The 72,089-nt window shown below is 34.0% G+C and overlaps 4 protein-coding genes across 12 annotated transcripts in view; all 4 read left to right on the top strand.

Moving 5' to 3' along the window:
* LOC108466076 (receptor-like protein EIX2) overlaps nt 1–5,698 on the top strand; it is a 14,796-nt gene extending 9,098 nt beyond the window's left edge. The window contains exons 2-5 of the mRNA XM_053027636.1: nt 2,909–3,889; nt 3,973–5,366; nt 5,459–5,590; nt 5,689–5,698. Of these exons, the coding sequence (XP_052883596.1) occupies nt 2,909–3,889; nt 3,973–5,366; nt 5,459–5,590; nt 5,689–5,698 (2,517 nt within the window). The remainder of the gene's footprint in view (nt 1–2,908; nt 3,890–3,972; nt 5,367–5,458; nt 5,591–5,688) is intronic.
* A 24,184-nt stretch (nt 5,699–29,882) lies between these two features.
* On the top strand, nt 29,883–30,710 carry LOC128292727 (receptor-like protein EIX1). Its single transcript, XM_053027635.1, has one exon. The coding sequence runs from the start codon at nt 29,883–29,885 to the stop codon at nt 30,708–30,710; it is 828 nt and encodes a 275-aa protein (XP_052883595.1).
* Nucleotides 30,711–35,494: 4,784 nt separating this feature from the next.
* On the top strand, nt 35,495–42,428 carry LOC108451729 (receptor-like protein EIX2). Its single transcript, XM_053027634.1, has 5 exons — nt 35,495–35,825; nt 35,934–37,380; nt 41,140–41,366; nt 41,635–41,886; nt 41,977–42,428. The coding sequence occupies exons 1-5, from the start codon at nt 35,495–35,497 to the stop codon at nt 42,426–42,428; spliced, it is 2,709 nt and encodes a 902-aa protein (XP_052883594.1).
* Nucleotides 42,429–44,302: 1,874 nt separating this feature from the next.
* On the top strand, nt 44,303–48,769 carry LOC108449941 (GPI-anchored wall transfer protein 1-like). 9 transcript variants are annotated; one of them, XR_008282560.1, is made up of 14 exons: nt 44,303–44,649; nt 44,732–44,781; nt 44,891–44,990; nt 45,091–45,154; nt 45,251–45,296; nt 45,707–45,792; nt 45,883–45,956; nt 46,072–46,135; nt 46,337–46,426; nt 47,127–47,176; nt 47,861–47,912; nt 48,001–48,045; nt 48,360–48,437; nt 48,548–48,602. XR_008282560.1 is itself a non-coding variant. In XM_017747332.2 (11 exons), exons 1-11 carry the CDS (start codon nt 44,534–44,536, stop codon nt 48,632–48,634), a joined length of 864 nt encoding a protein of 287 aa, XP_017602821.1. In that variant the 5' UTR covers nt 44,315–44,533; the 3' UTR covers nt 48,635–48,769. The 9 variants fall into 9 exon arrangements, 2 of the variants coding, with proteins under 2 accessions (XP_017602821.1, XP_017602822.1); XR_008282557.1 differs by having other exon boundaries at nt 46,072–46,144; XR_008282558.1 differs by having other exon boundaries at nt 46,072–46,144; nt 48,001–48,092; nt 48,548–48,593.
* The last annotated feature ends 23,320 nt before the right edge of the window (nt 48,770–72,089 follow it).

Below are 72,089 nucleotides of genomic sequence, written 5' to 3'. Positions count from 1 at the left end.
GTGCTTATGCAGAGGAGGAATAGACCCTGCCTAAGAGTAGATTTGGCATAATTAAGCGGGGTTCATCGGGCGCATAGAAATAGGGTTATGAAATTTTACCGGATTAGGGTGAAACCTAATAAGGGGATCCATAGATCGAGTTAATGTAACCCTAGAGTGTTAATTAGAGAAAAGTCTTGGTTATTCAATCTAGGGGTTAGATGTTATTAGTCTTGAATAGGGATAATAACTTAACTTAGGGATATCTACGGAACAAGTCAAGTGAATAAATCGTCTAGTTCAGAGTTAGATAACAAGTGAAATCTAGGTGGATTCCTCCTTGGGTGTCGTCTTTATTAATTGCTTCTCTTCAAGTCTTTTTTCCAAATTCTCTCTTCACTTTAATTAAATTAGTTAATTAGTTTAGATAATTAGTTTAATAAACAAACCCTTTTATTCTTAGGCTAGATAATAAAGAGATAGGTATTGCTGATAATAAAGAGATAGGTATTGCTAGTACTTTTGGTTCCCTTGGGTACGATATCCCAATCTTGTTATTACTATACTATTGTTCGATAGGTGCACTTGCCTTTTCGTCGTGATAATAGTTAGTTTCAGTTCGATCTTTATAAATATTTATTACTTGTTACGAATCACTGCAATTAGTTAACGAGGGTGTTATATTTTTGCTCTGTTATCTGATAGAGTTCCGGTTGAGTTGAAATTCTGAGGGAGTTATCAGTAGTGGGGTAGTGGAGAGAATTAAGGGATTTTGGAAATATCTGATTAGTTTTTGTTTTTCTCCCCCTTCCAAAAAATTAACGTCATTTTCTCTGTGTTTCTTCTTCTTTCTTTTCCTTCTTCCTTTCTAACGTTTCGAATCTTTCTTTTTGCCGTGGTAATTTTGTGGTACGTTGTTTTGTTGTCATCGTGCATTTTGGGTAAGTGAGGTTTTGTTGTTTGCTAGTTTCAGTTTTGTTAAAGTTTATTCGAATGGTGGAGTTTCTTATTTATGGGGTTTTTTTGAAAGAATAGTAATTCATTAGGAACGTTATGTGCAAGAACTGATAGGGAACCTTTTGTTAGAGCTCTGACGATTTAGAACGTGTTAACAGTGGTTGTCGTTGGTGGTAAGTAAGTTTCTTATCGATTCCTTATTATCGAATTTGTTAGCAAATCCACTAAATCGTTGATGGGTATTCTATTTTTTAGGCTTTTAGAAGCTTGAGATTATTTTTCATCGAAACGATACTAGGTGTGTACTCGAAATGCTGAAAATGAGTTTTTGGCAAAAGCCGAAAAGGCCACTGTTGACGCTACACAGGCGTGTGCGCACTAGTGTGGTAGGCCATGTGCAAGAACACGGCCGTGTGGTTGACGAAGGCATGGCCGTGTGGGCCAGATAGGCTAGGCCAAGTTGGGCATGTGCGCCACACGAGTGTGTGAATTCTGGGCTAGGCCGTATGGACCACACGGGCAAGGCCAATCTGGGGGTGTGGGCCCATATTGGCATGTAGGCCCATTATACTGAAATTTTTCGTAAGGTCGCACAGGTCGTCCTAATCGACTATGGGCCTACCATAGGGTCGGTAAAGGCTATATGAATCCTAAAACTATGTGACCTGTTAGACTGTAATACTGTTCTGAGTATGACTATGTTATGCATATCTGTTATTTATTTATAGAAGCATATTTAACATGTTTTATCTGTTTATTCTGTATGTATGCTCTGTATCTGTTTTGGGGTGAGATTAGTATATCAAGAGGAAATATTTTGATCAGCGTTAAACGCCTATATTCTGGCAGCTTGGCTGCATATTATATCGAATATGTGTCTTAATGACACAACGTGGTGTGTAGGGATGGGTGGGTGTTTTTAACCCCACATGGTGTGATGGGATGGTCAGAAATGGTGTGTAGAGGATGGGGGTAGGATTTTTCATATTTGTATCTGTATTTGATTCTGTTACTGTATCTAAAAAGGACATGAGTCCGTATCTGTATCTGTTTATGGTTATGTATATGATGATTGTATGCTTGCATGCTTAATTCTGTTGGGTTACACACTGAGTTTACGTAAACTCAACTCTGTTTGTCTATTTCTGTTTAGGTAATCCATAGACTTAGGCGGATCGGTGCGGAAGAGACTCAGTGGCGACCACTTTTTTGTAAATATTGTTAAAACTTAGTTCATTTGGTTTATTCTAAATTTTGGACTAATTTGAGAGTTGTAATTTTTGGGGACTCTTTGGACTCTTTGGTTTTTACTTGATTTTTGGATTTATTTGCTTAAAATGTTGCATGTTTGATAAAATGTTTTATGAAGTCGACGAATTTTACTTAATCAAGGTTTTCCTTAAAAATACAAATTTGATTTCAAAAACGTATCGATTTGTTAAGCTTCCGCTGTAAAATAGAATTTGGCTAATAAACCAATTAATTAATGTTTTCAAAAATGGAGGTAAAACATGTTAGTTAATTAACCGAAACGATTTTACATAACTAAACATATTATTTGCGACATCACTATATTCGGCCATAACGTCTAGACCAAATTTAGGTGTTACACTTTCTTATTACATTAATTATATAATAATATTAAATAATTCAAACCCTATAGTTTACTAATACTGAAATAAGAAACTAAGTCGTCCATTAAAGGTTGAATAGTGTGGAAAATGATAAATGCATGTTTCAACTCTATTAATGCAAATCTTAAATAATTAAATACATCCCTATAGTATGAATGCTCATATTCCATTCATGTTGGGTCTTTATAAAGGGGACTTTCCTCAGCTATTAGCATTCAGAATTTAAACAACAAAACACAATTTCATTTCCTCTTGCTTCATATTTCATGATTACGGTGTCAAGTATGAGGTCTCATAAACTTGTTTTATTTTTTGCAATATCTTGTCTTCTTCTTCAGGAGAAATGCACCGATGCTAGTGCGAGACTATTGTGCAAAGAGAGTGAGAGAAAAGCGCTACTTGAATTTAAGCACAACCTTCAAGCTATGGATTCGTCAGGCCACGATGCCCTTTCTTCATGGAAAAGTGAGGAGTGCTGTCTTTGGGATGGTGTCAATTGCAACAGCCTTACAGGACACGTTGAAATGCTCGATTTTATGTACCGGTCATGGTTTGTAGCAGGTACAATTAGCCCTTCACTGCTTAAACTACATCATTTGACTTCTTTAAATTTCTTCGGTAATGATTTTAATGGAAGTCTCATACCAGAGTTTTTTGGATCTTTGAAAAACTTGAAATTACTGGATCTTTCTAATGCTAATTTTGGAGCTCCAATTCCTTCTCAACTTGGAAATCTTTCAATGTTGGAGACTCTTGGATTGGGTGGCAACAGCATAGGCATGACGTTTCGCCATAATTTCAAAAAAATGTTCAGTATTGGAAAACTTGAGTGGGTTTCCCATCTTTCTCGTTTGAAACAGGTTGATCTTAGTTTCACTAACCTGAGTAATGCAAATGATTGGTCTCAAGTCATTAGCCACCTTCCTTTCCTTGAAGAACTAGTTATGACGGAGTGTGATCTTCCAAGCATATCTTCTTCATCACCTTCTTCTGCTAACCATTCTAAATCTCTCACCCATCTCGATCTCTCTGCTAATAATCTCCCTTCTTCTGCCATATATCCATGGCTGTTTAATGTTAGCCGCAACCTTGTTTCCCTTAATCTCTCAAGAAACCAGTTGAAAGGTCCAATTCCAGAAGGTTTCGGCAACATGATGGCTATTAATGAACTTCATTTGAGTGATAATCTTTTGATATTAGCTGAGAATCAAGTTAGGGGAGATTCCGTGTTGAATGAAATCGTAAAACTACCATATATTACGGTTCTAGATCTTGGGTACAACCTTTTAAAGGGATCCATAAGCAAAAGCATTGGACAAGTTTCCAACCTACAAGTCTTGCGGCTTGTAGGGAATTCTTTGTGATTTCCGAAGCTCATTTCTCAAATTTCACCTATTTACAGGAGTTGGATTTATCCTACACTTATTTGACTTTGAAATTCTACTCCGGATGGATTCCTACTTTTAAACTGATTCAAATAAAGCTTTGCTCTTGCAAGTTAGGGCCTCGTTTCCCAGTTTGGATTCGGACTCAAACGGACGTCGAAATCCTTGATATTTTTGCTTCAGGAATTTCAGATTCTCTTCCCTATTGGTTTTGGGACCCATTTCAGAGATTAAAGTACATAAACATGTCTTTCAATCAGATCAGTGGTACTTTTCCAAATAAATCTATCACCGTAAGACATCTAGATCTAAGCTCTAATAATTTCTCAGGACCATTGCCACATTTTTCTTTAGACTCTATGAATATGAGGACCATCAACCTTTCCAAAAACAAGTTTACTGGTACAATCTCTCCAATTTGTAGTATTACCGGTCAAAGTTTTTTAGTATGGCTTGATCTCTCAAATAATCTATTTTCTGGAGTGCTTCCGGACTGTTTTGGAAGTTTCCCGTCTTTAACAGCTTTGAATTTGGGTGATAATAGTTTCTCAGGCTCACTTCCAAGCTCCTTAGGATCTCTGACTTCTCTTGAAATGCTCAGTTTACGTGGTAATAAATTCTCTGGAGAATTACCTTCATCTTTACAGAGTTGTACCAAGTTAAAATTTCTGGACTTGAGTGATAATGAATTATCAGGAGAAATACCTATGTGGATCGGCCAGAGGCTTTCATCATTGGTTTCTCTTAGCCTTCAACGGAATCAGTTCTGGGGAAGGATTCCTCATCAACTTTGTGGATTGAAATATCTACAAATCTTAGACCTATCTGTAAATAAAATTTCGGATACTGTACCACCATGCCTCAATAATTTCACTTCCATGGCAGAAAAAGTGAGTTTAGATCGAAGAATTGAGCATCACCTCTCAGATGTAGTGTCTTTTGAATGGTTAGCTCTGGTTCAGGTTAGGTATGTTGATGAGGCATTGCTTACATGGAAAGGAACAAAGCAAAACTATCCACAACTTGGACTGCCACTAGCCATTGATCTCTCTTGTAACAAATTAACAGGAGAGGTTCCTGAAGGATTAAGTAGTCTTCAAGAACTGGTTGCATTGAACTTGTCAAGAAACCTTTTAACCGGAAAATTTATTCAAAATATTGGGCATCTAAGACAACTAGAGGTGCTTGACCTGTCAAGAAACAAGTTTTCAGGAAACATCCCTACGAGCTTGACTGAATTAACATTTCTAAGTATCTTGGACTTGTCTTACAATGAGTTGTCTGGAAAAATTCCAACCAGCACTCAACTACAGAGCTTTGATCCTTCATCATTTTCCCATAATAGAGGACTTTGTGGTCCTCCTGTTTCACCGAATTGCTCAATGGGGGACCACCTCCTGGTAAACCTGCAGTAGGAGGTGAGGAAGATTGTGATGAGTTCATGAAATGGTTTTACACTGCCATGGGACTTGGATTTGCAATGGGTTTTTGGGGGTTTTGCAGTGTTGTGTTCTTCAAACGTTCATGGAGGCATTCATATTATCGTTACTTGGATGATGCAAAGGATTGGGTTTATGTTTCAGTTGTTCTGCTGAAAACAAGATTAGTGACTAGAATTAGAGCTCTTTCAACAAGGTAACAAATTTGATTTCTTCACTCCTTAATGAAGTTCTTTCAACGTTGAGAAATATATCCTTAACTAAATAACAAAGTTCTATATGATTGTTTTTCAGGTCTGATTAGAACTGCAACTGAAGGTGATTTTCCTGCACGAGAGAAGATCTTAATAAAAAAAAAATCATAAATTAATACATGTTTGTCTTTTTTATGATTTCCAATTCCTATATATCAAGAAGTGATTTGTGACCACTTTTTGACTTCCTTGTAATAGTTTATCTTATATTTGGTTTGTATATTTCTTTTCTTGTAATAAGAAGGAAAATTATATTGATTGGAAAAAATATATCAAGTTATAACATTAGTTTCTATAAAATATTGAAAGTCTTCTTCATTTTTAGGCTTAACTTATAAATTGGTATTTAAATTTTATTTTATTTTTTAAATTTTGATACCTAATTTAATTTTTATTTTTATTTTGCACAAGTGGTATTTAAACTACTTATTATCAAGGAAGATGAGGAGTTTGAAGTTGGCCCTCAAAGATTGGAATGAAAAACCTGATGGTACTGTAGATATATATATATATATATATATATATATGGAATTGATAGAGGAAAATAAAATCAGAGTTGGATAATAACAACAATCATAAAGCTCTGAATGGTTTGGAAATAGAAGAGCTTGGTCGGTTGAATATGGTGCCGTAGGAAGTTATCAAGTTCCGTGAGGCGGTATGGTGTGAAAATACTGTTAGAATTAAGTGACCCAAATTATTATTTAAATAAAATACGATGGAAAATAAAATAAAAGTAAAATCCATATAGAACTAGACTTCTTTTATTTTATTTTAGAATAAGGTTTTAAACCTTATTAAACTCCATCTATTTTATATTGATTAGGATAAGGTGTTTCAATCCTACTAGAATATGGCTTTGCAAGCCTATAAATAGACATAGTCTATTCCTCTTGTATTTGAGTAAAAAAATTTTTCGACATAGTGAATTTTCTTCTCCTCGCCGTGGTTTTTTTCCGAAAGGGTTTCCACGTAAAATTTATGTGTTCTTTATTTTTATTTATTTTATTCTATTTTATTTTTCACAAATTGGTATCAAAGCTTAGGGTTATTCATCTCGATCACGGTAATGGCGTCTTTGAAGTATGAAATTCATTGTTGGATCGCAACACCGATTTGCGTTGTGGCAAATTAAGATGCAAGCGATTCTTGCAGATGGATCTAGAGGATGCCCCGCTAGGATAGATAAGATGCCTTCGACATTAACAGATGAAGAGAAGAAGCGTAAGGATCGAAAGGCATTAACACAATTACATCGCATTTGTCCAACGAAATTTTGCAGGATGTGATGAAAGAGAAAGCGCCATTGCATTATGGAAGAGGCTAGAACAAATATGTATGTCGAAAACTCTAACAAGCAAGTTGCATATGAAGCGGCGTCTTTATGCTCATCGTTTGGAGGAAGGTGCGTCGTACACGAACACTTAATGTGTTTAAAGAAATTCTCTCAAACTTGGAGGCCATGGAGGTTCAAGTATGATAAGGAAGATCTAGGGTTGATTCTACTTTGTTCGTTGCCCCGTCTTATTCAACCTTTAGAGACACGATTTTATATAGCCATGAGTCTCTCACAATTGATGAGGTTTATGATTCTTTAACCTCGTATGATAAGATGAAGCATCTTGTGGTTAAACCCAACTCTCGGGAGAGGGTCTCATTGTTCGTGGGAGACAAGACCGGAATGTTGATGATGATCGTGGTAGAACACAGAACGGAATCCTCGTGGTAAATCTAAGGGTAGATCGAAATCTTCAAGCAGAGGTAAAACTTGCAACTTCGCAAGAAGAAAGGGCACATTAAATCTGAGTGCTATAAGCTACAAAGTAAGATTAAAAGGAGGCTGCGAATCAAAAGGAAAACAGCGAGAAAATTCGGTGAAGCGATGTTGTAGAAGACTACAGCGATGGTGAACTTCTAGTTGCTTCATCAATGATTCTAAAGTGCGCGAGTGGATACTTGATTCAGCTGCACCTTCCACATGAGTCCCAATCGGGATTGGTTTACAACTTATGAAACGAGATCTGAAGGTGTTGTTTTGATGGGAAATAATGCTTCATGTAAAATCGCGGTGTTGGAACAATTAAAGTTAAGATGTTTGATGGAGTTGTCGAACACTTAGTGACGTGCGGCATGTTCCGAATTGAAAAGAAATTTAATTTCATTGAGTACTCTTGATTCAAAAGATGCAGATACACAGTGAAAGTGGGGTTTTAAAGATTTCAAAGGGTCCTTGTTGTGATGAAAGGGCAAAGAAAGATTGCCAAGTTATATGTTTCTGAGGTTCTATCATTATCGGTGATGCAATTGTCGCTTCCTCTTCCTTGTCGATGATGATATTACTAAACTTTGGCATATCGCCTAGGGCATATGAGTGAGAATGGCATGGCGAATTAAGCAAAGAGGACTTCTTAATGGGCAAGGAATTTGCAAACTGAATTTCTGTGAGCCTTGTGTTTTGGGAAGCAAAGAGAGTTCGATTCACTAGAGGAATCCATAACACGAAGGAAGCGTTGGAGTATATCCATTCGATCTGTGGGGCCGTCCGAGTGCCTTCGAGAGGTGAAGCTAATTATATGCTAACCTTTATTGATGATTTTTCCAGAAAAGTTTGGGCGTTCTTCCTGAAGCAGAAAAGCGATGTGTCTTCCACATTTAAGTCTTGGAAAATTATGATTGAAAACAGACGGGAAAACAGATAAAATACCTCCGCATGCAGACAATGGCTTAGAGTTACGTTCGATGAGTTTAATAGATTGTGCAAGTCGAAGGATCATGAGACACTTGACAGTTCGTCATACTCCACACAAAAGCGGCGTTGCGAGCGAATGAACGAAGCGATCATGGAGAAGGTTCGATGTATGTTGTCAAATGCCAACTTATGAAGTCATTTTGGGCGACGACCTCTCTGCATGTTTTTGATCAACCGATCTCCATCCGTTGCCATTGAGAAAAGACTCCACAAGAGGTATGGTGCGGTAATCCGCTAATTATTACGATTTAAAGATTTTTGGGTGTCCTGCGTATGCTCATGTTGATAATGGAAAATTGGAACCGAGATCCATTAAATGCGTTTTCTTGGTTATAAAGTGGTGTAAAAGGCTATAAGTTATGGTGTCTGAAAATAGAAAAGTTGTGATTAGCAGAGATGTTGTTTTTGATGAAACTGCTATGCTACCTAACTTATCTCTTAAAGACTCTTCCAATAAAGAAAACCAAAAGCAGGTGGAGCATCAGATTAATACAGAATCAACTCCTCAAGCCAGTACAAAAATTGAGAATAGAGTTGCTTCTTCACCACAATACTCTATCGCCAAAAACAGGACAAGAAGAGAAATTAAACCTCCAAAGAAGTATGCCGAGGTTGATCTAGTTGCTTATGCTTTAAATGTGGCTGAAGATATAGATGCGAATCAAGAGCCATTTAATTATTCTGAGGCGATTAGCTGTGAAGACTCAGAAAAGTGGATGTTTGCTATGCAAGAGGAGATGGAATCACTCCACAAAAAGCAGAACATGGGATCTTGTAAAACTTCCTAAAGGTAAAAAGGTCATTCGTTGTAAATGGGTGTTTAAAAAGAAAGAAGGGACTCGGGAGTTGAAGAACCGGATATAAAGCAAGGCTTGTTGCAAAGGGTTACAGATCAAATTCGAGTGGACTTCACAGATGTGTTCTCTCCGGTTGTTAAGCATAGTTCGATTCGAGCTTTGCTTGGTATTGTTGCCATGCATGATTTGGAGCTTGAGGTTAGATGTAAAAGCGCATTTTGCATGGAGAACTTGAGGAAGATATTTACATGCAACAACCAGAGGGTTTTATAGTCTCGAAAAAGAAGACTATGTTTGCTTCTTGAAAAAGTCCCTTTACGGTTTGAAACAGTCACCAAGACAAATGGTACAAGAGGTTTGATTCCTTTATGACTTCTCATGATTTCAAAAGAAGTAGTTTTGACAGTTGTGTCTACTTTAAGAAAAAGCAGTTGATGGTTCTTTTGTGTATCTACTTCTTTATGTTGATGACATGTTGATAGCGACAAAAGATAAAGAGAGATAAGAAAGGTTAAAGCCCAACTAAGTGAAGAATTTGAGATGAAAGATTTAGGACCAGCAAAGAAGATACTTGGTATGGAGATTCTCGAGATAGAAAAGCAAGTAAATTGTACCTAAGTCGGAAGGGTACATTGAGAAAGTTCTTTTGAGTTCAATATCAGAGTGCTAAGCTGTTAGTACTCCTTTAGCGACCCATTTCAGACTTTCATCGGCCTTATCTCCTCAATCGATAATGAGATTGAGTATATGTCACATGTTTCATACTCTAGTGCAGTAGGATCTCTCATGTATGCTATGGTTTGTTCACGTCGATTTATCATATGCGATCGGTGCGGTTAGCGAGATACATGGCGAATCTGGTAAAGAACACCGGAAAGCGATTCGATGGATTTTAAGATACTTACGAGGCACTACTAATGTTTGCTTACAGTTTGGAAGAACTAAAGATGGAGTTATAGGGTATGTTGATGCTGATTTTCTTGGAGACCTTGATAGAAGAAGATCTCTCACGAGTTACGTCTTTACAATCGGAGGTTGTGCAATTAGTTGGAAAGCCACTTTGCAAACTACGATCGCTTTGTCTACCACTGAAGTTGAGTACATGGCGATTCTTGAGGCTTGTAAAGAAGCTATTTGGTTGAAGGGACTATTTAGTGAACTCAATGAAGACCTTCAAATCAGCACGAGATTTTGTGATGAGAGTGCCATCTTTCTTACAAAAGATCAAATGTTTCATGAGAGAACAAAACACATTGATATTCGGTATCATTTTGTTCGTGATATTATTGCTCGTGGTGATATTGTTGTGAGCAAAATTAGCACTCATGAAAATCCTGCAGATATGATGACTAAGTCACTTCCTATAACCAAGTTTGAGCATTGCTTAGACTTGGTTGGTGTTCATTGTTGAAGTTAAACCCTTAAGGGTTTTTGGAAGAGGTGAAGAACTTGTTTATTGAAAGTTCGCGATGAAGAACTTGTTCATTGAGAATTTGTGTCAAGGTGGAGATTGTTAGAATTAAGTGACCCAAATTCTTATTTAAATAAAATACGATGGAAAATAAAATAAAAGTAAAATCCATATAGAACTAGACTTCTTTTATTTTATTTTAGAATAAGGTTTTAAACCTTATTAAACTCCATCTATTTTATATTGATTAGGATAAGGTGTTTCAATCCTACTAGAATATGGCTTTGCAAGCCTATAAATAGACATAGTCTATTCCTCTTGTATTTGAGTAAAAAAAAATTTTCGACATAGTGAATTTTCTTCTCCTCTGCCCGTGGTTTTTTTCCCGAAAGGGTTTTCACGTAAAATTTATGTGTTCTTTATTTTTATTTATTTTATTCTATTTTATTTTTCACAAATACACAGAGGCCTTCGTTACAAGAAAAGAAATCCAACTCTGCCTTTTTTTCATAAAGCAATTATTTTTTTTAGAGGGGCATTGAGAGACATAAGAAGTGGCTTATGCTCTATTATCTGTACTAATTGCATCGACGTTGATTATTGGTATGGTTAGAATGTGAAACTCCCGTTAGTATGTAATATAGTTTGCGTGTGCATTGGAGTGGCAGTTGGAAAGAAATTATAGATGTGGATGTTGCGGAATCTAGTCATTGGTATTGACTATGGTATTGATCAGCTATGTTGAGTTTATTTCGTATTTGTTCAATGGCAATTGTTGCGTGTAAATAAATGATGCAAATGTGCAAGTATACTTATCGTTCAAGTAATAAAATGATAAGTAAGTATCGTCTCCACAGGGATCAAACATTGATTAAAAATTGAGTAAGTTATTATTTTAATCCTACTAACTAAACTGAGCATAAGGAAAAAATCTCAATTTGTTAAAGATGTTTGATGAATGTACTAATAAAATCAAAGAGAAATGAAAAATATGATATGGCAATTAAAATTTTGTGGCAAATTATAAAGAATATTAAAGAGTATTTCTGTTGCTGAATGAATAAGGTTGGAATTATTTAGGTGATATGTTCATATGATAATAATGCCATGGCAAAATTTTGACTATCCTATAGCTCATAGAATCACTGCTGTAATCTGTCTCTTTCGATAGCTAGATCTTAAGTTAATATTCTGAGTCTTTGTACATTTAGAGGACTCAGGAATACATTGAATGTTCTTCTCCGTACAAGTCGCAACATCTATGTCTAGAGTGCTAGAAGTATTCTATCGAGTACTTGCTTGCATCAATCAATTCATAATCCAGCGTACTTAATCTTTTCAGATTTAAATCTACCTCAAAACACAAAATACAATCAACTATGTTTAGAGCTTGCATGCAATAAACCATAATATATACATATTTTCACCTCATGCTTGGCATATTTATGGATGATTTTTTCTTGTTTTCATTGAATTTGATACTCCTAATCCGTTAATTTCATGTTTTATAATTAGGTGAGCATAGGAAGGCGAAAAGATCAAGAAACGGGCCAAAAACAGACAAAAAAGGCCTAATTTAGTGTTTCACACGGCCCAGGCACTTCCACACGGGTAAACTACACGCCCGTGTGCCTCACACGGGCAGGCCACAAGCCTGTGTGTCATGGCCGTGTCGACCAGAAACTAATTCAAAAATACACACGGCTTGAGCACCTTCACACGGGCGTGGCACACGACCGTGTCCCTGTTAAACCTAGGTCTAATTCTATTTGGAAAAAAAGGTTAATTTTGGGCTATTTTGGGCATTCTGAAGTCTATATAAACATCCTAGAAGAGGATTAAAGGGGATACGCAGAGTAGAAGACAGAAAATACGTAAGAACAACTATAGGAATCAGCTCGGAGGTAGGATCTGGATCAAGACTGAAGATTTCCATTCAATTCCCTAGGGATTCTTTTGGTTTCTTTATGTTTTGTTGTTTTCTAAATCTTGAGATGTTTTCCATCATTATGAACTAAACTCCCTAAATACGTAAGGGAGATGAAACCTAAGACAAATCTTATTACTATTTGAATTATATGATAAATACTTGTTCTTATTCTTAATTGTGAGTTTTAAATTCTCGTTTTAATATTCCAGGGTATTAATTCAGGTTTTGATGTGTTTATTCAGTGAGCGAAAGTCCCTGTTTAAGAGTAGATCCCCATAATTAAGCGGAGTTGCATGCAATCCTAGAGATTGGATGACATAAATCTGTCGGATTAAAGTCAAATCTAATAAGGGAATCCATAGATCGAGTTAATGTGACAATAGGGGTTTTAATTAGAAAGAGATTTCAATTAATCAACTTAGAGTCAATTGTTTTTAGTCTTGAGAGAGATATTAACATAAATCAGGGATTTCTACGGATTAAGTCAAGTGAATAAATTGTCTAATTCAGAAGTAATAAGTGAAGTCTAGGTGGATTCTTCCTTGAGTATTGTCTTCTCCATCAATTTTCTAAAAATTATTTTCCAACTTTAATCTTTGTCGTAATCTTAGTTAATTAGATAATTAGTTTTAGTTTAAAACATCCCTTAATTCTTAGGCTAAATAATAAAAAGATAATAATTACTAGTACTTTTAGTCCTTGTGGATACGATATTTTCGGTCTCATCATAACTATACTACTGTTCGATAAGTGCCCTTGCCTTAGTCGAATTTTTAATTAATTTTATGACCATCACATGCATGCAATTAACATAAACTTAAATTGAATGAAATAGTAGTATAAACAAATTCATATCATGGGCATTAAAAATAATATAAAGTTTGCCCAAATAATTCCAACCTAGAAAATGTTCAATTTATGGGTTGGAAAGTTAAAACCAGAGTTAAATCATTCAAGAACATTCTTCAAATACGTTTTTGATTCACAGAAATCCAATCAAGAAAAATAAAGACAGAACTGCAGGAAGTTTTCGCTACACTCCAGCTCCTATTTCAATCCCAAGATTGTTATCAAACCCAGGGCAGATTTCTCTTCCCCTTCTTCCTGTCTGTGATATGATCTTCATAGCTGCTACCCTTTTTTTTCTCTGAACTTTTTCATCGGAGTTGTCTCCAAAGAAAACTTCTTTCACCAATCTTTTCTCACGCAAATCTCCTCTCCTCTTTGTTTTCTTATCTGTCTTCCTTTTATAGGGTAGATTCGTCTCTCTCAGCACACACATTTTTTCTCCTCTTTTCAGGGTGGTTTTTTTTGGTACACATACAGTTGGCTGAGAGTGACATTGATTAAGTGTTGCGTTATCTTCCCAGAATTGCCATGGCATTTATGTTGGTAATTATTCACACCATTTGCAATGGTAATGTTTCACTTCCTTCATTTTCCTTCTTCGTCCTATTCTTCTTCTCCTTCAACCTATACCTATTTCCAAACACAACCACACCTTTTCTTCCCAGTAGTAAAAGTAACAAATGATGTCATTTATAGTGCACTCCAAGCTTTGTTACGTAATACTCTAAAAATATCCTAACAATTCAGATGTATTTACTTAATTACAAACAATTAATTCCATCTAGAGGTCTGAAATATAACTCAAATATTCCATGGTTAAAATAAACTTTGCGGCCAACCATGATCTATGTCATTAAGTTCCATTAGCTTATGCATAGTGACTTTATGAGCATTGATTTCTTTTATTTATTAATTTAACTAGTTAATTATAATTAATAATAGAATAAGTATAGTGGAAGGAAAGAAAGATAAGGCTTATTTTCCTCATCTCCCCCACGGCAAACAAAGAAAAATTTCATGGTTCTTTTTTTCATTTATGTCCACTAGATTGCTCAAGGAATGTGAGTTTTAGTTTGAATTTTTGTTGAAATTCTAGGCTTTGATAGTTGATAAGCATAGCTCAGTTATTTGATGAAGTAATTGATGTTGTTTAGTTGAGAAATTATATTGAATACTAAGTTAGCGAGAGATTGAAGATAAGAACTTCAGATGAAAATTATGTTATAATGTTAGTAAGGTAATGGGTGTTATAAGAATAAGCTTGATTTAATCTTAAAGGCTTTGAAAACATTGTGGATTATTAGGGACCAAATTAAATAAATTGAAAGTTGTAAGAAAATTTTGTCATGAACTGAAAGTCAGAGGTCTCTATTGGAGAAATATGAAATCAGTTTTCAATATGATAAAGCAAACCAAAAGTTACGAGCATTTCGAATATTAGGACTTATAGGGACTAAAATGAATAAAATGTACTCATGTCAATATTGTGTCGATTTTTGTTTGAATTGTGTGATTAATGAGTTTTTGTATTTGAGTTTAATTATGTAGCTCAAGACGACGTAAAAGGGAAAGCTAAAGTCATTGACGAATAGTTACTTCTAGTTTATGCTATTACAATTCACTTCCAATAATATGTTGGTAAATTAGCTATTAGTTATAAACAAATATGAATTACATGCCAAGGTAATTATATCTTTCTCCAAAACTATGAGACGATGAACTTGAAATTGTGATTGTTGAATCAAGCTATGAATGATTGAATTTGTTCTCTCCCTATATATACGCTTGATATATATAAGTACTTAAATCTTGATGCTATGATTATATAGGTTATAATGAAGATTATAATGATAATGTCTCGTTAAACGTAGTCGGAGTATAGTTGATATGATATAAGATCATAGATATTAGTGATTGATTAGCTCCAATTCCCAAAGGGTTGTGAGCATCCTTAATTCTCAAAGGGTTGACATGACATATTTTGACATACATATTGAGTAGTCTCAATTTCCAAAGGGTCTCGGACTTATTTGTGCACAGATTTGAGTATTTGTTCTAATCTATAGCGCCGATTAATAAAGGTCGAAATGAGTTAGTAAAGAAAATGATGATAAATGACATGTTGAAAATTGAATACATTATGATACAAAACCATGAAATGTTGAAATAAATATTGAACGAGTAGATTTGAGGAAAATATGATTATTGATTATGTGCAAAACAAAGGGGTAAAGTAAAGAAATTTGATGTTTACTTTGCATATTTGATTTAGTTTAATCTTATTGTATTGAATTTGAATTGTATTAGCATCACTAAGTATACATTACTCATCGTATGATTTTATTTGTTTCCGTGCACAAGTCTCGGATGAGAAACCATAAATTACAAGTCGTTAAACATCTAACACGACATCTCAGCTCAGAAAATCAACTTTTTGCCAATTTTGTATGTATATATTGGTTATATGGCATGTATCTAGGTTGGTTTGGGCTCAAGGGCAAATCTAAAGAGGCCGGCAGGGGCCCCAACCCTCTCTAAAATGGAAAATTTTTTATTTTGGCTCTTTAAAATTTTTAAAATTTTAAATTAATAAATGTAAAATTGCACTTTACCCACCTTAAAAAGGATAAATTATGATTTAATCCTTTAGAAATTGCATTTTTACTAAAAATTACAATATTTCGGCCCCTAAATTTTTTTTTAACTTCGTCCATGTTTAGGCCTGTCGCTTTAGTTGATATTTTGGTATAGTTGGTACTTGACATATAAGGTTTACAAAGTTATTTCATCCTTTGATCAGTAGATAGTTATGCTAGTTTATATAAGTTTTATTACACAAATTATTTGGTTGGGCATTGATGCATCGAATGACAAGATATGGTGTTCTTTGATTGTGTTTTGCATGTGTCAAATTGGTTAAAATGAGTTGTGTAATGCTTTGGTATGTTTAAATAGGCTATGATCATGATTTGAATGGTTTGACATATTCATTCTAGGCTAATTTTCCATATAGTCTCAAGACAGGAAGAACATGTCTCGAGACCCTAAGATTATATTTTATCGTTTGGGATGTTGCATTAGCATTGATTTCAAGACCAACCATATAGGTATTGAGGCAACTTGACTTATGTATGGAGAAAGAGTGAGTCATGTCTCAAGACAATGGTACATCGAAATAATGACCTATCCACATAATGCAATTTAGTATTAGTTAAACATTAGTAAATAAATGAGACCATATTTTCTTACATTTCCCATTGTGTGCAAAAATGATTGAGGATAAATACAAATGGTATTAATGTGAATAATGAAATTTTATTTAAACAAATTTGTTCTAAAAATTATAAGTGCAAATGATGAATAAACTTGACTTAGAGTAATAAATCCTAACAACTTAATTCCATAGAAATCAATCTCTCTATATGTGTTTCTAAAACTATAATGAAATTAAAACTAGTTTATCGTAAGTATACAGTTGTCATCAAGTAATAATTGCAACAAGATACTTGCCTACGCCAAAGGAGGGTAAAACTGCCCAAGTAATAATTGCAAAAGCACCTCAAATTAATCTTCAAATCACATTATTTTGCCTAAGTGATTTCATCCAAATATTCAATAATCCAACATAAATTGAGACTAATAAACATAAAAATACAAAAGAGAGAGAGAGAATAATATAACCTAATTACAAAATGAAATCTAAAGAACCAAAACTACATGAAAAGAAAACTAAACTAAGCCTTTCTCTATAGTTTTAATTCTAAAGACCTCTAAAAGTTGCCTCAAATCAAAATGTGTGTGTGTATATATATATATATATGGTTTGGCTGGTGAAAGGATGAAGCTGCATCACATCAACTGATTCATGTCATGACGTATGGCTTAAAAATGCTCTTAGTTTTCCTTTAGCATACATGACGTCGCAACGTTAGCTAATCCACTTTGTGAGGTCAGCCATTTCATGACTTAGCCACAATCTCATCATGATGTCGGGCATTGATCAACACCATTCATGATGTCGTGATTTTATAGCTGATCCAAATCACGACTTGGCCTTTGCCGTGTCATGACGTTGAAAGCTATTTTCTACTATCTTCTTTGAAGTTGAGTGTTTCTCTTACAACCAAACACAAAAAAACATAAAAATTAATATCAAACCTTAAAAACACTTAAAATGCATGAAAATAACTTAAATTCATGACTAAATTATAAAATCCTAAAAATGAAAAACACTACTAAATGTAAGATTTTCGAGACCTACAAAAAAAATTTCTACTAAAAGATATAAAATTTTGTCTATAATAATGAGTAGACTTGAATCCATAGAATCAAGTGATACTTCTATTTATTTAGTGAAAGAAAATAAAAACAAAGGGTTTAAAATTAAAATTAAAACTATGTAAGAAAAATCGTAAAATAAAATATGAGAAAAGCCAATATGTTGAAAATCTAACAAAAGGTAAAATCTTCATTTGATTCATGAGTTTGATCATCAATGTAAAGATAGTTTTAGTGTTATCACGCCTAGCAACGAATCTTTCCTTACCTTCTCGATAATCAAGAGGAAGCTCGTTGAAATTATTTTCCTTATCAATAAACAACCCTATAAGTTTAAGCCCAGGATTTAACTTACCGATGGTATTACTTAATTCTAACCAATCAACACAAGTGGAATTCATTTAGAATCAATTAAATAATTACAAATTTAGCTATTTTAATTCAGAAGACAAAATATTTTAACAATTGAATTCGTTTGGTGCTTTGCCCTTTATTAATAAAATTTTATTTGCTGAGCTAAAAAAAAAATTAGTTGCAATGGGTGTGTTCTTGGTGGTGAGTAGGAGATTGAAGAAAAAAATAGATGGAAAATTAAATTGACTAAAACAAAAAGCAAGTCTAGTTGTCCACTGAAACTTTTCCATTGTAAAGAAATAAAAACACTTAAATAGCTAGAAATATTCTACCATTATCATTGAAAAATTAACAGAAAAAGTAAGTCTAGTGTGGAAAATTGAAAAATTACATTGACCTGGAATTTAGAACAAAAGCAAAACAGGCCTTAATTAGTGCTTATTGTCAAAAAGTAATTGGACACAACAATTGCAATTGCGAGGTATTTTCTGATTCATGTTATTGAAGAATTCAAGACCCATTCTTCGTTTGCTTCATATGAAACTGAAGAAGAAAATTGTGGGTAAATTAAATTAATTGAATTGAAACAGAAAGCAAGTCTAAGTCATCAATTAAAGGTTTGTAGGACTAACAAATTTCACCCTATGACACGTTATTGAGACATTATTCACATTGGAGTCATAAAGTGATTAATTAAAGAAAAAAATTGAAAGCATAAACATCCATAATCGCTCATAAGCATAAACATCACATTTATAAATAAGAGTTTTAATTTTACAAGAAAATTGATCACACTTATAAATAAGAACTCTCATTTAAAAGACATTTATTAAATTTGTCACTCTAAATTGTTCATTCCTATTTTTGTCATCATTTTCTTTTATTAATTTAATCACCCAAAAAGAAATCTATCAAATTTGTCACTCTATCAAATTTTTATTATAATATTTGAATTGTCAAATAAATAATTATAATTAATTTTTTATCATATAAAATTTATAACAAATGACCTATAACTTAATTTTCCACAGTTTTCTACCTTCACTTTTTCAATAAATATAATAAAATATTATTAATATAATATTTAAATTATAATTGTAGTTAGATTCTAAAAATGTAGAAAAATTAAACTGCGTAAACAATCCTTTGTGTTATTATTTTCTCTATTTTATCACAATGTCACCTTCAGTAACTACTATAACCATCATTGTAATGATCCAAAAGTCAGTGGTGTTAAAAAATACGATTTTAGGATCCCGTTTCCGAGAACCAAGCTCTTAAATATTTAATAAATGTTTGTTTGGAGTTATTATATTAATGAAATGAATTTCAAATAGGTAATTTTATTGAATTAGTAATTAATTAAAGTTTAGGGGTTAAATTGTAAAGTTTAATCGCTATAAATTTTTAATTAGAAAATGGGTTGACGACCTAAATTGCAATTAACTGTAGGTCTAAAATTTGCAATTAGACCATGTTGGAATTCATAATGGTGGACGGTAAGGATTATGTATGTATATAAATAATTAAAATTGAATTAATAAGTTAAAGTTAATTAACTTAATGTAATAAACATAAAAATAGGGATAGTGGATGAAAACAACATTTTCATCATCTCTTTTCATCTTCTACCAAAAGCTAAACAAAGAAAACCTAAGGAGAACTTCAAAGTATTCTGCCATATTTAGTCATTTTCTTGTAATTTTTATGGTTTTAGGTTATGAGAGCTTGATTTAGCTAGCCCATGTACTAATTTATGAAATTATTAAAGTTTTAGGAAACATCGTTATTGAATTCTTGAAGTTTTAGATGTTAAATTGATAGGCATTAAGTGTAGAGTGAAAAATGACTAAATTGTGAAGTTAATTAATAGTTTCACACATTAAGAATGAAACTGAATAAATTGAAAAATTGAATGTAGAAATGAGAAATAGGAGGTTCCTAATGGTTAATAGTGAAAATCGATTTCAATTTGAAGCTTTAGATTGAAAGTAAAGTTAGTTCCAGTTTTAGGGACTAAATTGAATAAATTGACAAGTTTGAATAAAATGAAAATTGATTTTTGGTTGTTTATTGATAGTGCTATGTGTTTATGTTAATCCGTAGCTAATGCTGATCTTGATTCCTTGAAAAGGAAGGAAAAATCCAAAGTCGTCGACAAATAGCTCATAATTTACAATATGTATTTGTAACACTCAAAACCCGGCTTAGACGTTATGGCTGAATCCGGAGAAGTCACAAGGAATGGGTTTCGAAAAAAAGTTTGACTCATCAAATCGTTCACATTTCATAAATCATATACATTCACCATTTTATTGAAAACACCATATAATTATTTGCTTTGCCAAAATCTTATTGCTGCGGAAGCTTTAAAACAAATGATAAAGGATGAGAAGGATGAACGCGAAAGCGGATCGTAAAGTTTGTCAAAGTCGCGGATTTGACTTAGGGCTCTCGATGTTCAGAAAGAAACTTGGATTTTTGACACAACCTGAAACGAAATTAAATCCAAGTTAGATAAAATAATTAAAACAAATAATAAATCAAAGATTAATGAAGTGAATAAAGAAGATAAATGGAAAGATGAATGGAAAGATAGAACGTGGCGTGTAGAAGTCCTAAGAAGCCTTGGAAACACGAAGAATCCACAACCCCCTTCAAGCGGCTCTAATTTCCCCTCCAAAATAAAAACCTTGGCAAGAAAAAGTTTGAAGATGATCCTCACAATCTAAAAAGATTGTTAAAAACTCTTCTAAAAGAAACTCAAGAGAAATTCTTGAAAAGAAAAACTCAAAGAGAATTTATTAACTCAAAAGAGAAATAGAATAATAATCAATTGTCTGTTTTGTGTACAATGCGAAGGCCTATATATAGGCTAGCTAAATAAATCTAAATAAAACTCCTAAGTATACTAGAACTCTAATTTAATCTAAACAAGAAGCAGTTTTAAATTAAACTTTCTTGTTAACATAAAATTCCTAAATAACTTTAAATACTTAATAATTATAAATAATTCGGAATAAAACAATAATAAAATAATAAGGGCTGATAAATAAAATATTGGGCTCATATATAATAAAAATTAAGCCTAAAACCCAAACCCAATATGATTTTAAACTCGAATTAAAAGCCCGAAACTTGTAATTCCCGTCATAATCCGGTTCAGAAATTCTGCTCACGCAGTCTTCACTAAAACAGTCATAACTTGAGCTCCCGAACTCAAAATCGAGTGATTCAAAATGCGTTTCGAAGTTAAGAGATAGATATTCAAAAGCCATGAGACATTTCAACCTATAAATGCCAGGATCCCATCCAAAAAGTCGTCGAAATTCTGCTGATTTCCCAAGCCTGAAAATTGGCAATTTTGATGATTGAAATCTAATAAATTTCACCCCATCTATGCATGTAACATCCTGAATTTGGGGCCTAGAAGAGTTGGGTTTTGAGTCTGGGATTCGGATAGAAGAAAACCTGAATAATTAAGAAGTTTTAATTATTATCGTTTAAGAAAAAAATTTTACTACTAGGAAATTCTTACTATATTTATTATTACGGATATTTTAAATTTTTATGAAATTTTAATTAGTATTATGAGATAAAATTATTATTATTAGAAAAATATTACTGTATGTATGTTTGAAATTTTTTATGAAAATTATTATTATTATTTGAAAGGAAAAAAAATATTAGTTGTAACACCCTGATTTTCGGGATTTTTTTTGGGTTTTTGTGATTTTAGTAAATCTTGAAATTTTCATGTTCTAAATATTGGAATTATGTTTAAATGTGTTAGTAGACCTTTAGAAGGCCCAAGACTAAGCTAAACACAGTAAAATATCAAGGTGGGATTTTTAAGTGAATAGGAGATTTGGTTAAGTGGGCTTTTAAGAAGAACTGCGTAAGTTATGACACAAATAAGGCCTTGGTGAAGTGGCAAGGTGACGCCACTAAGTTCCTAAAAAGTGGCGCTGGGAAGGAATTGGAGGTCCAGGTTCAAGTTGTAAGGTAGGCATATTGTTTTTCTTTTAATTTTTAGGCATGAACTAGGCATGTGATCACACAAGTAAATTTCGACAAGGGCCTTAGAGATGGGCGATTGCTCTAATTTAATATTAGGGTTAGGTTCTTTTCTTTTCTATCTTGGAGAATTAGGGTTAGCCACGAAAGCTTTCTTTCATCTTTTTCGAATTCTCACAAAAGCCGAAAACACAAGTCCATTTCTCATTGTGCGAATTTTCTTCTTCTCTTTTCCTCCATGTTTTCTCTTCCTTTATGCTTCTCCTTCTAGCGAAACCTTGACCATCTTATTCACCTTCTTTGTCGATCCCATCTTCCATTAAACCTTCATCACCAATCGCCATTAAAAGGCGAAATCGAAAACTCACTACTTGTGCCGATTTCTCCAAAGCCAAATCCTTCAGTATTTTTGTTCCTTGTGATCAACATTCATCTTCTCTAAACCCTTAATATCTGTCGGCAATGTTACTCCAAGGTTATAGCCTCAAACCATCATCTTCTTCATCACCTAAAAAGCCGAAATACCATAGATTTAGGGACTGTTAGTCGAAACTTCAGATCTTCTAGATTCGAGTTCTACCATCGTTTAGAAGATAAATCTGCATCAGATCTGCGTAGAAATCAAAGAGGAACAAGTGGTAAGTGCTCATCACTTCAGATCTAGTCTTATTTTACAACTTCGAAAAAAGCCGAAGTCCCTAAAATCTAGGGAGGCTGTCGATTTGGGCATATGGCTCTAAGGGTCTTTAACTGATGTTTTCTTTCGGTGACTAGAGTCTTCTTAAGCGCTGAATCAAAGGCGTGGTTCATTGGAGGAATCAAATTCAGAGCTAGCTATCGATTTTGGCAAAAAGGTAAGGTTTCAAAGGTTTTTAGGGATATGGTTCGATCATGGATAAGTAAGTTTTGGGGGTTTAATGATTATGGTTTGTAAATAAGAACTGTGCTAATAAATTGTAGGACATCGAAAGGGATCTCAGAAGCAATCGTCGCGAATCAGGTGTGTCAACGACACCCACTCATAGACTAAATCGGTAAAAGCCGAAAAGCCGAAAAGCCGGCATTTATGAACTTGCGAGCGTGCGAGTGCTTGTGAGGTAGTTTGGTTGTTAATTTTGATAATCATAAGCAGAGAATGATTGCAAAGTGCGTAATTCGTGCACTTCGGTATATTTGGGCTTAATGGGCGAAAATAGGTTAGTGGGCCAACAGGCCCGATTCGGTAAAAACGCTCGGCAAGTGCTTCTATTAATGTGTTAATGGTTAGAATATGTATGTAAACTCTAGAATAGTAAATTTTATTAAACTACCCCTAAGTATGAAAATTACCGTTTTACCCTACGTGCTAAATGACCGTTATACCCCTAGGGTTAATTTTGGTGAAATACATGATATTACGATTACATTTGTTATATGCCATGACATGTATATCTCATTGCATGGGGTTGGGTTTTGTTATGGAGGAAGAACCTGTTCGGTGGTCGTGCCACATATTACGATATAAGCGACTTTCTTTGCGGATTATAGTTAGTGCATAATCGGTGCTAACACTGTAAGTGTAGGGATGGCGTGGGTGATTTATTCCCCACAGGAAGTGTAGGGATGGACGGAAGGAAGTGCAGGGTTGGATGGGGTTATCATGCATTAATCATATGAGACTGTTTTATTAAGGGCCAACTGTATTAAAAGGGGCCCAAATATGTTAATATGGGCAAGGCCCAATATATCTCGACTTGTAATAGGGCTATGGCCCAGATTGATACTGATATGGGCTAGGCCCAGTATACTCTGTTACTGTAAGGGGCTATGGCCCAAATTAATACTGATATGGGCTAAGGCCTAGTTAACACTAATTTCTGAATAGGGCTTAGGCCCAGTAAAGCTTGAACTGATTTGGGCTCTGGTTGGGATACTTTACACACTGAGTTTTCCAAACTCACCCCCCCTTTTTCCCATCTTTGCAGGTGAGCCTTAGATCGATGGACTTGGAGCTGGGCGGGATTCAGAGTGGCCACGAAGATTAAGTTTCTGTTTTCTTTAAAATAAGTTTCGCATTTATTATTTTGATTATTTTCTGGTTTAAGTTGTAATAAGGCCTCTCTTTTTATTATTTTTAATATTTTGGGTTATTAAATTGGTTAGCTCTAGGGCGTGTTTTATAAAAGTTACTTATTTTCAGAATATCACGATTACCGAGCAAAGCTTTCGCAACGTAAATGTTATCAAGGGAAATAAATATTTTAAATAGACTTAAACTTAATTTGTTGTTCGTGGACAAGCAATATGCTTTAAGTGTGGCAATGGATGTGTGCATGTCTAGGATTGGATCCATGAAGAGCTTGGTACTTAAGCAGTCCAATAGACTCACCACCTCTTTTCTGGCTTCCTACAGTGCGACTTCCATTCACTTTAACTTACTTTTAAAAGTGTCTTTTACAACACCAACTCAGATTTTCCAAACTAAGTGTTTTGAACGCATCAATGTGGCGCATCAGATCCGGTCATAACATCCAGGTCGAGTTTTGGGTGTTACATTTAGTGGTATCAGAGCCTGGTTGCAACAACTCGGCTGTGGATCGGGTCCGAAAATCTTTTCAAAAAAACTTGGGCCTAAGAAGGGTATTTTTGGAAATGGTAAGTTTTTCGAAGATGTTCAAGTTTTTCTATTTGTCAAACGGGGTTAAATCAATAGTTTTAAAATAAAAGTATTTTCAAAGCAAATCTTTTTTCGGAAAACATGGGGTTTTTATGGACTGATCAGGAAGTGGCACACTGAATCCCCGGCACCAAGTCTGTAAGTACTTCTTTTTCCTATACTGTAATGTACTGAAATAATATTGTAGTTAGAATCGAACCTTTTGATATGAAACTGTAGATAGGGTAGAACTAAAAACCCTAAAAGATTGAAACCGTGGTTAGGATATGATTCTATAAAAACAAAAACTTTAAAATACTCTCTCTGCATAAGACATATGAATAAATAGTAAAATATTTGAGACCTTTGTAGTTATTTGATATGTGTCTTTGGTAATGTAGAGCATTGATATGGATTCTCGGGTAAGCAAAGTCGCCAACTTCGGTAGCGGTAACTCGAGCTTGGTATCTTGAGGCCTTGGCCGAGTTAGTAAGGAAAGTGGTAGAGGAAGTATTGGATACAAAATTAAGGAAATTAGGGAAGCGCTTCAAGCGTGGTGCTTGGAGTGTAAGAAAAGGAAGGATTCTAGTTCTCGAAAACCAAGCCTCATTTCGTGAAACATGTTAAGGCACGACCAAACTATCCAATCTGAAGATCGCAGCGGATGTCATTCGGTGAATGCCATAGGAAGACAGGAGCATGTCGTAGATGTGGGTCCAAGGAGCATCGAAATGGGATTGCCAAGTTTATTTTATTTAAATATATGTTACGAGTTGTATGCGTGCACGATAAACGTTTCTTTATTTGGTAATTAGATGTTCGGGTCGTACTAAGAATTATTTTTAATCGAGTCTTGTGATGAAAGCATAGTGGTTTGATTTGAGTAATACTGGTTAGTTGATAGTTTGAAATTTCGAGGACGAAATTTTTTTAAGGAGGGTAGAGTTGTAACATCCTGAATTTGGGGCCTAGAAGAGTTGGGTTTTGAGTCCAGGATTCGGATAGAAGAAAACCGAATAATTAAGAAGTTTTAATTATTATCGTTTAAGAAAAAATTTTACTACTAGGAAATTCTTACTATATTTATTATTACGGATATTTTAAATTTTTATGAAATTTTGATTAGTATTATGAGATAAAATTATTATTATTAGAAAAATATTCTGTATGTATGTTTGAAAATTTTATGAAAATTATTATTATTATTTGAAAGGAAAAAAATATTAGTTGTAACACCACGATTTTCGGGATTTTTTTGGGTTTTGTGATTTTAGTAAATCTTGAAATTTTCATGTTCTAAATATTGGAATTATGTTTAAATGTGTTAGTAGACCTTTAGAAGGCCCAAGACTAAGCTAAACACGGTAAAATATCAAGGTGGGATTTTTAAGTGAATAGGAGATTTGGTTAAGTGGGCTTTTAAGAAGAACTGCGTAAGTTATGACACAAATAAGGCCTTGGTAAAGTGGCAAGGTGACGCCACTAAGTTCCTAAAAAGTGGCGCTGGGAAGGAATTGGAGGTCCAGGTTCAAGTTGTAAGGTAGGCATATTGTTTTTCTTTTAATTTTTAGGCATGAACTAGGCATGTGATCACACAAGTAAATTTCGACAAGGGCCTTAGAGATGGGCCGATTGCTCTAATTTAATATTAGGGTTAGGTTCTTTTCTTTTCTATCTTGGAGAATTAGGGTTAGCCACCGAAAGCTTTCTTTCATCTTTTTCAATTCTCACAAAAGCCGAAAACACAAGTCTATTTCTCATTGTGCGAATTTTCTTCTTCTCTTTTCCTCCATGTTTTCTCTTCCTTTATGCTTCTCCTTCTAGCCGAAACCTTCGACCATCTTATTCACCTTCTTTGTCGATCCCATCTTCCATTAAACCTTCATCACCAATCGCCATTAAAAGGCGAAATCTCGAAAACTCACTACTTGTGCCGATTTCTCCAAAGCTAAATCCTTGATATTTTTGTTCCTTGTGATCAACATTCATCTTCTCTAAACCCTTAATATCTGTCGGCAATGTTACTCCAAGGTTATAGCCTCAAACCATCATCTTCTTCATCACCTAAAAAGCCGAAATACCATAGATTTAGGGACTGTTAGTCGAAACTTCAGATCTTCTAGATTCGAGTTCTACCATCGTTTAGAGGATAAATCGCATCGGATCTGCGTAGAAATCAAAGAGGAACAAGTGGTAAGTGCTCATCACTTCAGATCTAGTCTTATTTTACAACTTGAAAAAGTCAAGTCCCTAAAATCTAGGGAGGTGTCGATTTGGGCATATGGCTCTAAGGGTCTTTAATCGATGTTTTCTTTCGGTGACTAGAGTCTTCTTAAGCGTTGAATTAAAGGCGTGGTTTATTGGAGCAATCGATTCGAGCTAGCTATCGATTTTGGCAAAAAGGTAAGGTTTCAAAGGTTTTTAGGGATATGGTTCGATCATGGATAAGTAAGTTTTGGGGGTTTAGTGATTATGGTTTGTAAATAAGAACTGTGCTAATAAATTGTAGGACATCGAAAGGGATCTCAGAAGCAATCGTCGCGAATCAGGTGTGTAAACGACACCCACTCATAGACTAGATCGGTAAAAGCCGAAAAGCCGAAAAGCCGGCATTTATGAACTTGCGAGCGTGCGAGCGCTTGTGAGGTAGTTTGGTTGTTAATTTTGATAATCGCAAGCAGAATGATTGCAAAGTGCGTAATTTCGTGCACTTCGGTATATTTGGGCTTAATGGGCCGAAAATAGGTTAGTGGGCCAACGGGCCCGATTCAGTAAAAACGCTCGGCAAGTGCTTCTGTTAATATGTTAATGGTTAGAATATGTATGTAAACTCTAGAATAGTAAATTTTATTAAACTACCCCTAAGTATGAAAATTACCGTTTTACCCCTAGGTGCTAAATGACCGTTATACCCTAGGGTTAATTTTGGTGAAATACATGATATTTCGATTACATTTGTTATATGCCATGACATGTATATCATTGCATGGGGTTGGGTTTTGTTATGGAGGAAGAACTGTTCGGTGGTCGTGCCACATATTACGATATAAGCGACTTTCTTTGCGGATTATAGTTAGTGCATAATCGGTGCTAACACTCGTAAGTGTAGGGATGGCGTGGGTGATTTATTCCCACGGGAAGTGTAGGGATGGACGGAGGAAGTGCGAGGTTGGATGGGGTTATCATGCATTAATCATATGAGACTATTTTATTAAGGGCCAATCTGTATTAAAAGGGCCCAACTATGTTAATATGGGCAAGGCCCAATATATCTCGACTTGTAATAGGGCTACGGCCCGATTGATCTTGATATGGGCTAAGCCCCAAGATACTCTATTATTGTAGGGGCTATGGCCCGATTAATCTTGATATGGGCTAAGGCCTAGTTAACACCGATTTGAATAGGGCTTAGGCCCAGTAAAGCTTGAACTGATTTGGGCTCTGGTTGGGATACTTTACACACTGAGTTTTCCAAACTCACCCCCCCTTTTTCCCATCTTTGCAGGTGAGCCTTAGATCGATGGACTTGGAGTTGGGCGGGATTTGAGTGGCCACGAAGATTAAGTTTTTTTCTTTAAAATAAGTTTCGCATTTATTATTTTGATTATTTTCTGGTTTAAGTTGTAATAAGGCCTCTCTTTTTATTATTTTTAATATTTTGGGTTATCAAATTGGTTAGCTCTAGGGCGTGTTTTATAAAAGTTACTTATTTTCAGAATATCACGATTATCGAGCAAAGCTTCCGCAACGTAAATGTTATCAAGGGAAATAAATATTTTAAATAGACTTAAACTTAATTTGTTGTTCGTGGACAAGCAATATGCTTTAAGTGTGGCAATGGATGTGTGCATGTCTAGGATTGGATCCATGAAGAGCTTGGTACTTAAGCAGTCCAATAGACTCACCACCTCTTTTCTGGCTTCCTACCTGGTGCGCAGCTTCCATTCACTTTAACTTACTTTTAAAAGTGTCTTTTACAACACCAACTCAGCTTTTCCAAACTAAGTGTTTTGAACTCATCAATGTGGCGCATCAGATCCGGTCATAACATCCAGGCCGAGTTTGGGGTGTTACAATGCATGTATCATGGGATGATAGATCTGAATTGAGAAAACTATTATTGTCGGATAACTCGGGTTGGTAGGCATTGTGCAGAAAGTCATCGTTGTCAGGCAATCCAGGATGACAAATCAAGTTGAAGTGATAATGAGCTAAACATTACCTAGAAAAAATTGAGCTTATAAGCTTGGGATTTTGTTGAGAAGGTAACATGAACTTGAGCTTTATGTGTAAGGAATAAATACCAAGTGATGAGATTACAACTTAAATGCTACATTGTATCATCGCAATTATGTTGCTTTATGTTATAGATATACTACTGAGTTATGTTACTCATTGTATGATTTATTTTCAATGCATAGTCTAGGTTTCACGTAAAGGTCTTATGTATCCACTTCCACATCTAAGCATTACTCTCAGACTCAACAAAATTTATTTGTTTGATTTTTTTTTATAACTTGGCATGTATCTAGGTGGCTGGATCATGTTGAATTTGATGTTAAAGATGGTATATAATTAACTTTGACATGTTGTTATGTGTATATATATGGTATGTAACTTAGGATTCCTCTAGTTGAATGCTATAAAGTATGAGAAAGTGCTTGAGAATGCAATGCATATATGTACCTAACAAATTGTTGATATGTTATATGTCAATAAGTGCAACTATGTGTGATTTGAAACCGCTATGGATGATTGAATGGTAATTAGTTAATGAATATGATATATTGTAACTTGAATCCAATGATTGAGTCAGATGTAAGGTGTTACAATCACTTCCATTTAAGCATTATATTTTTCTTAGCAATTAGTAACTACTCGTTTCAAGAAAAGGAAAACTACAAAACTCTAAATCAATGTTGAAGTGGTCCATTAAAGGTATTAAAATATTCTATTTCATAGTAGAGGAATTATAATTAATTTTTTTAATATGGTACAAAGACTTGCAATATGGTAAATTATTGTAGAGGGATTATAACTAAATACATCCCTATAGAATGAATGCTCATATTCCATTCAAGTTGGGTCTTTATAAAGCTCATATTCCATTCAAGTTGGGTCTTTATAAAGAGGGCTTTCCTAAGCTATTAGCATTCAGAATTAAAACAACAAAACACTATTTCATTTCCTCTTGCTTCATATTTCATGATTACGATGTCAAGTTTGAGGTCTCATAAACTTGTTTTATTTTTTGCAATATCTTGTCTTCTTCTTCAGGAGAAATGCACCGATGCTAGCGAGTGCAGACAGAGTGAGAGAAAAGCTCTACTTGAATTTAAGCACAGCCTTCAAGCTATGAATTCATCAGGCAACGACGCCCTTTCTTCATGGAAAAGTGAGGAGTGCTGTCTTTGGCTGGGCGTTAATTGCAACCGCCTTACAGGATATGTTGAAATGCTCGGTTTTAGTGACCGATTATGGGTTGTAGCAGGTACAATTAGCCCTTCACTGCTTAAACTACATCATTTGACTTCTTTAAATTTGAACAGTAATGATTTTAATGGAAGTCTCATCCCAGAGTTTTTTGGTTCCTTGAAAAAATTGAAATTACTGGATCTCTCTAATGCTAATTTTAGAGGTCCAATTCCTTCTCTACTTGGAAATCTTTCAATGTTGGAAACTCTTAGATTGGGTGGTAACGGTGGAGACGTGACGTATCGCCATAATTTAAAAAAAATCTTCAGTGTTGGAAAACTTGAGTGGCTTTCCCATCTTTCTCGTTTGAAAGAGGTTGATCTGAGTTTCACTAACCTGAGCAATGCCAATGATTGGTCTCAAGTCATTAGCCACCTCCCTTTGCTTCAAAATCTAAGTCTAAGACATTGTGATCTTCCAAGCATATCTTCTTCATCACTTTCCCTTGCCAACTCTTCTACATCTCTCACCTATCTCGATCTCTCTGATAATAATCTCCCTTCTTCTGCCATATATCCATGGTTGTTTAATGTTAGCAGCAACCTTGTTTCACTTGACCTCTTGTGAAAAATAAAATAGAATAAAATAAATAAAAATAAAGAACACATAAATTTTACGTGGAAACCCTTTCGGGAAAAAAACCACAGGCAAGAGGAGAAGAAAATTCACTATGTCGAAAAATTTTACTCAAATACAAGAGGAATAGACTATGTCTATTTATAGGCTTGCAAAGCCATATTCTAGTAGGATTGAAACACCTTATCTAATCAATATAAAATAGATGGAGTTTAATAAGGTTTAAAACCTTATTCTAAAATAAAATAAAAGAAGTCTAGTTCTATATGGATTTTACTTTTATTTTATTTTCCATCGTATTTTATTTAAATAAGAATTTGGGTCACTTAATTCTAACAATCTCCACCTTGACACAAATTCTCAATGAACAAGTTCTTCATCGCGAACTTTCAATAAACAAGTTCTTCACCTCTTCCAAAAACCCTTAAGGGTTTAACTTCAACAATGAACACCAACCAAGTCTAAGCAATGCTCAAACTTGGTTATAGGAAGTGACTTAGTCATCATATCTGCAGGATTTTCATGAGTGCTAATTTTGCTCACAACAATATCACCACGAGCAATAATATCACGAACAAAATGATACCGAATATCAATGTGTTTTGTTCTCTCATGAAACATTTGATCTTTTGTAAGAAAGATGGCACTGATTGTCACAAAAATCTTGGCTGATTTGAAGGTCTTCATTGAGTTCACTAAATAGTCCCTTCAACCAAATAGCTTCTTTACAAGCCTCAAGAATCGCCATGTACTCACCTTTGGTAGACAAAGCGATCGTAGTTTGCAAAGTGGCTTTCCAACTAATTGCACAACCTCCGATTGTAAAGACGTAACCTGTGAGAGATCTTCTTCTATCAAGGTCTCCAGCAAAATCAGCATCAACATACCCTATAACTCCATCTTTAGTTCTTCCAAACTGTAAGCAAACATTAGTAGTGCCTCGTAAGTATCTTAAAATCCATCGAATCGCTTTCCGGTGTTCTTTACCAGATTCGCCATGTATCTACTAACCGACCGACCGCATATGATAAACGGACGTGAACAAACCATAGCATACATGAGAGATCCTCTCGCACTAGAGTATGGAACATGTGACATGTACTCAATCTCATTATCGATTGAGGAGATAAGGCCGATGAAAGTCCGAAATGGGTCGCTAAAGGAGTACTAACGAGCTTAGCACTCTGCATATTGAACTCGCAAAGAACTTTCTCAATGTACCCTTCCGACTTAGGTACAATTTACTTGCTTTTCTATCTCGAGAATCTCCATACCAAGTATCTTCTTTGCTGGTCCTAAATCTTTCATCTCAAATTCTTCACTTAGTTGGGCTTTAACCTTTCTTATCTCTCTTTTATCTTTTCTTCGCTATCAACATGTCATCAACATAAAGAAGTAGATACACAAAAGAACCATCACTGCTTTTTCTTAAAGTAGACACAACTGTCAAAACTACTTCTTTTGAAATCATGAGAAGTCATAAAGGAATCAAACCTCTTGTACCACTTGTCTTGGTGATTGTTTCAAACCGTAAAGGGACTTTTTCAAAGAAGCAAACATAGTCCTCTTTTTCGAGACTATAAAACCCTCCGGTTGTTGCATGTAAATATCTTCCTCAAGTTCTCCATGCAAAAATGCGGTTTTACATCTAACCGCTCAAGCTCCAAATCATGCATGGCAACAATACCAAGCAAAGCTCGAATCGAACTATGCTTAACAACTGGAGAGAACACATCTGTGAAGTCCACTCGAATTTGATCAGTAACCCTTTGCAACAAGCCTTGCTTTATATCCGGTTCTTCAACTCCTGAGTCCCTTCTTTCTTTTAAACACCCATTTACAACGAATGACCTTTTTACCTTTAGGAAGTTTTACAAGATCCCATGTTCTGCTTTTTGTGGAGTGATTCCATCTCCTCTTGCATAGCAAACATCCACTTTTCTCGAGTCTTCACGACTAATCGCCTCGAATAATTAAATGGCTCTTGATTCGCATCTATATCTTCACCACATTTAAAGCATAAGCAACTAGATCAACCTCGGCATACTTCTTTGGAGGTTTAATTTCTCTTCTTGTCCTATTTTTGGCGATAGAGTATTGCGGTGAAGAAGCAACTCTATTCTCAATTTTGTCTTGGCTTGAGGAGTTGATTCGTATTAATCGATGCTCCACCGCTTTTGGTTTTCTTTATTGGAAGAGTCTTTAAGAGATAAGTTAGGTAGCATAGCAGTTTCATCAAAAACAACATCTCTGCTAATCACAACTTTTCTATTTTCAGGACACCATAACTTATAGCCTTTTACACGGTTTATAACCAAGAAAACGCATTTAATGGATCTCGGTTCCAATTTTCCATTATCAACATGAGCATACGCAGGACACCCAAAAATCTTTAAATCGAATAATTAGCGGGATTACGGACCATACCTCTTGTGGAGTCTTTTCTCAATGGCAACGGATGGAGATCGGTTGATCAAAAACATGCAGAGAGGTCGCTTACGCCCAAAATGACTTCGGTAAGTTGGCATTTGACAACATACATCGAACCTTCTCTATGATCGCTCGCTTATTCGCTCGCAACGCCGTTTTGTTGTGGAGTATGACGAATCGTCAAGTGTCTCATGATCCTTCGACTTGCACAATCTATTAAACTCATCGTAGCGTAACTCTAAGCCATTGTGCATGACGGAGGTATTTTATCTGCTTTTCCGTCTGTTTTTCAATCATAATTTTCCAAGACTTAAATGTGGAAAACACATCGCTTTTCGCTTGTGAAGAATGCCCAAACTTTTCGGAAAAATCATCAATAAAGGTTAGCATATAATTAGCTCCACCTCTCGAAGGCACTCTGACGGCCCCACGGATCGAATGGATATACTCCAACGCTTCCTTCGTGTTATGGATTCCTCTAGTGAATCGAACTCTCTTTTGCTTCCCAAAAACACAGTGCTCACGAAATTCAGTTCGCAAATTCCTTGCCCATTAAGAAGTCCTCTTTGCTTAATTCGCCATGCCATTCTCACTCATATGCCCTAGGCGATATGCCAAAGTTTAGTAATATCATCATCCGAAAAGGAAGAGGAAGCGACAATGCATCACCAAGAATGAAGAGAACCTCAGAAACATATAACTTGGCAATCTTTCTTTGCCCTTTCATCACAACAAGGGACCCTTTGAAATCTTTAAAACCCCACTTTCATTTGTGTATCTGCCCTTTTGAATCAAGAGTACTCAACGAAATTAAATTTCTTTTCAATTCGAACATGCCGCACGTCACTAAGTGTTCGACAACTCCATCAAACATCTTAACTTTAATTGTTCCAACACTGCGATTTTACATGAAGCATTATTTCCCATCAAAACAACACCTTGACATCTTTGTTTCATAAGTTGTAAACCAATCCCGATTGGGACTCATGTGGAAGGTGCACTGAATCAAGTATCCACTCCTCGCTTACTTTAGAATCATTGATGAAGCAACTAGAAGTTCACCATCATTGTAGTCTTCTACAACATCGCCTTCACCGAATTTTCCGTTGTTTTCCTTTTGATTCGCAGCCTCCCTTTTAATCTTATTTTGTAGCTTATAGCACTCAGATTTAATGTGCCCTTTCTTCTTGCGAAGTTGCAAGTTTTACCTCTGCTTGAAGATTTCGATCTACCCTTAGATTTACCACGAGGATTCCGTTCTCGTGTTCTACCACGATCATCATCAACATTCCGGTCTTGTCTCCCACGAACAATGAGACCCTCTCACCGAGAGTTGGGTTTAACCACAAGATGCTTCATCTTATCATACGAGGTTAAAGAATCATAAACCTCATCAACCGTGAGAGACTCGCGGCTATATAAAATCGTGTCTCTAAAGGTTGAATAAGACGGGGCAACAAACAAAGTAGAATCAACCCTAGATCTTCCTTATCATCTTGAACCTCCATGGCCTCCAAGTTTGAGAGAATTTCTTTAAACACTTTGTTAAGTGTTCGTGTCTGACGCACCTTCCTCCAAACGATGAGCATAAAGACGCCGCTTCATATGCAACTTGCTTGTTAGAGTTTTCGACATACATATTTGTTCTAGCCTCTTCCATAATGCGTGGCAGTTTTCTCTTTCATCACATCCCGCAAAATTTCGTTGGACAAATGCGATGTAATTGTGTTAATGCCTTTCGATCCTTACGCTTCTTCTCTTCATCTGTTAATGTCGAAGGCATCTTATCTATCCTAGCAGGGCATCCTCTAGATCCATCTGCAAGAAGCGCTTGCATCTTAATTTGCCACAACGCAAATCGGTGTTGCGATCCAACAACGAATTTCATACTTCAAAGACGCCATTACCGTGATCGAGATGAATAACCCTAAGCTCGATACCAATTTGTGAAAAATAAAATAGAATAAAATAAATAAAATAAAGAACACATAAATTTTACGTGAAACCCTTTCGGAAAAAAACCACGGGTAGAGGAGAAGAAAATTCACTATGTCGAAAAATTTTTACTCAAATACAAGAGGAATAGACTATGTCTATTTATAGGCTTGCAAAGCCATATTCTAGTAGGATTGAAACACCTTATCCTAATCAATATAAAATAGATGGAGTTTAATAAGGTTTAAAAACCTTATTCTAAAATAAAATAAAAGAAGTCTAGTTCTATATGGATTTTACTTTTATTTTATTTTCCATCGTATTTTATTTAAATAAGAATTTGGGTCACTTAATTCTAACACCTCTCAAGTAACCAGTTGAAAGGTCCAATTCCAGATGCTCTCGGGAACATGATGGCTATTCAAGAACTTTATCTGAGTGATAATCTTTTTATATTAGCTGAAAATCAAGTTAGGGGCGATTCTGGGTTGAATGAAATCGGAAAACTACTAGATTTAAGGGTTCTAGATCTTGGGTACAATCTTCTAAATGGATCCATAAGCAAAAGCCTTGGGCAACTTTCCATCCTGCAAGTCTTGCGGCTTGCAGGGAATTGTTTTGATGGTGATGTGATTTCCGAAGCTCATTTCTCAAATTTCACCAATTTACAGGAGTTGGATTTATCGTACACTTATTTGAATTTAAAATTCAACACCGGATGGATTCCTCCTTTTCCACTGAGTTAAATAAAGCTTTGCTCTTGCAAGTTAGGGCCTCGTTTCCCAGATTGGCTTCGGACTAAAATTTACTTCCAACCGGTTTTGGATTACCTTGATATTTCTGCTTCAGGAATTTCGGATTTTCTTCCCTACTGGTTTTGGGACAAATTTCAGGGATTATCGTACATAAACATGTCTTTCAATCAGATCAGCGGTACTTTTCCAAATAACTCTGTCCACATAATCCATCTAGATCTAAGCTCTAATAATTTCTCAGGACCATTGCCACGTTTTTCTTTAGACTTTATGGAAATGGGGACCATTAACCTTTCCAAAAACAAGTTTACTTGTCCGGTCTCTCCAATTTGCAATATTACTGGTGAAGGTTTTCTGGCATTGTTTGATCTCTCAAATAATCTATTTTCTGGAGTGGTTCCAGACTGTTTTGGAAGTTTCCCGTTTTTAACAGCTTTGAATTTGGGTGATAATAATTTCTCAGGCTCACTTCCAAGATCCTTGGGATCTCTGATTTCTCTTGAAATGCTAAGTTTACGTGGTAATAAATTCTCTGGAGTATTACCTTCATCTTTACAGAATTGTGCCAAGTTAAAATTCCTGGACTTGAGTGATAATGAATTATCAGGAGAAATACCTATGTGGATCGGTCAGAAGCTTTCATCGTTGGTTTTTCTTAGCCTTCAAAGGAACCAGTTCAAGGGAAGAATTCCCCATCAACTTTGTGGATTGAAATATCTACATATCTTGGATCTCTCTGTAAATAAAATCTCTGGTACCATACCATCATGCCTCAATAATTTCACTTCCATGACAAAAAAAGCCAGTTTAGATCGAATGATTGAGCATCACATCTTAGATTCTGGACCTAAATTGGTATTTAATGTGGGTTTGTATGGTGGGCCTTTACCCATCATTCAGGTTAGATATGTTGATGAGGCATTGCTTACATGGAAGGGAACAAAGCAAAGCTATCCACAACTTGGGTTGCTACTAGCCATTGATCTCTCTTGTAACAAATTAACAGGAGAGATTCCTGAAGAATTAAGTAGTCTTCGAGAACTGGTTGCATTGAACTTGTCAAGAAACCTTTTTAACGGAAAAATTCTTCAAAAGATTGGGCATATAAGACAACTAGAGGTTCTTGACCTGTCAAGAAACAAGTTTTCAGGAAACATCCCTACGAGCTTGTCTGAATTAACATTTCTAAGTACCTTGGACTTGTCTTACAATGACTTGTCTGGAAAAATTCCAACCAGCACTCAGCTACAGAGCTTTGATCCTTCATCATTTTCCCATAATAGAGGACTTTGTGGTCCTCCGGTTTCACCGAATTGCTCAATGGTGGAACCATCTCCTGGCAAACCTGCAGTAGGAGCCGAAGAAGATTCTGATGAGTTCATGAAATGGTTTTATACTGGCATGGGACTTGGATTTGCTGTGGGTTTCTGGGGGTTTTGCAGTGTTGTGTTCTTCAAGCGTTCATGGAGGCATTCATATTATCGATACTTGGATAATGCAAAGGATTGGGTTTATGTTACATTTGTTCTGCTGAAAGCAAGGTTAGTGAGAAGAATCAAAGCTCTTTCAACAAGGTAATAAATTTACTTTCTTCACTCCTTAACAAAGTTGAGAAATATATCATTAACTGAATAACAAAGTTGTATATTATTATTTTTCAGGTGTGATTAGAACTGCAACTGAAGGTGGTTTTTCCTGCATGTGAGAAAATCTTAATAAAAAACTTACAAATTAAGACATGTTTGTCTTTTAGATGATTTCTAATTTCTATATATTAGGAAGAGAGTTGTGATGACTTTCTTGTAATACGTTTATCTTATATTTGGTTTGTATATTTCTTTTCTATCGAAAGTAATTTTATCAAAACAGAAAGACTCCTTGCTAATAAAAAGGAAAAATATATTGATTGGAGAAAATTTATCAAAATTATAACAATAGTTTCCATAAAATATTGAAAATTTTCTTTATTTCTTTGCTTAACTTATAAATTGGTATCTAAACTATACCTTTTTTCTTATCTTGATACCTAAACATTTTTTTTTTGCTATATAAGGTACCTAAACTACTTATTTTTCGTAAGTTGGTATCTCTGTTAGTTAAATCAACAAATCTTTTTTAAAAAATTTAGCCCATAAATTACTACCTAAACTATGTATTTTTTCTATTTTGGTACCAAAATATTTATTTTGTTACAAGTGATACATTATGTAGCAAAATAGACAAAAAGCATTATTTTCTTTTATATATTTTCTTTTTATTATTTTTTCTTTCTTTAGAATCAAACTGAGGTCAAAACAGTTAGGTCACTAATTCTCAGTTTGATCAGTTCTTCCAATTCTATCAAATATTATTAAAAATTCAGAAAAAATTAAAAATAGAGATAACTGGTTCAATTGTCTCTTCAGCTTGGTTCAACCAATCGGTATCGGTTTGCAAGTCAATTGGTTCAACCTCCTATCTCGATCTAGTTGTGAAAAAGCTAGTTCTGATCGATGAAATAAATTATTAGCATCTCAACCTCAAGAGGGTGGGAGAGATATATGATGATGATGTAAAAGAAAACTATAAAATAAAAGAATTAAAAATATTTTTAAATTTTATATGATGTGGCAAATTATTATTGATTGGTTTTAGTAACGGATATAACATTTTGTGTAAAATGGGTAACAAAAAAATAGTTTGAGGTATCACTTATAACAAAAATGTTTAAATACCAAAATAAGAAAAAAAATGCATAGTTTAAGTACCAATTATGGGTTAAACATTTCCTAAAAATAGATTTAACAATTTACCTAACAATTTAACTAATAGAGACACTGACTTGGGAAAAAAAATAATTAAATAAATTAAGGTTTTTTTTATAATTAGTACGATGACTAAATTATAAGGTGAGTAGGACGAAAAAATTTGATTGAAGCTTTGTACATGTCATTGATTAGCAAATGATCATGTCCTTAAAAGCAAATATTCCATGATTAAAATAAACTTTGTGGCCAACCATGAGTGCCATTAGCTTATGCATAGTGACTTTATGAGCATTGATTTCTTTCATTTATTAATTTAACTAGTTAATTTTAATTGATAATAAATAAGTATAGTGGAAGGAAAGAGAGATAAGGCTTATTTTCCTCATCTCCCTCACGGTAAACAAAGAAAAATTTCATGGTTCTTTTCTTCATTTACGTCCACTAGATTGCTCAAGGAAGGTGAGTTTTAGTTTGAATTTTATTTGAAATTCTAGGCTTTGATAGTTGATAAGCATAGCTCAGTTATTAGATTAAGTAATTGATGATGTTTAGTTGAGAAATTACATTGTAAAGCTTAAGTGGAAATTGGAACAAAAGCAAAACAGGCCTTAATTAGTGCTTATTGTCAAAAAGTAATTGGACACATCAATTGCAATTGCAAGGTATTTTCTGATTCATATGAAACTGAAGAAGAAAATTGAATTGAATTGAAACAGAAAGCAAGTCTAAGTCATCAATTAAAGGTTTAGTGGGCCTAGCAAAGTTCACCCTATCACACGTTATTGAGAGATTATTCACATTTTAGTCTTCAGTGTTTTTATTTAGATTTTTATATTTTTCCATTTTGAATTATTTATGTTTTATATATTTTTTATTTTAAATAATTTATATACTATTATGTTTAAATAAGAATTCTCATTTAAAAGACATTTATTAAATAAATTTATATAATAATGAATAAAAAAGTAATTGGACACATCTATTGCAAGGTATTTTCTGATTCTTATTATTGAAGAATTCATGACCCATTGTGAGTAGATTAAATTAATTGAAACAAATTTCACCCTATGACATGTTATTGAGAGATTATTCACATTGGAGTCTTAAAGTGATTGACCAGAGAAGAAAATTAAAAGCATAAACACCCAACAATAACAAGATTTCCAATAAGGACAAGTTATTGTGAAATATAGAACAGATGAAATGTGAAAGAATCGCTATCATTTTGATTCACGTTTCATCTTTTCTGCACTGCATAATAACTCATCATCATTCGAGATTTCATTGCCCTCAACTCTATCACAAATTTAAGTAATAAGGTCACTGTCTTTGATGAAGATGGACAAAACGAATTATGTTATTATACTGGAAGGCCCTTGTGTTTCTTGCTTTAAACTTCTATATGGGTTTTATAAAACATCCTTCTCTAATGAGGAAAAACTTGCTGTCATGCCCGCATAACCACTGCCATTTAGAGGCCCATTTATGCTCCATCCCTTGACAACATAACCTTTGTAAATTTAAAACCCTAGTTACACTTCAACCCGGAACCATATAATCACTGCCAACAAGGGCCTTGAGCTACAATGCGGTCTCGACTTCTCAGGTGATGGCCCCATCCTCACATGGTAGATGAAATTTGTAAGTCCCAAGCTCCACGTCATCACCATGAACCCAAACAGAACTTAAAACTATGATTCTGTCTCCCTCAAAGAGAAAGAGAAAAATCTTTAAACCAAGAAATTTCAACATGAAAGAAAAAGAAAAAAAACAATTTAAAGGAGACTGTGGGTGAGAAAGATGATGGAGTAGAGGGATGGAAACTCCCTTCTATATAGGTAACGGTGTCGGGGAAAATCTTCCGCATACAATTTTATCCCGGCAATCTTGAGGCAGCATGTGTTAAACACCAAACCATTTGATAGCTAAAAAAGCCCCCTACGGTATGCCTTTTCTCCCTCACTATTTTCAACCCTAATTGTGTATGTTAGAACCCGAGAATCTTAGGATAATTTTCAGACACTGGAACCTACGAATCCTGGACAGCATTTGTTAAATATGAAATCGTTTTGTAGCTAAAAACGCTTACTACGGGAAGAATTTTCTCCTCCACCATTCTCAACCCTAACTGTGTGCCTGAGACTCTCGGATAATTTTCAGACATCGTAACCTGAAAATCCCAGACAGCATGTTTTGAACATGAATTTGTTTGATGTCAGGGGTTATAATTCCCTAAAAAATAAACTCATTACATTCTGTTAAGTTTCCATACCGAAATTTCGAGCAGATTGCTACAAAACTCTAATCTTTAATTAACTCTAACAGTCAAAAGAGTAATTTGACTCAACAATTACAAGGTATTTTAAACACCCATAATTGATTTGCTACCATTACCATTCAAGTTGGGTGTTAATAAAGAGGGCTTTCCTCAGCTATTAGCATTCAGAATTAAAATAATCAAAATACTATTTCATTTGCTCTTGCTTCATATTTCATGATTACGATGTCAAGTATGAGGTCTCATAAACTTGTTTAATTTTTTGCAATATTTAGTCTTCTTTTTCAAGAGAAATGTACCTATGCTAGCGCGTGCAAAGAGAGTGAGAGAAAAGCACTACTTGAATTTAAGCACAGCCTTCAAGCTATGGGTTTTTCAAGCGACAACGCCAGTTCTTCATGGATAAGTGAGGAGTGCTATCTATGGGTTGGCGTCTATTGCAACAGCTTTACAGGATACGTTGAAATGCTCGATTTTAGCTACCAATCTCTGGTCGTAGCAGGTACAATTAACCCTTCACTGCTTAAACTACATCATTTGACTTCTTTAAATTTCAGCGGTAATGATTTTAATTGAAGTCTCATCCCAGAGTTTTTTGGTTCTTCAAAAAATTGAAATTACTGGATCTCTCTAATGCTAATTTTACAGGTCAAATTTCTTCTCAACTTGGAAATCTTTCAATATTTGGAGACTCTTAGATTGGGTGGCAACGGTAGAGTTTTCAATGTTGGAAAACTTGAGTGGCTTTCCCATCTTTCTCTTTTGAAAAGAGGTTGATATCAGTTTCACTAATATGAGCAATGCCAATGATTGGTCCTTAATCATTAACCATCTTCCTTTGCTTCAAAAACTAAACCTGAGAGATTGTGACCTTCCAAGCACCCCATCTTCTTCTGTTTCCCTTACCAACTCTTCTACATCTCTCAACACTCTCGATTTCTCTGATAATAATCTCCTTTCTTCTGCCATATATCCATGGTTGTTTACTGTTACTAGCAACCTTGTTTTACTTGACCTCTCAAGTAACTAGTAGAAATGTCCAATTCCATATGCTTTCGGGAACATGATGGCTATTCAAGAACTTTATCTTAGTGATAATCATTTTATATTAGCGAAAAATCAAGCTAGGGGCGATTCTGTGTTAAATAAAATTAAAAAACTACCAGATTTTAGGGTTCTAGATCTTGGGTACAACCTTTTAAATGGATCCATAAGCAAAAGCATTGGACAACTTTCCAACCTGAAAGTCTTGCGGCTTCCAAGGAATTCTTTTGGTGGTGATGTGATTTTCGAAGCTCATTTCTTAAATTTCAGCTATTTACAGAAGTTGGATTTATCCTACACTTCTTTGACTTTGAAATTCAACTCCGGATGGATTCTTCCCTTTCAAGCGAGTCAACTATTGCTTTGCTCTTACAAGTTAGGGCCTCGTTTCCCAAATTGGATTCAGACTCAGATGGATGTCCTAAACTCTGACGTTGATATTTCTTCCATAGTTTACCTTGATATTTCTGCTTTAGGAATTTCGGATTCTCTTCCTTATAGGTTTTGGGACAAATGTTAAGTTAAATCAGCATCCAAAGATCAAAACAACAAAACTTTTGTTTGAAAGATGAAGAACAAAAGCAAAAACTGATGTTGGTTGAGAGAAAAGAGTTGACAATTCTCATTACACTATAGGAAAATAGGGCTTTAGCGGCGTTTTTGGCTATGTTTTATCAAAAAACGCCGCAAAAATTGTAAAATATAGAGCAGTAGCGGTGTTTTTTTGTTAAAACGCCGCTAAAAACAGAGCATCAGCGGCGCTTTTGGTAAAACGTCACTAAAAGTCATGTAACTCCTAAAATCCTAAACCCCAAAAAAACATAAAACACTAATCTATAACCTCTAAAATAGTAAACCCCTAAACCCTAACAAGCCCTAAACACTAAACTATAATCCTTAAAACCCTAAACGCCGCAATAGGTGCATTTTTAGTGGCGCTAGGTAAACGCTGCTAATGTTAAATTATTTTGTTCAAAACTTCGTCGTTTAGCTGTCTTATTTTTTACCCACACCTGATACACTTAACATTTTCCCCGTTTTTCCCCAGTTCTATTTTCCCTTCTTCCTCATCCTAAATCCCTAAAGTATTATCACCAATTCCCAAATTCGACATCCTAAATCCCTAACGAATTTAATAATAAAAAGTAATTTTAACAAATAAACTAAAATTCAAAAATTTGAAACATAGAAGAATTAAATTCTTAAGAATAGAAATATAATGACTAAACTTTAATTTTACTGAAAAGTACAAATACTTATCTCATATTTTAACTTTTCTGATTAAGTGGTTTAGTATTTATTTTGTTAAAGTATGTTAAGAGAACTACTTTTTCTTTTTAAGATTTAACACTCCTATGCGAAAACATATTATTTAATTCATATATTTATTAAAAGTTTATATAAAATTAATTGTTATTTTGGTTATAATCATAAAGTTAATTGTGTTTGAGTTTTTATTATATATATATATATAAATATAAAATACATTCTTATAACTTAATTTATATGTGAGAGGGTAAGTTAATAATTTCACAACTGAATTAATATACTTGATTAACCCATAACACCAACTTTATAAAAAATAACTATAATTATAAATTTTTCTTTCCATTTATATGATTCAACTAAAAATATTTTTATTATTTAATTTATATAGACAAACAATTATTGCACTCAAATTGATATAAATTATAAAATTACAATTAATTTTATTTAAAACTCGATTCAAACAATGGATGTTTTGAATTAAGTAAAGTAAAATAATTATTGATAAAAAATAAAAACATTAAAATAAATAAAAAGCATTTGATATATTAATCTAAACCATTTGATATATTTAAATATTAGATTTAAAAACATTGATAAATAAATAAAAAATAATGATTGATATGGATAGGTAACTATCTATTTTGGATAGGACCAATTATAACAAATAAAAATAAAATACAAAAACTAAAATCATTCCACACGAACATCTAGCAAAATAGTTATATTTTAGTTAGGAAGAAATATCTCTAATGAAATGGAGATTAGATCGAAAAGAATAATATAAAATTATGATTAACGTCTCAATCTTTAATAGAAATTTGATATGTAAGAGATTGATTGTTTACATTGGATAATTCTAACTTAATAATTAATTACAACCATTTAATTATTTGTTTTCTTAGTAAAATATACGATATTTATTTTCGAATACTTAATTTTTTATTTATAAAACCAATTTATAAAAAATAGTAATAAAAATATTTTATAAAATTACTTAAATAATAATTTTAATAGAGAAATAATTTAACAATATATTTAGCATAACAAAACAGAGTCGTTTTATTTAAAATAAAATAATTTTTATAATATTTTTATAAAAACACCGTAAAATTTAACAATAACGACGTTTTTTATAAAAACGCCACAAAAATTATTTCACTTAAAAAATGCGCGGTTTTATCCCTACATTTTCTCCCTCTGAAACGCCTAATTTTTTCCTTTAGTATCCTCAAAACACCCCCCAATCTCACACCTCCATTGCTCTTTTCAATCAAGAAACTGAGATGGCAGTCTTGATTTGGCATCAAATTGCTTCAGTCTTGATTTGGTTTCTAGTTATACTCTGAGATAGAAGAGATGGCAATGAACCAGACGGCAGCGTTGAAGGTGGGGTTGTGTCTATTGGGCTTCTGCTATTCGGCTACACGTTCATCTCCCTCCACAACAAAATTAAACAAAATAGATATCTCAGAGTCTGAACAATAAATCCATTTCCTTCTTTAAGTTTAAAAATGCTTTTAAATTGAAGATTTTTAATTATCCTTTGGCTTTTAGGTATTCGGCTTTTGACCCATTCAAGGAGAAAAATGGTGTTTCGCTAAAAGGTGGGAGAATTTACGCTCGCTTCTGCAATTTCTTTTTAAATTTTTTTGTGTTTAGATTATAGAAACTTGATTCTAGTTTCTCTATTTTTTTCCTGTTTTACTTGCTTAGCTCTAATCTTCTGTAATAAATTCACAACTGTGTTTTCAAACTCTTCGTCAATGGATTCCTTCCCAAGATCTTTGAATCCCAACAAGCACCTCAGAGAACAGTTAGTTAATCTCTTTTTCTTTTTCTTCTCAAATTTCCCAATTTTTTAAATTTAATCTTCTAATTGCAAATCCTATTGATTAAAATACTATAACCTACAGATTCGTGAGCAATTTGCTTGGATCTTCCATGCTTGAAGTCTCCGCTCTTTTGAATAATGTAGCTGTAAGTTTATGGACACTTCAATTTCATTTTAATTTGTTTTATCTCTCAAATAAATGTGTGTTATTTTTTAAAATTTCTTTTCAATTTTATATTCAGCTTCTAATGCTTTTGCGGCACACTTTCTGCTCTCAGATAGTGAATGGTAAAGTTATCGATTTCTTTGTCTCTAATTGAAATGATTTATTGTAGAAACTTTGTTCTTAAATGTTTTAATCAAGGCCAAATATTAAGTATTTTTCCTTTTTTGAGAAAAGTATTTTTTAACTTTTAAGTGCAAGAGTAAGGTGTTGTTTGATAAGCTGAAATATCAAGTTTTGAATTTTTTAAGAACTAAATTTATATTAGAAAATTGTTTGCGAAATTAGTAAACCCTATAATAAAATTAAAAAAAGTTTAATGGTTTGTCAAACACACCCTAAATCTTAAACTTTGCAAAATTATAGCAATTGTTGACATATTTTCACCTTTAATAAAACAATAAAGATCAGAAATTCAAAATTTATATGGCTTTGTAGAATTCATGAGTGCTTATCATTGAATCTATTTGAGCAGATACTTGTAGGAGTTTAAAGTCTTACCTAACCTCAGTAGCTTTGGATTATGTCTTCATTGTTCTACCCACACTCTTAATTTTCACTGTAAGTACTCCCAGTTCGCATTCTAAAGATTTTGTTGGAATCCCCAAATTTGAATTTTGTTGTTTGATAAAAGAGTTATTGGTGTAATAGGTTCTAGCGGAGTGGGTATACATATGCATAATTGGGTTATTGTTCTTGCTGATCTTCTTTACTGCAGTCAAAAGGTAGAACTTGATGAAAGTTTCATATATGCGTTATTTCTTCAATCATTACTCATTATTCTATAGAGAACTGTGTTGTTGATGTAAAAGTATATTAACTCAAAGCCTTCTAATGCAGAACTTACTCTTTGCCTTACATGGAAGGACCTAATGCTTCAAGGGCAAGCATATCATCTTATAAGGTTGTTACGGTATAGTGTCTTACCTGCTTGTATATTATGCAAATTGGTTTCTTTTGAAATTACTATCTTTGCTTAATGTACCTTTTTGAATTTGTGATAGATTTTCAGTGGGAATTTATTAATATTCTTTGTCACTTGTGTATCTTGGCTGTTGGTACATTGTTTAATTTGTAATAAATTTTCAGTGGGAAACTTTTGCAGATGTTCATCACATGCTTGTGTATCTTGGCTGTTGACTTCAGAATATATCCTAGAGAATATGCTAAGACAGAGACTTACATGACTAGCTTGGTAAGATATTATCAAGGTCGTTAATATTTTTCTTTTCATCTTCATGCATATTATTTCTTTTTGCTAATAATTTAAGTAGGTAAATTTACAGCTTTTTAGAGGTAAAACCCATGTTAACATTTAATCCTATACCCTCGTACATAATATTTTTGTTATTATTGTTCTCATAAGGGGTCTTTACATCCTTTCAGAAAGATTATTATTTATGAGAAGTGGATGTCTACATTCATTCACTTTGAAAACTTCTGAACTTGTCCTACCAATATCTCAAAACTTATTGAATTTGTTTGTATTTTCAGTAAACTTTTATGTTTTTATCCTGCAAAATATCAATCCCAAATATTTTATCATATTAATTTTTTTGAACCTTGCATAATTTTTTTAGATAGACCTTGGAGTTGGCTCCTTTGTGCTAATGAATGCAGTTACTTCACGGCAAGCACGAAACACTTGCTGGAATTTCTTTTTCACACTTGCTAATGTATCCATCCTTACATCCATTTTAAATGTTCCCGCAGAATATTCTGGAATTCTTGGTTCAGTAATTTTAGTTGGTATACCTTCATATTTATGAAGCTTGTTTTTATATTCTGGTATTTGCTTTTTGATTGGTCCTATATTGTAAGTTGACTTTCTAACTCTTAGGGTACCAAAGTTGGTTGACTAATGGGCTAAATGTTTATCTTCTTTCTAATGAAAGGGGTACGAATGTCATAAGCAGAAACAAGGAGGGAATTTTTAGCTTATTTGGTAAGGACAACTTAGGACTGTACCTAATTTCCCATCCCATTGGTGTATGCTTTATCATAGTGTTTTTATTTTTTTGCACCTACAGCTTTATTCTTGGATATGTTGTCTGTAAGATTCTTGAGATCCCCTGAGAAAAAAACTGTATTCTTTGCATTTTGATGTCAATCTTCGATTCAAGTCTCATCTAGCTGAAAAACAGCTTGTATTGATAAGAAGGAAATTGAAAATGATAAGAGGAAAAGAATTTCTATATTAATTTTTAGGACCATTTCTTCCATTGGAGATTTGTCTTCTTTCTACGGAATAATAGGCTACTAATTGTTCTTTTTCATCTAAAAAGAGTAAAATGGTGTTATGGTCCATGCAGTCCCTTTTTATTAGTAACTCTTCTCATCATGTCATCTTGATACAAGCTTTTGTCAAGTGATTACTTGTTATCGTACCCAGGATACTGGGGGTATGTATCTTGTTGGTGTTCAGGTCAGCTACTATCTCTTCTTTGAAAATCATACTACCAAGTAGCGAAGCAAGCATGAAACACGAATCAGAATCTGCCTTCTTACTATTATGTTTTGGTATATATAACTCTCATGTCGTTTTTGTTGCCAAAATTGGTTGTGTTCATTCCTAAAAATTTGATTGCATGAAGAGTGACCTGATTTTTGTTACCTTTTCTTGTCGCAGGATTTTAACGTTGCTTATAGACTGATATGTTGAAAGAATTTCACGTAGAATGGTAGGATATCATATATTTACTAATTTATAAAACTATCTTGGAATTCACAATCATGATTCACTAAACCGTGCTATGCAATTTTTTGCAGTGCAACCTGGCTTATGTTACTTGGGTGGTGGCTCAAAATCTACATGTTTTGCAATTTCTTCTTCTTCTTCCTCTCTTTTTGAAATTTCTTGAGTTAATTGCACCAAACATCCTCAATTTCTTTTTATTTCATTTAAGAAGAGGATTGGATGGTACTGGTTCTATGATTATATGTGCTTGTCAACTACTAGTTTGAGTGAAAAACAAAGACATTTCGTGAGCAAAGTGTCCTTTCCTTCTAAGATGTATTTTGGTAGAGCTATTAAACTTAGTTTGACATAGTGTTTTTAATTGCAAAATTTTGATAAACTTTTTAGTGTTTTGTTTTAGTCTCTGATCTTGTATTTGATGGCATGGCAGAACACATTTATCCAGGATAGGAAGGAGATGGCATCAGTGCTTTATACTTATCCCAGCTGTGTCAAAGCACTTCCTCAGGTATTTTAGCCTTAGTTGATTCTAATTTATACATGTTTTTAAGGTAAACAATGTTCTAATATAATCTGCTAGTTTTAGTGTAAAGCAATGTTCTTTTTTATGTGGTGTAGGGGGTATGTTGGAATTCACAGTTTGGGATTCAGAAACTTGCTGCTGAAACCGGAGCTGCTTCGATCTATTGTGGATTCTGGTTTTGAACATCCTTCCGAAGGCAAAGTTTTAAACTCATGTCTGATGTTAACATTCGTGAATTCCATAAATTAAGTCATTTTGTTTTTCTTGCTTTTAGTGACTTATAATGGTGGGCAGTATACAAGTTTGGTGCTTTATTATTTTGATTCTATATTTATATTTAATCTAATTTTTATTATTTATTTTAGTTTTGATTCTATATTTTTATTTTAATTTTAATTTGATAATGAATTTTAATAGAAAATTTTTATATTTAAATCATGGACATTATTCTTCTCAATATTTTGATAATAAATTTTAATTTTTAATATTTTTATTTTATTTTTAAAATTTCATGAACTTTAACGGCGTTTTGGGAAAAGTGTAACACCCCTATCCCGTAACTGTTGTCGGAATAGGGAAGGGGTATTACCAGACTTGTAACTCATGCTAGAACAGTAAAATTTTAAACTTTTTCTTGAAATAAAGATCATTCATTTAGATAAATGCTAAACACAACCAGGGATAAAATTAAATTTCTATAAGTACACATTCAAAAGATGCCATTTTCGCATGGCTTATATACATTAACCAGAATATTATTCCACAACTACTCTATTCTATACATGCCATAAAATAATCCAAAACATAGCATTACCAAACAGTGGATAGTGATAGTGTGACGAGTTGTTGACGATCCCCAAGCAAAGGCCAAATTTGATAATCTATAAAAGCAGAAACGTAACAGAGTAAGCTTTCAAGGCTTAGTAAGTCTTAAGTAAAACAATTAACTTTGCTGGATTAAATAGATTTATAACTTACACAAAATCCAAGTGAAGTCTCGATGGGCTTAATAAGCCTACACAAGTACATAATACATACCTAGCCAACTTAATGTGCTGAACATCTGTAATTGATGATTTATTTCTAAGTCGCTTAAGATTAGGCCTTACACAAATCACGGTTTGAAATGTCAAGATATATCACCATTCGGTCAAATAGATTAAACCCTATGTACGCACATGTAATTCATCTATTTCATCCCAATTTAAGAGTATATACCCCTTCGCATTTAAAAACATCAATGCTACTTTTAGTTTAATCAGTCGAACTAAAACATATCACTATAATCACATTCGGTTTCCATATTTGGAAGCACATATTCATGTTTTCATCTTACGTAAACAATTTGATAGAGTCAATACTCGTTGAATATAACTTATAACCATCTCATAAGTGATTCCCCAAGTACATTTGTAATACAAACGAAATCGAGTTCACATAGCAAGTAAGTATCACTTACCATATACTTAACCTTTGTACACTTACCGTTTCCATAGTTACCAACTACCAATTCAATCTTTCAATACCTCTAACCACTTAATCATATGCACTCATTTCGTGCACATACATAAATGTATATATGTATTTAGGAGCTTAGTTCTTTAGTTCATATTCACATTAATATTTCAAATAATCAAATCATGACAAGTATTAAAGTTTAGTATCGTATATAAAGGACCAAACATATTCCTTATCACATATACATAAATGACGAAATAATCCATACCTTGTATTTGCACGTCCTGCCAAAAACAACTCAAATTAGTAAATTTTTATGAAACTAATTAAATCCTTATCTTAAAGATATACAAATGGTCTTCGGTTTGAAATAATTCAAGGCACTTAGCCATAGCCTGCTAGGTTTAAAAAAAAATCCGAATCCAGTTATCAGCACCAAGCCTGCGGGACTTTAAGCCCGGATATATCATCATAGTTAATTCACAAAGTTGTATACACATCAATTCACATACCTTCGATTTTTCCAACACGGAAACACATTAATAAGGTATCACTTCATTCGAACTTATTCAGTATCTCAATATAGCTAGTCTCATTTCACAAGAGCCATTCGCCACATCACATAGTCGTGAGTCTTAACCGGATACTTTCCAAATTCCATGTATATTTAATCACATGTTACCACATTTCACACAAACTATCACCATTGTAATTCATTAACCTCATTCGAATATAAGCATATAGCATGTACCTTAACTTCATGTCATAATATCATTCGACTTGAATACATATTTATATATATATATATATATATCCCTTTCAATAAACTTCCAACTAAATAAGAAAATACACACATGACTTACATTCTTCTCATGACAACCATTCGGCTAAAAAACATATAAGTCACTACACCTTCAATTTATAAAACTATCAACACATATTACATATACATTGCTTACGTTTATAAAATAGCCATTCAGATAACTTGCACACATTTAAATTTTAGCCATTTTGGCCTCACCACCTATATATTTATCTTGTACATCAATTCAGCAATAGCTTATAAGCAACTCAATTAGTTTCATCAATGTTTACAACAAAATCACAGATTCACCACAAGCTGTTTTCTTGAGCAATAATCATTAAATTATTTGTAACTAGAGCTACGAAACTCCAAATGAAGTGCCATAAATTTTCCCCAAAAATATACTCATATATCTTCTATCCATAAAATTTTCAGGATTTTTGGTTTGGCCAATCAAAACCAGAATTGTCTTAAATTTCCCCTATTTCACTGTTTGACTATACTGACCACTCTTCACTACGAATCAAATTTCTCATTGTACAGATTTCAAAATATGTTCTTGTTTATTTCATTTGAAACTAGACTCATTAAGGAGTCTAAGAATATAAATTTTATCTTATAACAATTTTTTTACTATTTATAATGATTTTCTAAAAATAGAATAGGGGATTTCAGATTCATTTTGACACTATCACACACAACTTTAAATATCTCTCTGTAGAAAATTCCTTTGCTTGCACTGTTTATTTTATAAGAAACTAGACTCATTGAGCTTTGATTACATGTTTTATTCAGTCTCTAATTCCACTCCAACAATTTATGGTGATTTTCAAAAATCACACTACTGCTGCTGTCCTAAGCAGATTATTACAATTTGCTCTTAAATTTCCAAGTCCAAACACTTAAGAACTTATCATTTGAGTTTAAAACATATCATCATATATAAGTACTTCTTATTATCACATACAAATTGTAATTTAAATATCACTTTTCTAATAACCAATCGGCTAAGGCTCATATTAGTAACTTATTCCTTATCATTTTACTATAGGTAATTACACTAATTCATAGTCCCATCTTTACCCGTATTCCATATCATTCTTCATTATAACTAAACTTATATGCTAGAAACTTACCTTAAGAGTTGTCGACGACTATAATTCTACGGCTATTCGCTTAGTTTTGCCTTCCCTTTTTCCGACTTTTGTCCTTGATGCTCTTGAGCTAATGATTAACAAATTTACAAATAAAAAAATTTTACCATGACAATTATAGCCGAATAACATAGATTAAGAAATTAATGTACATATAAAACGTATACATATATAATTAGCTCAACCTTCAATAATTCAATTTGCTAATTAAAACATAGAAATTTATAACCAATTCAAAATTCCTTAACAATTGCCGAATGTAAGCTTTACATGAAATTTGAAAATCCTTACAAACATCAATTATTTCTTAAAATTAAAACTCAATTCTACCAATTCAAAACTCCATTCAGCAATTAAACATGAATTACGAGCTTTAAAACAAAATTTCCACATTTCTCTTAAATGGTCGAATGCCCTATGATCACTTAATCTAGAATTAAAATCATGGGTTATCTACCACATGTCATTAACAACCAAATTTCATAATCAATTTGACAAAAATCACATTACATACCTTTAGAATTAGATCTATGCATATGGCCGATTATTTGAGCTTCACTCCCTTATTCTTTCTTTTCCACGACAATGAAGAAGAAGAAAGAACCAAACTTTGTTTTTTTTTTCACCCCAAAATATTTTATTTATCTTTTCTTTATAAACTAAGGCCATATAATATTAATATACTTACTTAAGTTCATTTTCTATGCACCCTAATCATTATGGCCGGCCACTACTTCTCAAAATGGGGTATTTGTAACGCCCCCTTTACCCGAGACCGTCGCCGGAGTCGAGCACGAGGCATTACTAAACTTATTTGAGCACTTAAACAAATTCAAACAATTTATATCACACTTTCCAGACAAGCTGTCCAACTGTGTCATAGTTGCTAAATAATTCATATCTCGAGTTATAAAACTCGAAATCCAAATCCGTAAATTTTCTATGAATTTATACTCATATATCTACTTACCAATTTTTTCTAGAATTTTGGTCAAGCCAATTAGTACAGTTTATTATTTAAAATCTCCCTGTTTCAGGGTTTGACTACTCTGACCTTTGTGTATTACGAATCAGATATCTCTCTGTACAGAGCTTCAATGACTATGACGTTTGTCTCTAATAAAACTAGACTCAATAAGGAATCTGTACATATAAAGTATGACTTCTAATTATCTTTGTAAAATTTATGGTGAATTTCCAAAGTCAGAACAGGGGATCCAGAAATTGCTCTGGCCCTGTTTCACAAAAATTTAAACATCTCATAAAATATAGCTCATATACCTGTTTTGCTTCTTCCATATGAGAATAGACTCATCGAGATTCGATTCCATAATTTATTCATTATTTAATTCCATTTCTACTATTTTTAGTGATTTTTCAAAGTCAAACTACTGCTACTTACCGAAAACTATTTTAGTACAAATATTGTTAACTAGTTTATAACATCTTTACTTCAATTCATTCAAACTCTATACATGCCATATAAATCTTCAAACATAAAACAAAAGCTACCGAATTGATCTCGGATAGTGTGCTTTGTTGTGTTGATCCGATCTACCCACTTCACTTCAAGTCAATCTACATAAAAATATTAAACACACACAAGTAAGCTTATTGAAGCTTAGTAAGTTTATAGGTTAAAAGTAATGCTTACCAAACATAATATTTCCAAACAATACCAAAACATTTACTAAAGTTTCCTGCGATTCACAACCATTGTTATAATAATTCACATAGTTGAGCTCAACAGTAACAACTACTCAATCTCTTTCATTTGGATCACTTCTCTTTTATTTCTTATAATCAAATTAGGAAACGGCTTACGAAATTGAGTACGTCGTTGCTCAATGCCACGATTCACAACTCAGTATGGTTTTCCTCATTGAAATACCATACCTACATTTTTTTTAACTCGGTATGGGAAATGCCATACCTACATTTCTTAACTCAGTATGGATTTGATAATACCATACCTACATTTCACAGCTCAGTATGGATAATACCATACCTACATTTCACAACTCAGTATGGATGATACCATACCTACATTTCACACTTTGCCATGGAACAACCATGGTCTTATCCAATCAATTCATCACACGTCACAATCTGAGCATTACTCAATCCTGCGTTTTTCCTAATTTGCATTTCCACATTTATTCTTTCATTAACAAAATCTACACAATCCCACAACAAATTCGTATATAATAACACATTATATACTTCAATCATTCACAAATAAACATCTAATTTCAACCATATGAACTTACCGGCTAATTTGTAGAAGATATTGAAATTTAGGGACTATTCGCAACTTTTTCTTTTCCTCGTTCTTCTTTGGATTCTTGATCTATAATATAAAATATTTCTACTCATTAGCATTTATTTGATTTCTATTTCACTTCACAATTTATGCTGTTCAAATTTCGAAATTGCACTTTTACCCCAAAATTTACAGTTTTCACAATTTAGTCCCTACTCAATTCACCCATCAATTGAACTAATTTTTCTCAATTAACACTTTATTTTATCATTATAAACTATTTCAAAACCTTTTATATTCTGAATTTCAACAGCAACCTTCAATTCACAACTTTTTCACAATTAGGTCCTAAATATCATTTCCTATCAAAATCACTTAATAAAACCACCTTAATATGAAATTAGAACTTAAATTTCATAATAATTCATCATAAAATTCCCTTATCCATCCAGGGTAACTTCCAATTTCACCCATAAAATCAAAACTAATGAATTCTACAAGTGGACCTAATTGTAAAAGTCATAAAAACATAAAATTATCAAGAAAAAGCAAGAATTAGACTCACATGATGTAAAAATATGAAAACCAGCTTTCTCCAGACCTTCTATGGCGTTTTGGCTGAGAAATTATGAAGAAAATGTCTAGATTTTTCAATTACATCATTATTTAACTATTAACTTTTATCTATTTCCAATTTTGCCCTTGTTCACATTGTTTTCTTGCTTATTTCATACCCAAACCGTCCAGCCATTAACCTTTGGGTCTAATTGCTCTTTAAATCCATCTTTTAAATACTTAAGCTATTTACTCACAATTTAACAAATTTTGTGCTATTTTCAATTTAATCCTTTTCAATTAATTAGCCATCCAAGCGTTAAAATTTTCTAACGAAACTTTAATACTAACTCAATGACACTCCATAAATATTTATAAAAATATTTATAGCTCGATTTTCAACTTTGAGGTCTCGATACCTCATTTTTGACCCGTTTGACCTAATAAATTCTTTTAATTCACTAATTTCACCATTTCACAAATTCTTCTAAATTCTTACTTGACTCATAAATATTAAATTACTATCTTGTTCAATCTTATTTGTCGAATTTAGTGATCTCAAATCACCATTTCCGACACCACTGAAAATTAGGCCGTTATAGTATTTGACATGCAAGTCCCCATTTTGAGAATCATGCACTAATTAGTCTTCAAATTAATTCATCACTTTTTTTTTTGTTTCTCACATAAGCCCTTTGACTAAAATTCACATTCAACTAACGGAATTTAAGTATCAAAATTTCACACATGCACTATCACACATATTAGATATGAATTTTAATATTTAATAAATTTTATAACTCAATTTTGTGGTCCCAAAACCACATCTCGACTAGGGTCAAATTAGGGATGTCACAACTCTCCCCCTATTTAGGGATTTTCGTCCCTGAAAATCTTACTAGCGACTACGTTAGGATAACGTCCTATTGTTTTAAAACAAATACATAACATCAACTCAGATATTCATAACCCACATTTTCATTCATATATATATATATATATAAGCCGTAACATGGCCGAAAGTATACATGTTCTTAAACATCCTAATGAATATCCTTTATAACATTATCATATCTAAATATTCAACTTAACTTATTTCCAAAAGAAGATCAACTTCCACGTACCTGAACATTTAGTTCATTCAATACATCCAATCATATTTAAAGTTACCCGTATATAGTCGAATAGGCATAAAGCTTAACACAAGTGATGCCAGTGTACTAAACATGGTCTTACACACTATCACAAATCAATGCCGTCGTCCTAGACAAGATCTTACATGAAATGAAATCCGCACACACAGTGCCCACTGACCGATCTCGCACACATAGTGCTCAGTTAAAGAATTCGCACACACAATGCCCACTGACCGATCTCGCACACATAGTGCTCGGTCAAAGAATTCGCACACGCAGTGCCCACTGACCGATCTCGTACACATAGTGCTCGGTTAAAGAATTCGCACACACAGTGCCTCAATTCATTCGCACACATAGTACCTATATTCATTCGTTATTACACATTGAAATAACTTAACCAAGTCTATAAAACATCATATAAGTACACTTTAAACGTGTCCTTTCATTTAACTTTGAATTCATATAGTAATGAACACTTAAACTTTGCTTGAATCACCAGCATTAAGCCTGCTAGGCACGAAGACCCAAATACACATCACTGGCACGAAGCTTGCTAGGAACGAAGGCCCGAATACACATCACTAGCACAAAAGCCTGCTAGGCATGAAGGCCTGATTACACATCACCGACACGAATGCCCTTCAGGACTTAGCCCGAATGTAACACCAGCACGAATGCTCTTCGGGACTTAGCCGAATATAACACTAGCACGAATGCTCTTCGGGACTTAGCCCGGATATAACACCAGCACGAATGCTCTTTGGGACTTAGCCCGGATATAACTCTCAATTCTAATGCACACACATATATATATATAACATAACACATTAGTATATCATTTACATTACTTGAATACAAGCACTACATGCTTATCAACCATTCAAATTTCGGTTCAATAGCCACATACAAAGATCACATTTTTGTTTCACTATCCAACTTAATTTCTATAATTTCAATGATCGAATCACATGGGTGCCACATACACTTCTATGAATATAAATTTCTATTGAAACTGAACACATAGATATACCACCATTTCCCATACGCATTTCGTAAATAACACTCACATACCTGAACAAACTTAATTTAGTGAACGAATTCAGATACCGTATAGCATAAGCTTCATAGTTCTAGTCTCTTTAATAGTTTTCCAACATTCAGCCCACTAGGTATAACCTGAACTCGTCACTAGCACAAGCCTGTTGAACTTTGAGTCTGAAACACATTACCAGCCATCATGCTTGTTACAGCTCGATAGGGATAGAGATTCATTACAATACGAAAAATACATTTTATCTGTCAGAAATCATCACACTATCATTTTATCATTATATGACATGTATAACTAGACTCACACGTGCTACATTAGTCCTAGAATCGACTAAACTGTAGCTCTGATACCAAATAACATGTAACACCCCTATCCCGTAACCGTTGCCGGAATAGGGAAGGGGTATTACCAGACTTGTAACTCATGTTAGAACAGTAAAATTTTAAACTTTTTCTTGAAATAAAGATCATTCATTTAGATAAATGCTAAATACAGCCAGGGATAAAATTAAACTTCTATAAGTATACATTCAAAAGATGCCATTTTCGCATGGCTTATATACATTAACCAGAATATTATTCCACTACTAGTCTATTCTATACATGCCATAAAATAATCCAAAACATAGCAGTACCAAACAGTGGATAGTGATAGTGTGACGAGTTGTTGACGATCCCCGAGCAAAGGCCAAATTTGATAATCTATAAAAGCAGAGAAACGTAACAAAGAGTAAGCTTTCAAGGCTTAGTAAGTCTTAAGTAAAACAATTAACTTTTTTGGATTAAATAGATTTATAACTTACACAAAATCCAAGTGAAGTCTCGGTGGGCTTAATAAGCCTACACAAGTACATAATACATACCGCCAACTTAATGTGTGAACATTCGTAATTGTTGATTTATTTCTAAGTCGCTAAGATTAGGCCTTACACAAATCACGTTTTGAAATGTCAAGATATATCACCATTCGGTCAAATAGATTAAACCCTATGTATGCACATGTAATTCATCTATTTCATCCCAATTTAAGAGTATATACCCCTTCGCATTTAAAAACATCAATGCTACTTTTAGTTTAATCAGTCGAACTAAAACATATCACTATAATCACATTCGGTTTCCATATTTGAAAGCACATATTCATGTTTTCATCTTACGTAAACAATTTGATAGAGTCAATACTCGTTGAATATAACTTATAACCATCTCATAAGTGATTCCCCAAGTACATTTGTAATACAAACGAAATCGAGTTCACATAGCAAGTAAGTATCACATACCATATACTTAACCTTTGTACGCTTACCGTTTCCATAGTTACCAACTACCAATTCAATCTTTCAATACCTCTAACCACTTAATCATATGCACTCATTTCGTGCACATACATAAATGTATATATGTATAAGAGCTTAGTTCTTTAGTTCATATTCACATTAATATTTCAAATAATCAAATCATGACAAGTATTAAAGTTTCGTATACGTATATAAAGGACCAAACATATTCCTTATCACATATACATAATTGACCAAACGCAATCCATACCTTGTATTTGCACATCCTGCTGAAAACAACTCAAATTAGTAAATTTTTGTGAAACTAATTAAATCCTTATCTTAAAGATATACAAATGGTCTTCGGTTTGAAATAATTCAAGGCACTTAGCCATAGCCTGCTAGGTTTAAAAAAAATCCGAATCCAGTTACCAGTACCAAGCCTGCGGGACTTTAAGCCCAGATATATCATCATAGTTAATTCACAAAGTTGTATACACATCAATTCACAAACCTTCGATTTTTCCAACACGGAAACACATTAATAAGGTATCACTTCATTCGAACTTATTCGTATCTCAATATAGCTAGTCTCATTTCACAAGAGCCATTTGTCCACATCACATAGTCAGCGAGTCTTAACTCGGATACTTTCCAAATTCCATGTATATTTAATCACATGTTACCACATTTCACACAAACTATCACCATTGTAATTCATTAACCTCATTCGAATATAAGCATATAACATGTACCTTAACTTCATGTCATAATATCATTCGACTTTAATACATATTTATATTTATATATATATATATCCCTTTCAATAAACTTCCAACTAAATAAGAAAATACACACATGACTTACATTCTTCTCATGACAACCATTCGGCTAAAAAACATATAAGTCACTACACCTTCAATTTATAAAACTATCAACACATATTACATATACATTGCTTACGTTTATAAAATAGCCATTTGGATAACTTGCACACATTTAAATTTTAGCCATTTTGGCCTCACCACCTATATATTTATCTTGTACATCAATTCAGCAATAGCTCATAAGCAACTCAATTAGTTTCATCAATGTTTACAACAAAATCACAGATTCACCACAAGCTATTTTCTTGAGCAATAATCATTAAATTATTTGTAACTAGAGCTACGAAACTCCAAATGAAGTGCCGTAAATTTTCCCGAAAATAGACTCATATATCTTCTATCCATAAAATTTTCAGGATTTTTGGTTTGGCCAATTAAAACCAGAATTTTCTTAAATTTTTCCCCTATTTCACTGTTTGACTATACTGACCACTCTTCACTACGAATCAAATTTCTCATTGTACAGATTTCAAAATATGTTCTTGTTTATTTCATTTGAAACTAGACTCATTAAGGAGTCTAAGAATATAGATTGTATCTTATAACAATTTTTGTACTATTTATAATGATTTTCTAAAAATAGAACAAGGGATTTCAGATTCATTCTAACACTGCCACATACAACTTTAAATATCTCTCTATAGGAAATTCCTTTGCTTGCACTGTTTATTTTATAAGAAACTAGACTCATTGAGCTTTGATTACATGTTTTATTCAGTCTCTAATTCCACTCCAACAATTTATGGTGATTTTCAAAATTCACGCTACTGCTGCTGTCCTAAGCAGATTATTACAATTTGCTCTTAAATTTCCAAATCCAAACACTTAAGAACTTACCATTTGAGTTTAAAACATATCATCATTTATAAGTACTTCTTATTATCACATACAAATCATAATTTAAATATCACTTTTCTAATAACCAATCGGCTAAGGCTCATAGAAGTAACTTATTCCTTATCATTTTACTATAGGTAATTACACCAATTCATAGTCCCATCTTTACCCGTATTCCATATCATTCTTCACTATAACTAAACTTATATGCTAGAAACTTACCTTAAGAGTTGTCGACGACTATAATTCTACGGCTATTCGCTTAGTTTTGCCTTCCCTTTTTCCGACTTTTGTCCTTGATGCTCTTGAGCTAATGATTAACAAATTTACAAATAAAAAAATTCTACCATGACAATTATAGCCGAATAACATAGATTAAGAAATTAATGTACATATAAAACGTATACATATATAATTAGCTCAACCTTCAATAATTCAATTTGCTAATTAAAACATAGAAATTTATAACCAATTCAAAATTCCTTAACAATGGCCGAATGTAAGCTTTACATGAAATTTGAAAATCCTTACAAACATCACTTATTTCTTAAAATTAAAACTCAATTCTACCAATTCAAAACTCCATTCAGCAATTAAACATGAATTACGAGCTTTAAAACAAAATTTCCACATTTCTCTTAAATGGTCGAATGCCCTATGATCACTTAATCTAGAATTAAAATCATGGGTTATCTACCACATGTCATTAACAACCAAATTTCATAATCAATTTGACAAAAATCACATTACATACCTTTAAAATTAGATCTATGGATATGGCCGATTATTTGAGCTTCACTCCCTTATTCTTTCTTTTCCACGGCAATGAAGAAGAAGAATAAACCAAACTTTGTTTTTTTTTCACCCCAAAATATTTTATTTATCTTTTCTTTGTAAACTAAGGCCATATAATATTAATACACTTACTTAAATTCATTTTCTATGCACCCTAATCATTATGGCTGGCCACTACTTCTCAAAATGGGGTATTTGACGTGCAAGTCCCTATTTTGAGAATCATGCACTAATTAGTCTTCAAATTAATTCATCACTTTTTTTTTTGTTTCTCACATAAGCTCTTTGACTAAAATTCACATTCAACTAACGGAATTTAAGTATCAAAATTTCACACATGCACTATCACACATAGTAGATATGAATTTTAATATTTAATAAATTTTATAACTCGATTTTGTGGTCCCAAAACCACATCTCGACTAGGGTCAAATTAGGGATGTCACAAAAAGCGCCGCTAAAGGCCATGACCTTTAGCGGAGTTTTTTCAAATAAACGCTGTAAAATTTTGCGGCGCCATTTATAGCGCCGATTTTTACGGCGCTTGTAAAAACACCGCAAATAGTTTTAGTGGCGCTTAAAAGCGCCGCTAAAGGCCTAAAAAATGCCGCTAAAAGTCAGTTTTGCTGTAGTGTTACTTATATACGTAACATTTTATGTACATAAGTAGTTCAATTATATTGGAGGGAAAAAAACATAACTTGTGCTAGTATCCAAGCTGTAAAATCAGGTTACTGATACCTAAAAAGCTATTAAATCAGCTAAGTACTTGACTAATCCTTAGCAGAACAAAAAAAGTTACAATCAAACTAACAAAAGTTATATGTTACAAAAGTTTTTCAATAACCAAAATACACAATGGATATTTGCTTACTGTTGCATTGTTGACAATGTTAGAATTAAGTGACTCGAATCCTTATTTAAGTAAAATATAGTGGTAAAATAAAATAAAAGAAGAATCCATATAAAAGTACACTTCTTTTATTTTATTTTAGAATAAGGTTTTTTAAACCTTATTAAATTCTATCTATTTGATATTGCTTAGAATAAGGTGTTTCAGTCTTACTAGAATATGGCTTTACAAGCCTATAAATAGACATAGTCTATTCCTCTTGTAATAATTCGAATCCAACATAGTGAATTTTCTTCTCCTCTGCCAATGGTTTTTTCTCGAAAGGGTTTCTACGTAAAAATCATTGTGTGTTCTTTATTTTATTTTATTTGATTTTAACAAATTGGTATCAGAGCTTCAGGGTTGTTCATCTCGATCATGATAATGGCATCTTTGAAGTATGAAATTCTACTGTTGGATCGCAACACTAGATTTGCATTGTGGCAGATTAAGATGCAAGCAGTTCTTGCGCAGATGGATCTGGAGGATGCCCTCTTAGGGATATATAAGATGCCTTCGACTTTATCAGATGAAGAGAAGAAGCATAAGAATCGAAAGTCATTAGCACAATTGCATCTGCATTTGTCCAACGAAATTTTGTAGCATGTGATGAAAGAGAAGACCGCCGCTGCATTATGGAAGAGGCTAGAACAAATATGTATGTTGAAAACTCTAACAAGCAAGTTGCAGATAAAGTAGCGTCTTTATGCTCATCTTTTGGAGGAAGGTGCGTCCGTACACGAACACTTAATAGTGTTTAAAGAAATTCTCTCAAACTTAGAGGCCATGGAGGTTCAGTATGATAAGAAAGATCTAGGGTTGATTTTACTTTGTTCGTTGCCCCTGTCTTATTCAACCTTTAGAGACACGATTTTATATAGCCGCGAGTCTCTCATAGTTGATGGGGTTTATGATTCTTTGACCTCGTATGATAAGATGAAGCATCTTGTGGTTAAACCCGACTCTCAAGGAGAGGGTCTCATTATTCGTGTGAGACAAGATCGAAATGCTAATGATGATCGTGGAAGAACATAGGAATGGAATCTTCGCGGTAAATCTAAAGGTAGATCAAAATCTTCAAACAGAGGTAAAACTTGTAACTTCTGCAAAAAGAAAGGGCACATTAAATCTGAGTGCTATAAGCTGCAGAATAAGATTAAAAAGGAGGTTGCGAATCAAAAGGGAAAACAACCAGAAAATTTCGGTGAAGCTGATGTTGTAGAAGACTACAGCGATGGTGAACTTCTAGTCGCTTCCGTCAACAATTCTAAAGTACGCGAAGAATGGATACTTGATTCAGGCTGCACCTTCCACATGAGTCCCAATCGAGATTGGTTTACAGCTTACAAAACAGTGGCTGAAGGTGTTGTTTTGATGGGAAATAATGCTTCGTGTAAAATTGCAGGTGTTGGAACAATTAAAATTAAAATGTTTGATGGTGTTGTCAGAACACTTAGTGACGTGAGACATGTTCCAGAATTGAAGAGAAATTTAATTTCGTTAAGTACTCTTGATTCAAAAGGGTACAAATACACAGCTGAAAGTGGGGTTTTAAAGATTTCCAAAGGTTCCCTTGTTGTGATGAAAGGGCAAAGAAAGACTGCCAAGTTTTATGTTTTGCAGGGATCTACTGTTACTGGTGATGCAGCTGTCGCTTCCTCTTCCTTGTCAGATGATGATATTACAAAACTTTGGCATATGCGCCTAAGGCATATGATTGAGAATGGCATGGTAGAATTGAGCAAAAGAGGACTTCTTAATGGGCAAGGAATTTGCAAACTAAATTTTTATGAGCACTATGTTTTTGGGAAGCAAAAGAGAGTTTGATTCACCAGAGGAATCCATAAACGAAGGGAACGTTGGAGTATATTCATTCTGATCTGTGGGGGCCATCTAGAGTGCCTTCAAGAGGTGGAGCTAATTATATGCTAACCTTTATTGATGATTTTTCTAGAAAAATTTGGGCATTCTTTCTGAAGCAGAAAAGTGATGTGTTTTTCGCATATAAGTCTTGAAAAATTATGATTGAAAAACAGACGGGAAAATATATAAAATACCTCCGCACAAACAATGGCTTAGAGTTCTGTTCTGATAAGTTTAATAAATTATACAAGTCAGAAGGGATCGTGAGATACTTGACAGTTCGTCATACTCCACAGGAAAATGGTGTTGCAGAACGAATGAACAGAATGATCAAGGAGAAGGTTCGATGTATGTTGTCAAATGCCAACTTATCAAGTCGTTTGGGCGTAGCGACCTCTCTTGCATTTTTTTGATCAACCGATCTCCATCCGTTGCCATTGAGAAAAAGACTCCACAAGAGGTATGGTCTGGTAATCCTGCTAATTATTCTGATTTAAAAATCTTTGGGTGTCCTGCGTATGCTCATGTTGATAATAGAAAATTGGAACCGAGATCCATTAAATGTGTTTTTCTTGGTTGTAAAGCTGGTGTAAAAAGGTATAAGTTATGGTGTCCTGAAAACAGAAAAGTTGTGATTAGCAGAGATGTTTTTGATGAAACTGCTATGCTACCAAACTTATCCCTTAAAGACTCTTCCAATAAAGAAAATCAAAAGTAGGTGGAGCATCAGATTAATACAAAGTCAACTACTCAAGCCAGTATAAAAATTGAGAATAGAGTTGCTTCTTCACCGCAATACTCTATCGTAAAAAACAGAACTAGAAGAGAAATTAAACCTCCAAAGAAGTATGCCGAGGTTGATCTAGTTGCTTATGCTTTAAATGTGGCTGAAGATATAGATGCAAATAAAGAGCCATCTAATTATTCTGAGGCAGTTAGCTGTGAAGACTCAGAAAAGTGGATGTTTGCTATACAAGAAGAGATGGAATCACTCCACAAAAATAGAGCATGGGATCTTGTGAAACTTCCTAAAGGTTAAAAGGTTGTTTGTTGTAAATGGTTGTTTAAAAAGAAAGAAGGGACTCCAGGAGTTAAAGAACCCAGATATAAAGCAAGGCTTGTTGCAAAAGGTTACAGTCAAATTCCAGGAGTAGACTTCACAGATATGTTCTCCCAGTTGTTAAGCATAATTCGATTCGAGCTTTGCTTGGTATTATGGCCATGCATGATTTGGAGCTTGAGTAGTTAGATGTAAAAATTGTATTTTTGCATGGAGAACTTGAGGAGGATATTTATATGCAACAACTAGAGAGTTTTCTAGTCTCAAAAAAAGAGGACTATGTTTGTTTGTTGAAAAAGTCCTTTTACGATATGAAAAAGTCACCAAGACAATGGTACAAGAGGTTTGATTCCTTTATGACTTCTCATGATTTCAAAAAAAGTAGTTTTGACAGTTGTGTTTACTTTAAGAAAAACAGTGATGGTTCTTTTGTGTATCTACTTCTTTATGTTGATGACATGTTGATAGCAGTAAAAGATAAAAGAGAGATAAGAAAGGTCAAAACCCAACTAAGTAAAGAATTTGAGATGAAAGATTTAGGACCAACAAAGAAGATACTTGGAATGGAGATTCTCAGAGATAGAAAAGCAAGTAAATTGTACCTAAGTCGGAAGGGTACATTGAGAAAGTTCTTTTTGAGTTCAATATGCAGAGTGCTAAGCTGTTAGTACTCCTTTAGCAGCCCATTTCAGACTTTCATCGGTTTTGTCTCCACAATCAGATGATGAGATTGAGTACATGTCACATGTTCCATACTCTAGTACAGTGGGATCTCTCATGTATGCTATGGTTTTTTCACGTCTAGATTTATCATATGCAACAAGATCAGCTTAGCAGATACATGGCAAATCCTGGTAAAGAACACTGAAAAGTAGTTCAGTGGATTTTAAGATACTTACGAGGTACTACTGATGTTTGCTTACAATTTGGAAGAACTAGAGATGGAGTAATTGGGTATGTTGATGCTGATTTTGCTGGAGACCTTGATAAAAGAAGATCTCTCACAGGTTATATCTTTACGATCGGAGGTTGTGCAATTAGTTGGAAAGCCACTTTGCAAACTACAGTCGCTTTGTCTACCACTGAAGCTGAGTACATGGTGATTACTGAGGCTTGTAAAGAAGTTATTTGGTTGAAGGGACTCTTTAGTGAACTCAATGAAGACCTTCAAATCAACACAGTATTCTGTGACAATCAGAGTGCCATCTTTCTTACAAAAGATCAAATGTTTCATGAGAGAATAAAACACATTGATGTTCGGTATCATTTTGTTCGTGATATTATTGCTCGTGGTGATATTGTTGTGAGCAAAATTAGTACTTATGAACATCCTACAGATATGATGACTAAGTCACTTCCTATAACCAAGTTTGAGCATTGCGTAGACTTAGTTGGTGTTTATTATTGAAGTTAAACCCTTAAGAGGTTTTGTGGAAGAGGTGGAGAACTTATTCGTTAAGAGTTCGCAATGAAGAACTTGTCCATTAAGAATTCTTGTCAAGGTGGAGATTGTTAGAATTAAGTGACTCGAATCCTTATTTAAGTAAAATATAATGGTAAAATAAAATAAAAGAAGAATCCATATGGAATTACACTTCTTTTATTTTAGTTTAGGATAAAGTTTTTTAAACCTTATTAAATTCTATCTATTTGATATTGATTAGAATAATGTGTTTCAGCTTTTACTAGAATATGACTTTACAAGCCTATAATAGACATAGTCTATTCCTCTTATAATAATTCGAATTCGACATAGTGAATTTTCTTCTTCTCTGCCCTTGGTTTTTTTCCAAAAGGGTTTTCACATAAAAATCATTGTGTGTTCTTTATTTTATTTTATTTTATTTTATTTTAACAGACAACTTTCAACACTCCTCCTTGGTTACAAAGCAGCACACTCCAATTTTTTTCCTCAAATATTCAAATCTTGTATTAGTTAGTGGCTTGGTCAGAATGTCTTCAAGCTGAACCTCCGAGTAGCAGTGAGTCAAATTGACTTCCCTTGACAATTCTGTTTCCCTTGCAAAATGATACTTGATCTTGAAGTGCTTGGTCTTCCTATGAAATACAGGATTCTTGGCAACAGCAACAACTGATTGATTATCCACTTTGGTCTTTGTTTCTTCCTTTTGATCAGCATTCAAGTACTCAAAAGCTTCTTAAGTCAAATGTCTTGATTAACAGTAATAGCAGCTACAATGTACTCTGCCTCTGTAGTGAATTGAGCTACTATTTGTTGTTTCTTAGAACTCCAACAAAAAACCACTGAACCTAGAGTGAAAAAATAGCTCGATATGCTCTTTATGTCATCAACTGAGCCTGCCTAGTCACTATCTAAATAGCCAACTAGATTCAACTTCTCAGCCTTTAAAAACTTCACTCCATGGGTTAAGGTCCTTTTGGCATACCTTAAGACTCTTTTAGCAGCCTTGAAATGAGCAACATTGCAGCAATACATGAACCTCGATGGAAGGCTGACTGCATACATGATATCTGGCCTTATTGCTGTCAGATAGAGCAGGCAACCAACTAGACTTCTATAGCCCTTTTCATCCATTCATTCATGATCACTAATGCTGGAGAGTTTTTCTCCTTGTGCCATAGGAGTGCTAGCAAGTTTGTTGTTTTCCATGCAAAACTTGCTTAAAATCTTTAAAGAAAAAGCCTGTTGGCCTATGAAGATGCCATGCTCATCCTGATATACTTCATACCAAGAAAGTAGGTCATCAATCCTAGATCAGTCATCTCAAAACATCTTGCATCTGTTTCTTGAATTCTTTAATCAATTCATTTTACAACCAGTAACCAGTAGATCATCCACATACAATGACACAATCAGCAAGGTTTCTTTCTCAAATTTCTTCACATAAAGTGTAGGCTCACTAATGCTCTTTTCAAACCCCAGCCTTGACAAGTAGGCATCAATTCTATCATACCAGGCCCTTGGAGTCTATTTTAGGCCATACAAAGCCTTTTTGAGCTTGTAAACCTTGTGTTCTTCACCAAGAACTTTGAATCCATCTGACTGATCAACAAAGATCTCTTCCTTGAGAAATCCATTCAAGAAAGCTGATTTAACATCCAACTGGTGCACTTTCCATAGTTTTTGAGTAGCTAAGGCAAATAACAGCCATATGGTGTCCAACTTTGCAACTGGTGCAAAGGTCTTAGAAAAACCAATGCCATGCTGCAAACTATACCCTTTCACATTTAACCTTGTTTTGTGCTTATTTAATAACCCATTTGCATTGTGCTTGGTCCTGAACACCTATTTTACACCAATAATTTTTTTATTTGTTCTGCCTCTATTGCTTCTTTCCAGTAGCCCTCCTTTGTAGCCTCGTCAAAGGTGCAAGGCTCAATAATAATCATATCACATCTTTCATAAATATACATAATAGTCCTTGTACCTCTAACAGGTACATCATCATATCCATCATCGATTTCAGCTTCATATACGTAGGCTCGATGATATCAAAGAAACGGTCCTATGGTGCCGTATTAATGAAAGCGCGGACCTCATCAGCTAGTCCGACCTGCACCAACGCAGCCCAGTCAATGTATCGGTCTAAACCTAGTGGTCACACGCGCAGGAGCTGGAATAAGTCCTCCGATGGGTCCATAGAGAATCGGAGGTAAGGATGGCGATCCTCGGCAGAGGCGCTCAAGGGAGTTGCACCAAGACCCTTTCACTTTTTTGAAGCGAGGATGGCGACCTTAGATTTACCTCGAGTGTTCGTCAAAATGCACCTGACAAAGAGTGAACAAAAATAATAAAGAAATAAACTAACAGAATAAATAGAAAATAGTAGTAATAATAATAATAATAATAATAATTGAACGGAGACAATAAGCAAACTAAGAACCAATATGCTAAAACCTGAGGAATACTAATAATAAGACTTGAAAGAAACATATGTACAAGAAAAATCAACTTAAAACTAACAGCAAGACTCTAATAATAGAATTCATCAAATAAAAAAGAATTATAAGTATAGTAGCTATCTAACAAATATCATCAAATAAAAATAGAGAAGATAGCCAAATATGAAGAATGAAAATACGAGAAATTAACAATCAAAACCAGGAAGTAAATAAACTCATAAGAATGATTAAATAAATAATAAGGAAAACAATAATAATAAGGGGAAAATAAATAAATAATAGAAATAGGGGATAAATTAATAGATGGAAATAAAGGGAAAGGGAAGGAGAACTAAATGCCGGTGGTCGGAGGGACGAACGGCGTGGGGGTCGTTGGCAGTGATAGATTGTCGGTGGAGGAAAGTGAAGAAGGTTAATGGCATGGAAAGGTCAGGGTTGAGGAAGAAGAGGAAAAAAAAGGGAAAGAAAGGGAAAAAAAGGGTGGGGGAAGGAAGAAAAGAAAAAAAAGAGAAAAGGGAAGGAAAAAGGAAAAAGGAAAAGGGGAGAGAGAGCTAGGGGGTGGCCGGACGATGGGGGCGGGGTGTTAAGGTGGCTTGAGTTGGGAGAAGAAGACAAAAGAAAAAGGTTAGGGTTTGGAGGGTTTGAAAAGAGGGACACGATCGTGTTAGGCCCATGTTGGGCCACACGGCCATGTCACATGCCTATGTGGCTCAAATTCCAGCCCGTATTCATTGAAGAAAATAATGGCCCACTTGTCACACAGCCACGGACACACCCGAGTGTCCAGGTCGTGTGGTTCACATGGTTACATCTCACGGCTGTGTGCTTCGTTGTTCGTTTCTCCTACGCTCGTGTGGTCTCCCACACGCCCATGTGTCCAAACACACGGTTGTATGCCTCACCTGTGGAGCTCTCTGTCTTGTTTAAAATTTGAAAATTTAGCTCCAATTTTCACACGGCCTAGGACATACCCGTGTGTCCAAGCCGTGTGGTTCACACGGCCTGTGCTACGTCGTTCATTTCTCTCACACCCATATGGTCTCCCACACGCTCGTGTGTCCGAACACACGGTCGTATGCCTCACCCTTGGAGTTCTCTGACTTGTTTAAAATTTGAAAATTTAGCCCTAGTTTTCACACGGCCTAGGACACGCTGTGTGTCCAGGGCGTGTGGTCCACACGGTCATGTTGCACGCCCGTGTGTTCTCTGTTAAGCCGTGTCTCTGTCGATATTTGGGAAAATTAAGTCCTTGGATCAACACAGCCAAAGACACGCCCGTGTGTCCGGGCCGTGTGGATCAAAAAACCTGCATTTAACCATGAAAAATAGATAAAAAAATAAAATTGTTAGTGGTGTTAGTGCTCGGGTTGCCTCCCAAGAAGCGCTTATTTAGAGTCTAAGCTCAAAAAACCTCGTATTCACATGGTCACGGTGGATCAAGAAGTCAAAACTCCTCTTTCTCGCTGTCAATTCCTCTATTTAAATAGGGTTTATGTCGAGTACTGTTTACCTTAAAAGTGCTGAAATGTGAATGAGTTACCTTGACTGTACTGTATAAAAAAACATTGAGTACCATAAAAGGAGTCGCTCCGTTTGTGTTAAGCCCTGTATTGATAATTCAAAGGTCCTTTTTATCTAACCAGACTCGGTCTCCTACCTTGAATTGGTTCGTCTCGTCTTTATGCTCGTCATGGTTTTGTTTTGATTCAGCCTTGTGTATTTTTGGTTTCTCCTTGACATGTGTCCGCCATTCGTCTAGTTCTTCTATCTGAAGCCTTTGTTCTTCATGAACTGTTCTAATGTTGTCGAATGAACTAGAATGTGGCTCATTTGTATTACTTGAAAAATTTTCCTGCAAAAAGGGTTGAACCACATGAGTAGTCTTTTTATTAGGATTTAGATAATTACCTTCATCACTCGATGTCTTAATCGAATCTCGAGCATAAAGAGTAATTGTTTCGTCACCTACACGAAGCGTTAGTTTACCTGTACCAACATCTATGATAGTTCTAGTAGTTGCTAAAAATGGCCGACCTAGAATTAAAGGTAAGTCACTATCCTTATCCATGTCTAAAATAACAAATTTGACTGGGAATATAAATTTATCAATCTTAACAAGTATGTCCTCAATAATACCCCTAGGAAATCTAATAGTTTCATCTTTCAGTTGTATACTCATCCTAATTTGTTTAGGTTTCCTAAGACCTAGTTGTTTAAACATTTTATAGGGCATGACATTTATACTTGCCCCTAAATCAGCTAAAGCATTATCAACATTTAAACTACCAATTAAACAAGGAATACTAAAACTTCTTGGATCTTTTAACTTGTTGGGTAGTTTATTTTGTAGAATTACTGAGCAAACTGTATTTAACTCTATATGTGATGAATCATCTAACCTCCGTTTGTTTGTCAGAAGCTCCTTTAAAAATTTGACCGAGTTGGGCATCTACGAAAGAGCTTTAATAAACGATAAGTTAATATGTAACTTTTTTAGAATGTTAAGAAATTTACTAAATTTTTCGTCTGTGCGGTCTTTCTTTGTCACTTTAGGGTACGGCACGTGAGGTGTGTATTTTTTGCTTACCAGTTTTTGTTTTTTCTGGTTTTCATCCATCTTTTTGACTTACCACTGTTTCTTACCTTGATTCTGGTTTAGACTCAACTAACCCTTCTTCATATTGAACAGTAATTGTATGAAGCTGCTCTCTTGGGTTACTTTCGGTGTTGCTAGGCAAGCTACCTTGTGGTCTTTCTGAGATCAGCTTAGCAAGTTGACCTATTTGAGTCTCGAGACCTTGAATCGATGCTTGCTAATTTTTAAGCGCTATTTCGGTGTTTTAAAAATGTGTTTCTAACACCGAAATGAATTTCATTAGCATTTCATCAAGGTTCGGCTTCTTTTCCTGCTGGTATGGTGGTTGAAAGCCTAGAAGGGGTTGTGGTTTAGCATAGTTGTACATAGTTGTACATAGTACAAGGAGCACGATTCTGATTTATAGGATTTACGGCAACCATAGGAGGTAGTGGATTATTTTGATTTTCAGCCATCTCCTCGGTAGTATTGGTATCGTCCTCGTGCTCTTCCTCTATATATTGTAGACTTTGTCATATTTCTCTATGATTTCTGTGAGTTGTGCTTTCAATTTCGTTGTAAAAAAGTAGAGGCTTCTAGTCATAAACTAAAAGAACCTGCCAGAAGCAAATAAAAGAAAAATTAGTAAATTAAAAGTAAAAACAAAAAAATAAATTGCAATAAAAATAAAAATGGCTAAAGTAATAGAAATTAAACATTCCTAATAAAGTATTCCTCGGCAACGGCACCAAAAACTTGATGATCGTTTTATGAATAATAAACTAGACTACGATCACGACTAAGGCAAGCGCATCTATCGAATGATAGTATAGTTATGGTGAGTCCAGAATATCGTATCCACAAGGACTAAAAGTACTAGTATTAATTTTCTTTCTATTATTTAACCTAAAATATAAGGGATTTGTTTTAATCTAAATTTAACTAACTAGTTAATTAATGAACGCGACAGAGAGCAAAGAAAGTAATTGAATAAACCAATGATAAAGACAATACCCAAGGAACAATCCACCCAGACTTTACTTATTATTCTGATTTTGAATCTAACGATTTATTCACTTGTCTTGATCTGTAGAAATCCCTAAATTATGTTAATATCTCTTTCGAGACTAAAACCAACTGAC

This window comes from Gossypium arboreum, chromosome 5, assembly GCF_025698485.1.
Source record: "Gossypium arboreum isolate Shixiya-1 chromosome 5, ASM2569848v2, whole genome shotgun sequence".
In the NCBI taxonomy this organism is placed as follows: Eukaryota; Viridiplantae; Streptophyta; class Magnoliopsida; order Malvales; family Malvaceae; genus Gossypium; species Gossypium arboreum.
The sequence above is the reverse complement of the archived record's forward strand: the minus strand, read 5'-3'. Positions and strand labels throughout refer to the sequence as shown.

What these genes read in the sequence shown, in the direction of transcription:
- LOC108449941 (XM_017747332.2), top strand. Translation starts at nt 44,534, where the DNA reads ATGGCAATGAACCAGACGGCAGCGTTGAAGGTGGGGTTGTGTCTATTG. An exon ending in AACAAAATAGATATCTCAGA is followed by an intron (nt 44,650 to 44,731) that starts GTCTGAACAATA and finishes TTTGGCTTTTAG; the next exon opens with GTATTCGGCTTTTGACCCAT. An exon ending in CATCTTATAAGGTTGTTACG is followed by an intron (nt 46,145 to 46,336) that starts GTATAGTGTCTT and finishes AAACTTTTGCAG; the next exon opens with ATGTTCATCACATGCTTGTG.
- LOC108451729 (XM_053027634.1), top strand. Translation starts at nt 35,495, where the DNA reads ATGATGGCTATTCAAGAACTTTATCTGAGTGATAATCTTTTTATATTA. An exon ending in GATTCCTCCTTTTCCACTGA is followed by an intron (nt 35,826 to 35,933) that starts GTTAAATAAAGC and finishes TTTCTGCTTCAG; the next exon opens with GAATTTCGGATTTTCTTCCC. An exon ending in CCAATCTCTGGTCGTAGCAG is followed by an intron (nt 41,367 to 41,634) that starts GTACAATTAACC and finishes TCTTTTGAAAAG; the next exon opens with AGGTTGATATCAGTTTCACT.
- LOC128292727 (XM_053027635.1), top strand. Translation starts at nt 29,883, where the DNA reads ATGTCAAGTTTGAGGTCTCATAAACTTGTTTTATTTTTTGCAATATCT.